At 39.4% G+C, this 72,089-nt stretch overlaps 2 non-coding genes across 2 annotated transcripts; both read right to left on the bottom strand.

Moving 5' to 3' along the window:
• Positions 1-31,228: 31,228 nt before the first annotated feature.
• On the bottom strand, positions 31,229-31,336 carry LOC112731013 (small nucleolar RNA R71). Its single transcript, XR_003166809.1, has one exon. It is a non-coding gene; the product is annotated as a small nucleolar RNA R71 (small nucleolar RNA).
• A 3,327-nt stretch (positions 31,337-34,663) lies between these two features.
• LOC112732003 (small nucleolar RNA R71) lies at positions 34,664-34,767 on the bottom strand. The gene has a single exon (XR_003167746.1). It is a non-coding gene; the product is annotated as a small nucleolar RNA R71 (small nucleolar RNA).
• Positions 34,768-72,089: the final 37,322 nt, after the last annotated feature.

The raw sequence follows: 72,089 nt of genomic DNA, 5'->3' as shown, positions 1-72,089 counted from the left end.
AGTCGGCCCAAAAATAAAAAGTTATAAAAGTAATCCCTGAAAGAGACCTGAACAAGGTCCAAAAAAGAAGGATTACTAAAATAACTTAGAAGGGCCCAACATGATGAAGTCGGCACAGAACAAAAGCTATAAAAGTAATACATACAAGAGATCTGACAAAAGATCCAAAAATAGATTACTAGAGATAACTCAGAGGAGGTCGACACAACCAAATCGACTCGACAAAGCTACCAAAAACTATAATCTATAAGAAGAGATCACCCAAGATTCAATCAGGAGGGATTACTAGAAATAGCCGCAAAACACGACCAAGTTGAAGAAATCGACCAACACAAGACACACAAGTTGGATCCAGAAATCCGTAACCTCAAAAGAATCAAGCTACAACTATGAAAATACGAAGACATCTAAAAGAGGTCGGACAACAAGGTTCCAACACTCCCAAAAAACCTAGAACATGTCAGATAAGCACGGATAAGCATATTACGAAAGAAACAAGTTATAATAATAACAAAGACTCAAGAGGCCACCTAAAGTCGACCCCAAGAATCTGAAGAGATACTTTGTTTTTCCAAAAAACAAAGTTGCTAACAGAAAAGCAACTAAAAAGTATCCACAGTCAGAATTACAAAACTTAAAGTTCAAAGCCCACAAGCCGGGCTGTATAAAAAAATCCAGAATAAGTCAGAAGGGATCCAAAGAGTTCCCAGTTGCAGCATCCCGGGGTGAAGGAGGACGAGTCTGAAGGGGCACCGCATCCACCGTCCCATCATCTCGGTTCAGGACCTGACAATTAGGATCCGACTCGGGATGACCACCTGCATGAGTTGTAGAAGTCGGCGCAACGGAGACTTTGGCAGAAAGCACAGGAGGAGGGTCGACATCATCGTCATCATCCGGGTCATCAGGAACGATCTTACCATATCTTACGATGTTGTCCAAGCTAAAAAGGGTAAGATCAAGCTCGGGTGCAAGAACTCGAACTTGATCCTTCAAATTCTCATAAGTAGCATTCACACTGCCTACAAGATGACCCTGGAGCTCGGCATAATTAGCTCGGGCAGACTCCAAATCCTCCCTAAGACCCATCATCTCCCAGTAGGTCGTGACATAACTCTCCTTGTGCTTCAAAGCCATATCTTCAGACAACTTGGCAGAAGCCGCCCAAGCAATAGCCCGAGTCTTCTCCCCTTCCAACTCTTTTTCCAACTTGGCCACCTTCACCTCAAGCTCTTCCTTCAAACCTTTCATCCGGTCGAACTCCAACTTAGCCTCCTCCATAAAAGCCTTTGTAGCGTGAATGGGAAGATCCTGGGCAGTCCGATATAAAGCCGCCCCCATGTGTGCCATCTTGATGTTGCTCCGAGTAATAAAATCCAGATGATGAAGAAGAGAAACATCGTCAGTAGGGATGGTACCATAAGGACCATTTTGCTGATCCACAAACTCGGCAGCATCAAATTTAGGGGCATCAAGGTTAAAAGGCTCAGTTGTTTTCTGTTTTTTCGGAGGAGGAGCGCCGGTAAGAGAAGAGGTAGCAGCAGAAGTCTGTGGAGGATTGACCAAATGAACCCGAGGGGTAGGAATCGTCTTCCTCAGTCCCAGAGAGCTCGATACAGAGGGCTTTGGTAAAACATGAGAGGATCCTTCCCTAGCCACCTTGGCCGAGATGTTTAGAGCCGCAGTCGCCTTCCTCGCCTTTTTGAAGGCCTTCATGGAATCATTGTTTTTAACCATCTCTGGAAAAAACACAGCAAAAACCCAATTACAAAGTGAGAGAAAAAAGACAAACTCGACAAAATGAAATAAAACGAAAACAAAATAAGTCAACCACTACCCAGCTCAGCTCGGAGAAGCGAGGGATCCCCTAAAAACTTTTTGGTGTCCAGATAAGGAGGTTGTACCCAGTTCTCCTCCAACACGTTAACAAAGGCCTGCTCGACCTCGTCCAACATCTCCCACGTATACCTCGACACCACAACATTCCTTTGCCACTTTAAGGGAAAGGCGGGCTCCTTATTCTCATCCAGAAAAAAGGGGTGAGCTCCTTCAACAGCTCAAACCTTGAAGAAATAATTCTCGAAGTCTCTAAAAGACTCATCATACATCAAAAATACTTTCTTTCCTTGGGCAGACCGAAAAGAAACCCAGGAAGCTTTCTTTTTGGCAGAAATCCCAGGCTTGGTCAAAACGAAAAGGTAAAGAAAGATAGTTTGGAAAGGCTTAACATCCAGTTTTTGACACAACAACTGGAAAATCTTAACAAAACCCCATGAATTCGGATGGAGTTGGGATGGAGACACATTGCACGACCACAACAAATTGGTCTCAAAAGGAGTAAAGGGAAAGGTAATGTTCATTTGGCTGAAGAAATAGTCATAGGCATAAAAGAAGGGGCGTTCCCCCTGGACTGAAGTAGGGAAACAGACCCTCTCATCAGAATCAGGTGGTGCCAGCTCATAATTTTTCTTCTGCTCCCGATTACTATAAATCCTATGATGCTTTCTTAGCTCCACACAGAATTCAGAATTTACCACAGAAACACACATCAACACGAGGGAGTCCAGCCAGTCTGACATGCCCTCGGGGACTCTGGAGGAGGTCTCGACAATATTTTTGCGAGACGACATGGGTCAACTAAAATCCTACAGTAAGAAAAAAGAAAAAGGGGGTTACTAATCAAACAGCTCGGGCAAGTTAAAGAGAGCAACTCAGGCATAAATGGATACAACTCAAACTAAAGCACGTAAGTGTCAAGAAGTCAGACAAAGCAACAAAAGGAAACCCCAGGACCCCCACCAAAAATCCAGGGGCATCCTTTGGAGGCAATAACAGAACAAGGACTCAAGGAAAATCTACAAGCTTACATCTCTACCCTTCCTAACAAGAAAATAATAACCCTATTTTCAACGAAAGCGACACTTCAAGAAGAAAGCCACAAGCCACAAATCAAATAAAGTCATCAAAATCGCCACCTTCCAACTACAGTTTCAGTCTATTAGCAAACGGAACTACTAAGCAACAAAACGTGCCAAACAGAAATCATCAAAGACACAATCTTCCTCCAGAATCAAACAAGCCATTATCCCAGAAGCTTTAGATATACAGAAGTAGGCAACAAACATGCAAAGCCCTAAAAAGCTTCAACCATCGGGGGAAATCCCAAGAATATACAGAAGGTCGAAAAGGAAGCCAGGAAAAACACATCACAGAGACAAACAAGCACAAAGAATATGAAAAGGTTCAAGCTTTCCAACATACATTCAAGAAAAATCAAAGCTTCACCAAGAAATAAAAGGAACGACGAAAGAAGTAAAAGAAACGAGAGCCAACCTGAAGAGAAAGGAGAAAACTCTGAAGAAGTTAAAAGACGGAGCAACGAAATCCGGAATCGCCCTTCACCAACAATCGCCAAAAAGCGTCGCAGAGAAAAACGCGAATATGCAAGTCTCAGGCAAAGAGAAAAGGGAGGAAGTTACAGAGAAGAGAAAACAGTTTTTTGGTAAAAAGTACAAAATGAACGTGGGAGGTAAAGAAATGGCCCATTAAAAGAATTAATGAGGTTATTAAACCCTCGCTCATTCCCAAAGTAAGGAGACGCGCGTTTTTCAAAAGAATGAAAAATTCAAAAACGTTCCGCATTCAAAGGAGAACTCTACAAAGAAGAAGTCGACAAAATGCTCGAATTCGGCTTCACCATAAAAAGATCGAAGTCCTAAAACTAAAGATTCGACCTCAAAAGAAAGACTGAGCTCGAGCAGGGGCACTGTTCATACCCTGGGTCAAGCTGTCCGACCCGGGATGTTTTAACGACGAGTCGACCGACCTCTTCAGGTCAGACCATCTGACCTCTTCAAGAGCTCGGCCAAATCACTACAGAGGCCCAAGAAGGCCCAAACGAAGGAACACAGCCCAAGTCTAAAGGCAGCCAAAGCCTAGAAAGATAAAGGCAGTTCCCTTGAAGATGAGATGACCTCACCCAAAGATAAGATAGGATAAGATAACTATCTTATCCCCAGAAGGGTCACTCCTCACCATTATAAATACACTGGAGCACCCAGGTATAACTCATACTCTAATTCTACTAAAAACCTGCTTAATACCCTTACTAACTTAAGCATCAGAGTCCCTTGCAGGTACCACCACCCTCCAGTGACGAAGGATCAGCAGTATTGTCAGTCCAACAAGTCGGGCGCGACAGCTCCGACCACCATCCACCAACCGGATACGTCATCTCCGACCAGCACAGAGGATCTCGTCCGAGATCGACCTACAGTTTTAGGTAACCCTCGGAACACTGGGCCTTAACAGAGATTTCACATCGAACCAATGAGAGGATTGGGATCGTCGCCAGGAGAAGGGGTCAGGTTAACAATAGGAGTCGGAGGGATCAGAGGAACCTCTTCGGCACCTGAAGTCGGAGCAGCCTTGGGCGGAACAGAAGAGCTCGGTAGTGACCCCTCGGCTGATCTAATCTCACGAGGAGGAGATTCAGCCAGGCGCTGTCCCACCATCTTTAGCTCGGAGTTGGTAGGAGGGCGAGGAGGAAATACAATTTCACCCTTAATGACAACTTTGTCAGGGTGAAGAGGTGACAGGTCCAAGTCGGGAGCCAAAAGTTGGACTTGTTCCTTCAACACCTTGAACCCTGTTTTGGTGCCTTTAGCCACGGACTCCTCCAAGTCCTGGTATCCTTCCCTAAGCTGCTCCAATTTCTCCTTCAGTTCTATTTTATCTGAAAATAAGCGCACATAATTCTGCTCGCCTTCTCCTTTAAACCTTCAGCCATAGCCAAAGAGCCCATCAACTGCTTCTCCCTCTCCCGAGATTCGGAGAGCTCCTCTTCTAGCCGGACCTTCTCCTCCTTCAACCTCCTCTCATCCTTCTGAAACATGGCTGGTGAGCGGATAATTTATACGCTTTTTGGCATTATTTTTAGTATATTTTTAGTATATTTTAGTTAGTTTTTATTATGTTTTTATTAGTTTTTAAATAAAAATCACATTTCTGGACTTTACTATGAGTTTGTGTGTTTTTTTGTGATTTCAGGTATTTTCTGGCTGAAATTGAGGGACCTGAGCGAAGATCTGATTCAGAGGATGAAAAAGGACTGCAGATGCTGTTGGATTCTGACCTCCCTGCACTCGAAGTATATTTTCTCGAGCTACAGAAGCCCAATTGGAGCGCTCTAAATTGCGTTGGAAAGTAGACATCCTGGGCTTTCCAGCAATATATAATAGTTTATACTTTGTACGAGATTTGATGGCCCAAATTGGCGTTCTAAGTCAGCACAGAAATTTTGGCGTCAAAACGCTAGAACTGGCATAAAAGCTGGAGTTAAACACCCAAACTGGCACAAAAGCTGGCGTTTAACTCCAAGAAAAGTCTCTATACGTGAAAGCTTCAATACTCAGCCTAAGCACACACCAAGTGGGCTCGGAAGTGGATTCTGCATCATTTACTCATTTCTGTAAACCCTAGGTTACTAGTTTTCTACAAATAAGACTTTTTACTATTGTATTAGAAGACGATCTTTGGACGTTTAGTCCTTAGACCTTTGAGGCTGGCCATTCGGCCATGCTTAGACTATTTTCACTTATGTATTTTCAACGGTGGAGTTTCTACACACCATAGATTAAGGTGTGGAGCTCTGCTGTTCTTCATGAATTAATGCAAAGTACTATTGTTTTTCTATTCAATTCACGCCTACTTCTTCTCTAAGATGTTCATTCGCACATAAGAACATGATGAATGTGATGATTATGTGACGCTCATCACCATTCTCACTTATGAACGTGTGCCTGACAAACACTTCCGTTCTACATGAAAGCAAGCTTGAATGCATATCTCTTAGCCTCCTGATTTACAATCAGAGTCTTCGTGGTATAGGCTGGAATTATTGGCGGCCATTCCTGAGATCTGGAAAGTCTAAACCTTGTCTGTGGTATTCCGAGTAGGATCTGGAAAGGGATGACTGTGATGAGCTTCAAACTCGCGAGTGTTGGGCGTAGTGACAGACGCAAAAGGATCAATGGATCCTATTCCAACATCATCGAGAACCGACAGATGATTAGCTGTGCGGTGACAGCGCATTTGGAACATTTTCACCGAGAGGACGGGAAGTAGCCATTGACAACGGTGATACCCAACATAAAGCTTGCCATGGAAAGGAGTATGAATGATTGAAAGAAGGCAATAGGAAAGCAGAGGTTCAGAAGGAACAAAGCATCTTCATACGCTTATCTGAAATTCCTACCAATGAATTACATAAGTATCTCTATCTTTATTTTGTGTTTTATTCATATTTTAATTATCAATTCTCCATAACCATTTGAATCCGCCTGACTGAGATTTACAAGGTGACCATAGCTTGCTTCAAGCCGACAATCTCCGTGGGATCGACCCTTACTCACGTAAGGTTTATTACTTGGACGACCTAGTGCACTTGCTGGTTAGTTGTGCGAGATTGTGAAGAAGAACTAAGATTAAGAACGTGCGTATTAAGTTTTTAGCGCCGTTACCAAGGAATGAACGATCACGATTTCGTGCACCAAGTTTTTGGCGCCGTTGCCGGGGATTGTTCGAGTTTGGACAACTGACGGTTCATCTTGTTGCTTAGATTAGGTAATTTTATTTTATGTTTAAGCTTTTTGCTTTTTATTTTCGAAAATTTTTTTTTCAGAAATACAAAAATATTTTTACTCTGTTCTTCAGAGTTTTAAGAATGAATTCTAGAGTTTCATGATGATTTGTTGAAGTCTGGCTGGCTGTAAAGCCATGTCTAATCTTTTGGATCGAGGTTTCAACTTATCATCACAAGTGCTTGATGATTTCTATCAATCTTGCTGTTGAAAGTAAGGATTTGCTAAAGCTTGGTTGGCCATTGGCCATGTCTAGTGTTTTGGACCGAAGCTTTCACTGAAAGCTTGGCTGGCTAGTAAGCCATGTCTAATTCCTGGACTGGAGTTTTAGACTAACATTGCATGATTCCTGGAATTCTCATTAAGAATTTTGAAGCCCTTATTTTCTTTTTCCACCTAATTTTCAAAAAAAATCACAAAAAAAAAAATTATAAAGTCATGAAACCAAAAATATTTTATGTTTATTGTTTGAGTCTAGTGTCTAATTTTAAGTTTGGTGTCTTGCATGCATTGTTTATTTGATCTTATTTGCATTTTTTTATTGTTTCTCATCATTAAAAATTCAAAAAAAATTTTAAAATTGTGTCTTTTCAAGTCAATAACACAGAGAATTGAAGATTCAGAACATTCAGCAGAGGAATTACACAGAAAAAGCTGGGCGTTCAAAACGCCCAATGAAGAAGGAAAACTGGCATTTAAACGCCAGCCAGGGTGCCTGGCTGGGAGTTAAACGCCCAAAAAGGTAACATTTCGGGCGTTAAACATCAGAATGGATGCCATTCTGGGCGTTTAACGCCAGGAGGACACTAGAGGGAAGATTTTGTTTTTAATTCAAATCTTTTTCAAATTTTCATAATTTTTCAAAATCAAATTTTTTTCAAATCATATCCTTTCAATCATATCTTTTCAAAATCAATTTCTTTTCAATTTTTTTTATTTATTACTATTTTCAAAAATCCTTGCTACAATTAGTGATTTAATTCAAAATTTTCAAGTTATTACTTGCCTATTAAGAAAGGATAAAAAATTTTAATTTTAGAATCATATCTTTTAATTTCTTATTGGTCAAGTAATCAACTTTAATTTTAAAAACTTTCTTCTTTTAAATTTGATTCTCAATCATATCTTCTCAATCATATCTTTTCAATCACATCTTTTTCAAAATTAAGTTTCAATCATATCTTTGTGATTTCTAATCTCAAAATCTTTTTCAAAAATCACTTAATTTCTTTCCCAATCTTAGTTTTCGAAAATCATTTACCAAATTTTCAAAATTACTCTTAATTATTTCAAAATCTTTTTACTTTATTTTCGAAAATTCTTCCCCTCTTCCCACATCCTTCTATTTATGGACTAACACTCCTCCTCAATGTACAATTCGAACTCTATCCCTCTTGATAAGTTCAAATTCTTTCTTCTCTACCTTCTCTTTCTATTCTTCTTTACCTCTGACACCTCAAGGAATCTCTATACTGTGACATAGAGGATTCCATATTTTCTTCTCCTCTCTTTTCATATGAGCAGGAGCAAGGACAAAGGCATTCTTGTTGAAGCTGATCCTGAACCTGAAAGGACCTTAAAGAGAAATCTAAGAGAAGCTAAAGTACAACTCTCTGTAGAGGACCTAATAGAAGTTTTCAAACAAGAAGAAGCCATGGCAGCCGAAAACAACAACAATGCCAACAATGCAAGGAAGGTGCTTGGTGACTTTACTGCACATACTCCTGACTTCTATGGGAGAAGCATCTCAATCCCTGTCATTGGAGCAAACAACTTTGAGCTTAAGCCTTAATTAGTTTCTCTGATGCAACAGAATTGCAAGTTTCATGGACTTCCATTGGAAGATCCTCATCAGTTCTTAGCTGAATTCTTGCAAATCTGTGACACTGTCAAGACCAATGGGGTTCATCCGGAGGTCTACAAGCTTATGCTCTTTCCCTTTGCTGTAAGAGACAAAGCTAGAACATGGTTGGATTCACAACCTAAAAAAAGCCTGAACTCTTGGGAAAAGCTAGTCAATGCCTTCTTAGCAAAGTTCTTTCCACCTCAAAAATTGAGCAAGCTTAGAGTGGAAGTCCAAACCTTTAGAAAGAAGGAAGGTGATTTCCTCTATGAATCTTGGAAAAGATACAAGCAATTGATCAGAAGGTGTCCTTCTGATATGCTTTCAGAATGGAGCATCATAGGTATCTTCTATGATGGTCTGTCTGAACTGTCCAAGATGTCATTGGACAGCTCTGCTGGAGGATCTCTTCATCTGAAGAAGACACCTACAGAAGCTCAGAAACTCATTGAAATAGTTGCAAATAACCAATTCATGTACACCTCTGAAAGGAATCCTGTGAATAATGGGACAAGTCAGAAGAAAGGAGTTCTTGAGATTGATACTCTGAATGCCATATTGGCTCAGAACAAAATATTGACTCAGCAAGTCAATATAATTTCTCAGAGTCTGTCTGGAATGCAAGCAGCAACAGTCAGTACCAAAGAAGCTTTATCTGAAGAAGAAGCTTATGATCCTGAGAACCCAGCAATGGAAGAGGTGAATTACATGGGAGAATCCTATGGAAACACCTATAATCCTTCAGGGAGAAATCATCCAAACCTCTCATGGAAGGATCAACAAAGGCCTCAACAAGGCTTCAACAACAATAATGGTGGAAGAAATAGGTTTAGCAATGGCAAACCTTTTCCATCATCTTCTCAGCAACAAACAGAGAATTCCAAGCAGAACCAGTCTGAATTAGCAACTGTAGTCTCTGATTTAATTAAAACCACTCAAAGTTTCATGACTGAAACAAGGTCCTCCATTAGAATTTTGGAGGCAGAAGTGTGTCAGTTGAGTAAGAAAGTTACTGAACTCCCTCCTAGCACTCTTCCAAGCAATACAGAAGAGAATCCAAAAGGAGAGTGCAAGGCCATCAACATAACCCACACGGCCGAACCTGGAGAGGAGGAAGAGGCAGTGATCTCCACTGAGGAAGACCTCAATGGACGTCCACTGGCCTCCAAGGAGTTCCCTAATGAGGAACCATGAGAATCTGAGGCTCACACTGAGACCATAGAGATTCCATTGAATTTACTTTTGCCATTCATGAGCTCTAATGAGTATTCTTCCTCTGAAGAGGATGAAGATGTTACTGAAAAACAAGTTGCTAAGTACCTTGGAGCAATCATGAAGCTAAATGCCAAGCTATTTGGTAATGAGACTTGGGAGGATGAACCCCCCTTGCTCCCCAAAGAACTGGATGACCTGACTAGGTAGAAATTACCTCTGAAGAGACAGGATCCTGGAAAGTTCTCAATACCTTGTACCATAGGCACCATGACCCTTGAGAAGGCTCTATGTGACCTAGGGTCAAGCATAAACCTCATGCCTCTCTCTGTAATGGAGAAGATAGGAATCATTGAGGTACAAGCTGCAAGAATCTCACTAGAGATGGCAAACAATTCAAGAAAACAGGCTTATGGACTTGTAGAGGATGTCTTGGTAAAGGTTGAAGACCACTACATCCCTGCTGATTTCATAATCCTAGATACTGGAAAGTGTATGGATGAATCCATCATCCTTGGTAGAACCTTCCTAGCCACAGCAAGAGCTGTGATTGATGTTGACAGAGGAGAATTGGTCCTTCAAGTGAATGAGGACTCCCTTGTGTTTACAGCTCAAGGATCTCCGTCTGTAACCATGGAGAGGAAGCATGAAAAGCTTCTCTCAATGCAAAGTCAAACAAAATCCCCACATTCAAACTCTAAGTTTGGTATTGGGAGGCCACAACCAAACTCTAAGTTTGGTGTTGAGAGGCCATTACCATGCTCTGAGTATCTGTGAGGCTCCAAGAGAGCCCACTGTCAAGCTACTGACATTAAAGAAGCGCTTGTTGAGAGGCAACCCAATTTTACTTATCTATGTTAAATTTCTATTTTTCATTGTTATTTTATGTTTTCTATAGGTTGATGATCATGTGAAGTCACAAAAACAATTGAAAAAGTAAGAACAAACTGAAAAACAGAATGAAAAATAGCACACCCTAGAGGAGAAGCCTGCTGGCGTTTAAATGCCAGTAAGGGGAGCAGAATGGGCGTTAAACGCCCAGTCTGGCACCATTCTGGGCGTCTAACACCAGAAATGGGCACCAGATTGGCGTTTAACACCAGAAAAGGGCAAGAAGCTGGCGTTAAATGCCAGAAATGGGCAGCAACCTGGCGTTTAACGCCAGGATTGACAGCAAAGGGCGTTTTGCAAGCCTAATTGGTACAGGGATGAGAAATCCTTGACACCTTAGGATCTGTGGATCCCACAGGATCCCCACCAACCTCAATTCACTCTCTCTCTTCTTCACACCTTTTCATAATACTCTTCCCCAAATACCCTTCATCAATCACCTCAATACCTCTTCCCCAAAAACCCCTCACCTATCAAATCCTACCCTCTTCTCCATAAACCCTTCACCAATCCACATCCATCCATCATAAACTCCACCTACCTCACCATTCAAATTCAAATCACTTTCCCTCCCAAAACCCACCCATACATAGCCAAACCTTACCCTCTCCCCACTCCTATATAAACCCATCTTCATCCCTTCATTTTCACATATCTTTCACACTACTTCTCCCCCTTGGCCGAAATAATAACCCCCCTCCATCTCCTCTATTTCTTCTTCCTCTACTCTCTTCTTTCTTCTTTTGCTCGAGGACGAGCAAACCTTCTAAGTTTAGTATGGTAAAAGCGTTGCTTTTTGTTTTTCCATAACCATTTATGGCACCTAAGGTCGGAGAAACCTCTAGAAAGAGGAAAGGGAAGGCAAAAGCTTCCACCTTCGAGTCATGGGAGATGGAGAGATTAATCTCAAGGGTGCATCAAGACCACTTCTATGAAGTTGTGGCCAAGAAGAAAGTGATTCCCGAGGTCCCTTTAAAGCTCAAAAAGGGTGAATATCCGGAGATCTGACCTGAGATTCGAAGAAGAGGTTGGAAAGTTCTCACCAACCCCATTCAACAAGTCGGAATCTTAATGGTTCAAGAGTTCTATGCCAATGCATGGATCACCAAGAACAATAATCAAAGTGTGAACCCGGACCTAAAGAATTGGCTTACAATGGTTCGGGAGAAATACTTAGATTTCAGTCCGAAAAATATAAGGTTGGCATTCAACTTGCCAATGATGCAAGGAGATGCACGCCCCTACACTAGAAGGTCAACTTTGATTAAAGGTTGGACCAAGTCCTCATAGACATTTGTGAAGAGAGCGCTCAATGGAAGAAAGATTCAAGAGGGAAGCCGGTTCAACTAAGAAGGCATGACCTCAAGCCCGTGGCTAGGGGATGGTTGGAGTTTATCCAATGCTCAATCATTCCCACTAGCAACCGGTCTGAAGTTACTATAGACCGGGCTATCATGATCCATAGCATCATGATTGGAGAGGAAGTAGAAGTTCATGAGGTTATATCCCTAGAACTCTACAAGGTGGCGGATAAGTCTTCTACTTTGGCAAGGTTAGCCTTCCCTCATCTCATTTGTCATCTCTGCAATTCAGCTGGAATTGACATAGAGGAAGACATCCTCATTGATGAGGACAAGCCCATTACTAAGAAAAAGATGGAGCAAACAAGAGATCCCACTCATGGACAAGAGCATGAGGAAATTCCTCATCATGAAATCCCTGAGATACCTCAAGGGATGCATTTTCCTCCACAAAATTATTGGGAGCAAATTTACACCTCCCTAGGAGAATTAAGTTCCAATATGGGACAACTAAGGGTGAAACACCAAGAGCATTCTATCCTCCTTCATGAAATTAGAGAAGATCAAAGAATCATGAGAGAGGAGCAAAAAAGGCAAGGAAGAGACATTGAGGAGCTCAAGCACTCCATAAGATCTTCAAGAGAAAGAACTAGTCGCCATCACTAAGGTGGACCCGTTCTTTAATTTTCTTGTTCCTTATTTTTCTGTTTTTTGAATTTTTATGCTTTATGTTTATCTATGTTTGTGTCTTTATTACATGATCATTAGTGTCTTAGTGTCTATGCCTTAAAGCTATGAATATGAATCCATCACTTTTCTTAAATGAAAAATATTTTTGATTGCAAAAGAAAAAGAAGTACATGAATTTCGAATTTTTAAAACAGATTAATTATTTTGATGTGGTGGCAATACTTTTTATTTTTCTGAATGAATGCTTGAACAATGCATATTTTTGAATTTGATTGTTTATGAATGTTAAAACTGTTGGCTCTTGAAAGATGGTGGAAAAGGAGAAATGTTATTTGATAATCTGAAAAATCATAAAATTGATTCTTGAAGCAAGAAAAAGCAGTGAAAAGCTTGCGAAAAAAAAGAAAAAGAAAAAAAAAGAAAAAGAAAAAGCAAGCAGAAAAAGCCAATAACCCTTAAAACCAAAAGGCAAGGGTAAAATAAAAAGGATCCAAGGCTTTGAGCATCAGTGGATAGGAGGGCCCACAGGAATAAAATCCTGGCCTAAGTGGCTGAACCAAGCTGTCCCTAACCATGTGCTTGTGGCGTGAAGGTGTCAAGTGAAAGCTTGAGATAGAGCGGTTAAAGTCATAGTCCAAAGCAAAAAGAGTGTGCTTAAGAGCTCTAGACACCTCTAATTGGGGACTCTAGCAAAGCTGAGTCACAATCTGAAAAGGTTCACCCAGTTATGTGTCTGTGGCATTTATGTATTCGATGGTAATACTGGAAAACAAAATGCTTAGGGTCACGGCCAAGACTCATAAAGTAGCTGTGTTCAAGAATCAACATACTGAACTAGGAGAATCAATAACACTATCTGAATTCTGAGTTCCCATAGATGCCAATCATTCTGAACTTCAAAGGATAAAGTGAGATGCCAAAACTGTTCGGAAGCAAAAAGCTAATAGCCCCGCTCATCTAATTAAGACTGATCTTCATAGATGTTTTTGGAATTCATTATATATTCTCTTTTTTTTATGCTACTTTGTTTTTGGTTGCTTAGGGACAAGCAACAATTTAAGTTTGGTGTTGTGATGAGCGGATAATTTATATGCTTTTTGGCATTGTTTTTAGTATGTTTTTAGTATATTTTAGTTAGTTTTTATTATGTTTTTATTAGTTTTTAAATAAAAATTACATTTCTAGACTTTACTATGAGTTTGTGTGTTTTTCTGTGATTTCAGGTATTTTCTGGCTGAAATTGAGGGACCTGAGCAAAGATCTGATTCAGAGGCTGAAAAAGGATTGCAGATGCTATTGGGTTCTGACCTCCCTACACTCGAAGTGGATTTTCTGGAGCTACAGAAGCCCAATTGGTGCGCTCTTAATTGTGTTGGAAATTAGATATCCTGGGCTTTCCAGCAATATATAATAGTCAATACTTTACCCGAGATTTGATGGCCCAAACCGGCGTTCTAACTCAGCATAGAAATTCTGGCGTCAAAATGCCAGAACTGGCATAAAAGCTAGAGTTAAACGCCCAAACTGGCACAAAAGCTGGCGTTTAACTCCAAGAAAAGTCTCTACACATGAAAGCTTCAATACTCAGCCCAAGCACACACCAAGTGGGCCCGGAAGTGTATTCTGCATCATTTACTCATTTCTGTAAACCCTAGGTTACTAGTTTTCTACAAATAGGACCTTTTACTATTGTATTAGAAGACGATCTTTGGACGTTTAGTCCTTAGACCTTTGAGGCTGTGCATTCGGCCATGCTTCGACTATTTTCACTTATGTATTTTCAACGGTGGAGTTTCTACACACCATAGATTAAGGTGTGGAGCTCTGCTGTTCTTCATGAATTAATGCAAAGTACTATTGTTTTTCTATTCAATTCACACCTACTTCTTCTCTAAGATATTCATTCGCACACAAGAACATGATAAATGTGATGATTATGTGATGCTCATCACCATTCTCACTTATGAACGCGTGCCTGACAAACACTTCCGTTCTACATGAAAGCAAGCTTGAATGCATATCTCTTAGCTTCCTGATTTACAATCAGAGTCTTCGTGGTATAGGTTGGAATTATTGATGGCCATTCCTGAGATTCGGAAAGTCTAAACATTGTCTGTGGTATTCCGAGTAGGATCTGGAAAGGGATGACTGTGACGAGCTTCAAACTCGCGAGTGTTTGGCGTAGTGACAGACGCAAAAGGATCAATGCATCCTATTCCAACATGATCGAGAACCGACAGATGATTAGCCGTGCGGTGACAGCGCATTTGGAACATTTTCACTGAGAGGACGGGAAGTAGCCATTGACAACGGTGATGCCCAACATAAAGCTTGCCATGGAAATGAGTATAAATGATTGGAAGAAGGCAATAGGAAAGCAGAGGTTCAGAAGGAACAAAGCATCTCACACGCTTATCTGAAATTCCTACCAATGAATTACATAAGTATCTCTATCATTATTTTGTGTTTTATTTATATTTTAATTATCAATTCTCCATAACCATTTGAATCCGTCTGACTAAGATTTACAAGGTGACCATAGCTTGCTTCAAGCCGACAATCTCCGTGGAATCGACCTTTACTCACGTAAGGTTTATTACTTGGACGACCCAGTGCACTTGCTGGTTAGTTGTGCGAGATTGTGAAGAAGAACTAAGTTTAAGAACGTGCGTATTAAGTTTTTAGCGCCGTTACCAAAGAATGAACGATCACAATTTCGTGCACCAATGGCCAACTGGCCCTGAAGAGACTCCAAAGAATGCTGAGTAGCATTTAAAGGAACCTTCGCCAGCTCTTTCAGGAGAGAAGCGCAAACCCCTGCAATACGTATCCCTCCTCGGACCGAGATTTGAAGATGGTTTCTGATGGAGGCATCATCCATAGCAATAGAGCAATGAGAAAGGATGTGTTTCTCACAGAACTTCACCCCATCAAAAAGTGACTCACCAATGTTGGAAACACCAGAGTCCGAAGTCTTTCTTTTTTCTTTGAAATAGGTTCAGAGGAGGGAAGGACTGGAGGAGTAGGGACAGAGGGAGGAGGAGAAGAAGGGAGAGGAGTTGACGACCTGGTCAAGGCAGAAGAGGAGGTCCCCAGATTAGACTTTTGGGGAGAAAGAGTAGCCAACGTCCCGCCCTCTTGCAGTTGGGCAGCACGGGAGTGTGCGTTCCTCTTCGCCTCTTGGATTCTCTGGTATTCCTTAGATCCACTTTTCATTTTTCTATAAAAAAGAAATGTAGGAACATCAACAAACAAGTCGGAGAAGCAAATAATCATCTACAAAACTAAAAATAAACAGTTACCTAATTCGGTACGGACGTAACTCGGAGTTCCGAAAAGGAACTTTTTTGTGTCGAGACTTAGAGCCCGCCCCCAAGCTTCTCAGAAGAAATCAATTACAGCCTCTTCGACTTCATCCAAATCTACTAAATGGTATTTTTCGACAGAGGCTGCCTCTATCCAGTATAGGGGAAAACGAGGAAGGATTCATCAAAAATCAAAAACACTTTCCGACCTTGAATGGTTTAGAAAGAAACCCATTGTTGCTTGTTTTTTGAAGAAGCACTGAAAGACTTGGTAAGATGGAAAAGAAAGAAGAATATCTTCAAAGAAATCGAAAAATCTAGCTTGTGACTAACGAGCTGGTAGATCTTCATGAAACCCCAGGAATTAGGGTGTAATTAAGAAGGGGCAACTTGACAGTATGAGAGCACTTCAATTTCAAAATCGGAGAAAGGAAAAGTCACCCCAAGTCGGGTGAAGAGGCGGTCATACATAAAAAAGAAAGGGGGGTTCGAATCTACAGTTTTGCCAAAACACACCCGGTCCTCAGGGTCAGGGGCAACCAATTCATAGTTCACTTCATCTCCCCCAAAGCTACAAAACCTATGGTGTTTTCGAAACTCATCAAAAACATTATCTACCAAGGGAATTTTACAAAGAACAAAGGTGTCTACCTATTTTAACAGATCCTCAGGAACCCTCGAAGACATTTTTGAAACAGAGGAGTGAGGCATAAAGAATAATATACCTACATTATTCAGAGAAAAAGAAAAATTATCAAAAACAGAGTTGAACAGAAAAATTTTCTTCAGCAAAACAGGAATTATCAACAGTTGTAAAAGAAATAATCTTTTAGACAAAAATGAAACGCAAAGCCTCAAAATTTTCCTACTACAATGCGGCAACAAAAACTACAATGAAGGTATATAAAGCCTACTAAAAAAATCTCTCTCTCTCCCAAACATCCAATCTGCTTAACGGAAATTACGAAAATACCATGAAATCAAGAAAGAGTGTTGGCTGTCAAAAACTAACCTTTTTTCTAGAAGAAGAAGCTGTCAAGCAAGTGTCAAAGTGTTGAGAAACTAAGGGTGTGGAGATCAAACACCAAAGTACTAGAATATGTAGATGAAGTGGGAAGAAGAAAAAGAAAAAAGAGGAAGAGGGAGAAAGTATTTATAAGACCCTAGGAGAACAATCGTCAAATAATTCACTCATTAAAAGAGTGTGCCATTACCAATGTAACCGTCCTCCACGTGTTAATGTAAAAAACCAACGGACGCGACAGTGATAGCCTGAAATCATATCGGTTCTCAATTCAAACCACGTCGGTTTTTCGACTTGAAAAGGATCTGCTGATTTACGCATCTCTGACCTTATCTAATACTCGAATCTGACTCAAATAAAGAGATCAAACTCGAGTAGGGACACTGTTCATACCATGGCCCAAAATATAAGCCAGGCCCAATACATTTCAAAGGCCTCATCCACATATCCGACCTCTTCTAAGAGGTCGGAACAGATTGAAACAGGCAGCTCACACATATCCAAGTGAGTAACTGCCTCCCCAAATCTCTCATCCACTTCTAGAAGGGAGATCTCAACAACCCTAAGATAAAGGGACGGTTATCCACCATCAGAAGTGAAACTACTTCAACAGTGGTTATTGGCTCGTATCCTATAAATATCCTGACACACTCAGGTACAACTAAATTCCAATACACTTAAAGCTGCTAAGACCCTTGCTGACTTAAGCATTGGAATATTTTGCAGGTACCACCCCCACCTTCCCACATACAAGTCGGACGACGGTCACAGAATGTGAGCTAAGTCGTAATATGCTCTATTGAGGATTTATGCCATACATACAAGCCCAAAAGTAATCCAATTTCAGATAACCCTCGGAACAAATACAAAATTTCAATCCTCTTAATTAATTAAATTTAATATCTGTCATTACTAAATTTAATTAAAAAATAACGATTACATGCGCTTAACATCTACACTAAAACTACAATAATAATTTTCAATTACAAATATATATAATATTTAAACATCTTTAATAATTTTCACTTGATACTATTATTCAATTTCATAATCTCTCAAATGAATGGTATAAAATATCTCTAAATACATTTAGTTTTGGCACAACATCATCTCTTCCTAAATATACGTTCAAATATATTATGCTTAATAAAATATATTTATAATGTTATACTATATTTTTTTAATTTTTATTTTCAATTATTTTTTAACTCTTTTTCTTAATTATCTCCAAATCATTAAACATTTTTAATAACTCTCTCTTTTTCTTGTTATTATTACTCTATTTTATAATCTCTCAAATAAATTGTTCACAACATCTGCAGTCACATTTAGCTTTGATGCAACAATATCTGCTTACTAGAAATTATTCCAATATTCATGATTAATAAATTTTATTTATAATTTTAGACAAGATTTTTTATATTTTCACTCTCAATTTTTTTAAATTTTTTAATTATCTCCAAATTTACTAAAAAAACCCTCAAAATTATATTATAAAACACCATCCACTGAAAGATATCAGCAAATAAATATAGTTTATTTCTTAAAGTCTGTATAATTTTATTATGGAAAACTATCACACCAATAAATGAAGAGAAATTTATCTTCTTAGAATTGATTATAATATATGATAAGATATATAAGAGAATTGTCTATTATATAAAGATATTAGAAAACACACAAAAATTAATATTTAAGAAAGAGGCCAACTTCACAAGGCTTGTTGTTGTATATATATTTTTTAAATAATTATGTTAAAATATATAAAATTAAAATATTTTTTAAAAATGACTCTTCATGTTTAATATTAATTTATATATTATTTAGCTCTTCACGCATAGTGCGCGTTTTAGTCTAGTTGAAGTTCAAAGGGTTTACACAAAAGTTTGTTGGTATAGCAATATTTGTTTAAATGAATATGTTCTTGTGAGGTTTGACTATGGTATAGCTTGTTTTTCGGTAATTATCTTCAAATTTTTTGTCGGAATGAGTCATATCTCGGCACCAAGAGAATAAGAGGGTGGACACCTGCAAAAGGTATTTCGACATTCAAATTAGTAAGTGAATAATAAGCTCTGTCTCCAAGTGAGTCTTAAATCAATCTCTTACCTCCTTTTTATATTTGAAGTGGGTGTCAAAGTCATTTGTGTGTTTGATTTACATTGATGAGAAATGAAAGCATTTTAGAGAGTTCTGATATAGTCTTGACATTGTCATTTATGACTGATCCATAACGTTAGGAGCCTAGTTATAACGTGTAGTCGAGTTATAACGGGTATATCATAGCCGCCAAGCTTAACTTGGTGATATTTTGATAAAACAGGTTAAGTTTTAAATGATGATTTATAACTTGACATTTGTAGTTATAGATATAGAGCTCCCAATTCAATGTACTTTGTTAAAATAAACTGAAATAAATAAATAAAACTTTGAAAAAGATCAGAAAATACTTTTCAATTAATATAAAAATAGTCACCGTTTCATTTTCCAATGCAATTCGTGCCGTTGGTTAAAAAAAGCGATGGTTATAATCTCAAAATGGAACTGAATAGGTTCCATTAATTTTGATATGATATTTATTTGGAATCCTAAAGGGTGATATCATAAAGGCAACTTCTCTATTGAAACGCTTTGGAAAAAGAGAAATAAAAATACGAGTAAAAGAGGTGAGTTTCTTTATCTATCACTGCGATTACTATACTTTCTTCTTCTTCTTCTTTGCCTTTTGAAAATGATGATTATGAAAAAAGGAAAAAAAGTACAAAAATATGATGATGATGGTTCATATAAATTGGTTAGTGAAGATGTGAAGATATGTGGGTCGTTGTTCGTAGATAAGGAAAGTGTAGACGAAATAGATTCATCAAAAGTAATGAGGGGGGAGTCTAGTGTTCGGATTGAACTGTTACCACATGCAGTAGGGCTAAGCGAGTTTTTCATAGAAGAAATGATTTTGAATTTTTCTACATGCATAGTTGTGTATTGAAAGAACTTCGAGTAAAATTACCTTTGACTGATTTTGAATGTTGTGTGCTAAAACAATTAAACTGTGCTCCTTCTCAATTCCACCCAAACGGTTGGGTTTTCTTGAGATGTTTCGAGATTTTAATGGAGTTTTTGGAAATGAAACGCTCTTTAGAACTGTTCATTTCTTTGTCCCAGGCTAAAGGAGTATGAAAAGGGGTATGAGTTAACTTGAATAGTTTCCCTAGTTTTGGAATTTTCAAGCTTTATAAGTCTTCTTTTAAGGATTTTAAAAAAATATTTATGAAAGTAAAATCAGCAGATGAAAATTTTTCCTTTTATTTGGATGAACACCTTAGTGAGAAGTTTTCTCTCTTTTGGTGTTCACAACTACAACATATTTTGGGTTCAGAAAAAATAGATGCTAAAAGTGAATGTATAATAGATTATTTGGTGGAGGTAGTTGATAGAGAAAATTTAATTTCTATTTTAGAATTGCTCGCATGGGAAGAGAACAAAATTTTGGTGGTGAACTATATTGGTAAGATCTTATAAAGATGGTTTGTAAGTTGTTAAAATTTAGGTATATGAGCAATTTAAACTTTTTTGTTTGTTTTTGTAGGTGAAAAATATCCAGGGATTTCTGTCGCGAGCTTAAGAGCTCGTTCAAAAAAGAAAAAATGTGGAAAGGTAGTGTTCATATCCTGGGTCGAGCTAGGTGACCCGGGCAGACTAAAGACACAAGTGACCGACCTCTTCAGGTTGGGTCGCCACCGACCTCTTCTCATAGAGTTCGGCCAAATCACCATAGGAGCCCAAAGCAGGCCTAAACGAAGGAGCACAGTCCAATCTAAAGGCAGTCAAAGCCTAGAAAGATAAAGTTGGTTCCCCTTAAAGATAAGATGATTTCACTTAAAGATAAGATAAGATAACTAACTTATCTCAAAGAAAGGTCACACCCTGCTACTATAAATACACTGGAGCACCCAGGTATAACTCATACTCTGATTCTACACAAAAACCTGCCTAAAGCCCATGCTAACTTAAACATCGGAGTCTCTTGCAGGTACCACCACCCTCCGGTGACCAAGGATCAGCAGTACTACCAGATCCAACAAGTTGGACACGACAGCTCCGACCACCATAGCAAATCTCATCTGAGATTGACCTTCAGTTTCATGTAACCCTCGGAACATTGGCGCCGTTGCCAGGGAACCTGGAAGTCATCCCATCATCATGGAAGATAACCTTGACAACGATCATAACTCTGGCTTGGAGGACAGAACGCCGCATAAGAACACATAAGCCACGCCAAAAGATACACCTCAAAACAAGGGTGCTAAAAAAAACCCAAACACAGAAATCTTGGAAGCTATCCGAGAACAATAGCATTGCCTTAGATAGCTGGAGCAAGAAGCCGACCGGCAGCAGGAGGCCGAGCGAGACCTTTGTAGAGAAACAAGACGACGCCGAGAGCTGGAGGACAAGCTCCTAAAGCTCGAAGTTGATCTCAAAACTAAGACCACCCAATCCAGCCACGAGGAAAGTTCCTACAAGGACCAAGACCCGTTCACAAAGGAGATCATGAAAGCTAAAGTCCCGAAGGATTTCAAAGCCCCTGACATGACTCTGTACGACGGTACGTCTGATCCAAGCCATCATCTCAGCAATTTCAGAAGTCAGATGTATCTTACGGATGCCTCAGATGCAATCCGATGTAAAGCTTTCCCGACCACTTTGACCAAGACGGCAATAAAGTGGTTCGACAGCTTGCCGCCAAGATCAATAGCAAGTTTCGATGACCTCGCCAAGAAGTTCCTAGCTAGATTCTCCATCCAGAAAGACAAAGCCAAACATGCCCCGAGCCTATTAGAAATCAAGCAAGGAGATCGGGAAAGTCTTCGCAACTACATGGAAAGATTCAACAAAGCGTGTCTGGACATACAAAGTCTGCCAACAGAAGCAGCCATCATGGGTCTCATCAATGGCTTGAGAGAAGGACCTTTTAGTCACTCCATCTCAAAAAAGCATCCAACATCTCTGAACGAGGTACAAGAATGGGCAGAGAAGTATATTAACATGGAGGAGAATTCTCTATTAGGAGAAACCTCAAAACCTGAATTCTCCTACCCTTCTCGGGACAAGGATAAAGTGTCCAAGAAAAAAGAAGATCAACCCAGTGAGAAGCCCAAAAAATACCACAATTACACCCCTATTCGGGTGTCTTTTGTGGATGTTTACCGAGAAATATGAAACACAGAAAAGATCCCACCGCCCCGCCCAATCAAAAACAAAAGAGGAGGGGGAAGTCGGACAGAGTACTGCGAATACCACCGAATTTACGGACATCCTACAGAAGCAGCAATTATGGGACTTATCAATGGTCTGCTAGAAGGACCCTTTAGTCACTCCATATCCAAAAAACACCTAACATCTCTGAACGAGGTATAAGAACGGGCGGAAAAGTACATCAATATGGAGGAGAACTCTCGATTAGGAGAAACTTCAAAGTCCAGAATCTCCTACCCACCTCGGGATAAGGATAAAGAGTCTAGGAAAAAAGAAGACCAACCTACTGACCTAGAAAGTACCACAACTACACCCCTCCTCGGGTGTCCCTTGTAGACGTTTACCGAGAGATATGCAACACTAAGAAGATCCCACCCCTCGCCCGATTAAAAACAAAAGAGGAGGAAGTCAGACAGAGTATTGCGAATACCACCGAATCTACGGGCATCCTACCAACGCGTGCTTAGACCTAAAAAATGTTATAGAAAAATTGGCACGAGAAGGGCGACTAGATCGGTTCTTAGCCAATAAAGCGGACGAACTGAGAAAGAGAAGAAGGGATGAAGAGGTTGGACGAGTTGAACGTCCACCTCACACCCTGAGAGACATATCCATATGATAAATGGAGGATTCGCAGGAGAGGAATTGAAGCTAACCCAGATAAGTGTCAGGCCATACTCAACATGAAAAGCCTAACCTGCGTCAGAGAGGTACAACAGCTTAACGGAAGACTAGCAGCCCTATCCAGATTTCTAGCTGGATTAGCCTTAAGATCTCTCCCCTTCTATGCAACATTAAGGAAGGGAAAGAGGTTTGAGTGGACCCCAGAATGCGAACAAGCCTTCCAAGATTTCAAGAAATTTTTGGGGCAACCACCCATCCTTACTCGACCTCGGAAAGGCGAAGAACTCATACCATACCTCGCCGTTGGAAGTTGGGCAATAGCTTCAGCACTAGTCAGAGAAGACGAAGGTGGGTAACAACCGATCTACTTCATCAGTAAGGCTCTACAAGGGGCTGAACTAAACTATCGAAAGATAGAAAAGTTCGCCTACGCCCTTATATTCACTTCTCGACGACTCCGCCCATACTTCTAAGCTCACACCATCAGAGTACGGACTAACCAGCCCATAAAAGGTATTTACCGAAAACAGTTTTAGTTGGGAGAATCTTACAATGGGCAGTCGAGTTATTAGAATTCAGCCTCAAATATGAAGCTCAGATAGCTATTAAGTCACAGTATCTGGCCGACTTCATTGCAGAATACACTGACACCCCGGGTATCCCCATAAAATGGAATCTCTACGCGGACGGCTCATCGAACAAAACCGAGAGTGGTGCAAGCGTAATTATATAGAGTGATCAGGGAACCCAAATCGAGCTTTCATTAAAGTTCAAGTTTCCTGCCTCAAATAACCAAGCTGAATACGAGGCACTACTGGTTGGTCTGAGGCTGGCTAAAGAGGTGGGAGTTCAAAAACTTACCGTCTTCAGTGACTCACAGGTAATCACCTCGCAAATAGAAGGGAGCTATCATGCTAAGGATCCCACCATAAAAAAATAACTGGACAAAACCAGAGAATAGCTCAGACAATTTAAGGAATATGAGGTCCGACATATACCCCGGGATCAAAATGCCCGAGTTGGTGCACTTTTAAAACTAGCCAGTACCAAACCAGAGGGTAATAATAGAAGTCTCATTCAAGAAACACTACAAAGTCCATCGATCTTGGAGGAAGAGAAGATCCTAGCCATATCAGGACGGGATTAAGGATGGATGACTCCCATAATCAACTACCTCAAGTCTAAAACTCTCCCCACAGACAAAAAAGAGGCGAAAAAGCTAGTACAAGAAGCGCAATACTACACCATAGTGGACGACCTCCTATATAGGAGAGGGATCTCAACACCCCTCCTTAAATGTGTCCCGACCTCCGCTACAAGGGACGTCCTGGAGGAAGTCCACGGAGGCATGTGTGGCAACCACCTTGGGGCAAGAGCTCTTGCCAAAAAGGTACTCCGAGCTAGTTTTTACTGGCCGGCCTTGCAAAAGGAAGCAACATAGTTTGTCAAGATATGCCCACCATGCCAGAAGCATGCCAACTTCGACATAGCTCCACCCGAAGAGCTCATCTGTGTTACTTCACCTTGGCCATTTGCAAAATGGGGGCTCGACCTCTTCGGACCCTTCCCCCAGGGATCAGGGCAAGTTAAGTTCCTCATTGTAGGCATAGACTACTTCACGAAATAGATTGAAGCAGATCCATTGGCCACTGTCACCGCACAAAGAAGTTGGAAATTTCTATATAGAAATATTATTGCAAGGTTTGGGGTTCCTCACTCCATCACCACAGATAATGGCACCCAGCTTACCAACACTGGTTTCATGAACTTGGTAGCTGACCTAAAAATAAAGCACCAATTCACCTCTATAGAACACCCACAGGCCAACGGACAGGCAGAAGCCGCTAATAAAGTCATATTGGCCGGGTTAAAGCGAAGGTTATAGGACGCAAAGGGAGCTTGGGCTGAAGAGCTCCCACAAGTCCTATGGGCATATCGGACAACACCACATTCCACCACTAGAGAATCACCCTTTCGACTTGTTTATGGAATAGAGGCAATGATTCCTGGGGAAATAGAAGAAGGATTGACAAAGAGAATTTGTCGTCGATCTAGATTTTCGCAAAATAAAATTCCATCGTTGAAAGTATAGTCTAGACCAACAATAAATTCTCTCGACCAAATAATAAATTCAAATAAAAAAAAAATATAACCGAGAGTAATAAAACCTCAGGTCGTTCTCCCTAAGAATGAAAATGAAATGTTACGCTTCCGGTTGTTAAGGGTGGCAAAAAAGGGGGGGTTTGCAATCAAAGAACAAAATATTGAAAGAACTAAGCAATAAAAGAACTAAGTAATGATCAAAATTAATGCAAGCAAGGGTAAATAGGATCAAAACTAGAGAAAATGCTATAAATGCAATAAGGATCCTTGACTTGGGAATGAGTATCTAAGGAATCCTATCATTGCCATAACCACAACTATGGTAACTATGATGAGTCAATCTCACCTAGTCAACCCCAACCATCGAGGAGTAAGTCAAGCAAGCATAATTGACCTTAATCCATAAGTCCTAGCTAACTTACCAAACTAGTTGATAAAAAGCTAGCGTCAATGGAAACAAGAATCAACTAACTACCCAAGAATTACCACTAAATGTCGGATATTATGACTCTAGTATCCTAGAAACTCAAACCACAAGCCAAGGTGGGAATCAAAATCAAGAGTTGGCATTTTCACAAACACCTTGTGTGCATAAAAGTAAAACATGGAAAATTGCAAAGTAAATTGGAAAGCTATAACTAACTATTAAAAAAATCAAACATAAACAAGCAATCAAACATAAAGGAAGCATGAAACATAAAATTCATTGATCAAAACTTCAAGAAACACAAAATTACAAATATAAACAAAGTAACTTGAACCAAGAGAAATTGATAGTAAAAGTGCTTTAATTAAATAGGAAATTGAGAGTACTTACAATTGAAGAAGTAAATTCAAAATCAAAGCTTGCTATAAAATGCTACAATGGAAATGTTAAATGAAACCCTAAGAGAGCAATGCTATACTACTCCTACTCCTACTCCTAATTACTCCCTAAAACTATCTAAGTGAGCCCCCCCATAAGTGATGAATTATCCTTCATATAGCACTCCAAAATAGCATTCAAGCCTTCCAAAATGGGCCAAGAGGCCTCCAAATTCGCGCAGCACATGTCTCATTAATGAAATCACGTGCAGGGACCTGTGCAGACGCACAGACGTGTGCGTCCGCACACGTGGCTGAAAATTGACTGTGCGTACGCACACATGGAAATTCTTGCTTATGCGCGCACACACAGGGCTGTGCGCTTGCACACTTCGCTGTGTGTGCTTTTCCTTGTTTTCTTCATGTGTTCTCCCTTGTACATGCCTTCTTCCACTTTTGCCTAGCCAACCTTGCTTAAATGACCTGAAATCACTCATGAAATAGATCACGGCATCGAATGGCACAAAGGTGGGATTAAATTGCTCTATTAAAGCACAAAATTGCATGTTTTCACAATTAGAATCAAATTAGGGACAAAACACAAGAGTATGCTATTTTGGTGCTTAAGTGTGAGTTCATGTGCTAGAATCCATCCAAATTGAGTCAAAATATACCATCAATTGTGGACTCATCAATTTTCCCACACTTAAACAATAGCATGTCCTCATGCTAAACTAACAAGGAGAATGATCAACGGGGGTAATCAACTTGTTAAATGCAACTATCTATATACATGCAAGTATGTCAATACTATCTATACTTGTGTATCTATCTATAGTATCTATATGAAGTTGGTAAAAACAAACAATCAAATTCCCAAGCAAGTATAGACAATTAAGGCAAAGCAAGGAAATAATCCATTGCATCCAAAATCTAAAGAATTGATTCAAATTATCAAAGTGAAGCATCTTGCAAGAATACATGATAAGAAGTATGGAAACATAGAGTTGAGTAATTGAACCCTCACTAGGTGTGTATACACTCTAATCACTCGGTGTCTAAGGTTCAATTCACTCAAGTCTCTTCTAATCATGCTTTCAAAGAGTTGCTCTTCATCTAACAATCAACAACAAGTGATGCATGAATGCAATTATCATGAGGACTTCATATGGTTGTAATGGGGTTAGGGTAAAGGTGGGATAGATATGGCTAAGTGGACTAAAATGGTTGAATCCTTGATTAGTTTAAGTCATCCATATCAACCTATATTAACCAAATCAAAACAAAATGCAATCCTAACCTTCCATCAATTCTTTCTTACACTCATGTATGGCTTATCATTCACAACACATATGCATTTCTTATTCATTTTTCTTTTCTTTGGGATAACTTTCATCCTCTTTTTATGATTTTTTTTCATGTGTGTGTGGTCGCACGCATGGTTGTGTGATGAGCGGATAATTTATACCCTTTTTGGCATTATTTTTACATTGTTTTTAGTTAGTTTTAGTTACTTTTTATTATATTTTTATTAGTTTTTATGCAAAAATCATATTTCTGGACTTTACTATGAGTTTGTGTATTTTTCTGTGATTTCAGGTATTTTCTGGCTGAAATTGAGGGACCTGAGCAAAAATCTGATTTAGAGGCTGAGAAAGGACTGCAGATGCTGTTGGGTTCTGACCATCCTGCACTCGAAGTAGATTTTCAGGAGCTAAAAAGCCCAATTAGGGCACTCTCAATTGCGTTGGAAAGTAGACATCTTGTGCTTTCCAGCAATATATAATAGTCCATACTTTTCCCGAGATTTGATGGCCTAAACTGGTGTCTAAACGCCGGCCAAAGACCATTTTCTGGCGTAAAACGCCAGAACTGGCACCAGAACTGGAGTTAAACGCCCAAACTGGCATCCAAGCTGGCATTTAACTCAAGAGAAGGCCTATGCACGTGTAAATCGCAATGCTCAGCCCAAGCACACACCAAATGGGCCCCAGAAGTAGATTTCTGCACTATCTGCACCTAGTTACTTATTTTCTATAATCCTTAGTAACTAGTTTAGTATAAATAGCACTTTTTACTATTGTATTCGTATCAGTTTTGCATCTAGCTTATGCCATATGTTACATTTGGGAGGCTGGCCATTCGGCCATGCCAAGACCTTTTTCTCTTATGTATTTTCTACGGTGGAGTTTCTACACCTCATAGATTAAGGTGCGGAGCTCTGCTGTTCTTCATGAATTAATACAAGTACTATTGTTTCTCTTTCAATTCACTTTTACTTCTTCTCAAAGATATACTCTCATACTTAATTCAGTTAAGTCAGAATGAAGGGGTGACCCGTGACAATCACCCACTATCTTCGTTACTTGTTTAGCCAAGATCCGCGTGCCTGACAACCACAAGCGGTCTACATGATGTTCAACGTAGTCATTGGAAGACAGCCAGAGTATATTCTCTTGGGTTTCTAATCCACGGACCGAGTCCGTGAGGTTAGAACCTTCGTGATATAGGCTAGAACCAATTGGCAGCATTCTTGAGATCCGGAAAGTCTAAACCTTGTCTGTGGTATTCCGAGTAGGATCTGGGAAGGGATGACTGTGATGAGCTTCAAACTCGCAAATGTTGGGTGCAGTGACAGTGTACAAAAGGATAGAGAGATCCTATTCCGATGCTAGTGAGAACCGACAGATGATTAGCCGTGCGGTAGCTGTACCTGGTATTTTTCATCCGAGACGAGAAATCCGATAGTTGATTAGCCGTGCAGAAACCGTACCTGGTATTTTTCATCCGAGAGGATCATACAGCTTGCCATGGAAGGAAGCACGCATGATTGGAAGAAGACAATAGAAAAGCAGAGGTTCAGAAGCAACAAAGCATCTCCAAATGCTTATCTGAAATTCCCACCAATGAATTACATAAGTATCTTTATTTTATGTTATGCTTTATTTATCTTTTAATTATCAAAACCTCATAACCAACTAAATTCGCCTGACTAAGATTTACAGGATGACCATAGCTTGCTTCAAGCCGACAATCTCCGTGGGATCGACCCTTACTCACGTAAGGTATTACTTGGACGACCTAGTGCACTTGCTGGTTATTTGTACCGGAGTTGTGAAAAGTGTGATCACAATTCTGTGCACCAAGTTTTTGGCGCTGTTGCCGGGGATTGTTCGATTTTGGACAATTGATGGTTCATCTTGTTGCTTAGATTGGTTAATTTTATTTTATGTTTAAACTTTTTATTTTTATTTTCGAAAAAAAAATTTAGTTTTCGAAAAATTCATAAAAATTTTTAAGAATGAATTCTAGAGCTTCATGAGATATGTTGAAGCCTGGCTGGTTGTTAAGCCATGTCTAATCTTTTGGACCGAGGTTTCCACTTTCCATTGTAGAAAGGACATGTCTGTAATTGTTATGCTAAAGCATGGCTGGCCATGTGGCCATGTCTAATTCTTTTGGACCGAAGCTTTAGACTAACATTGCATGAATCCTGGAATTCTTATTAAAAATTGTGAATTTCTTTATTTCTCTTTTTCCAAAATAATTTCGAAAAATATACAAAAAATTAATAAAATCATAAAACCAAAAAAAAATTTTTGTGTTTCTTGTTTGAGTCTAGTGTCAAATTTTAAGTTTGGTGTCAATTGCATTTTTTTTAATTTTCTTAAAATTTTTGAAACTTTATCATGTGTTCTTTCTTGATCTTCAAGTTGTTCTTGATGATTTTCTTTGTTTAATCTTGTGATTTAATTGTTTGGTGTTTTTTGTTGTTTTTCATATGCATTTTCGAATTCATAGTGTCTAAACATTAAAAATTTCTAAGTTTGGTGTCTTGCATGTGTTTATTTTCTTAAAAATTTTCAAAAATATGTTCTTGGTTTTCATCATGATCTTCAAAGTGTTCTTGGTGTTCATCTTGACATTCAAAATGTTCTTGCATGCATTATTTGTTTTGATCCTAAATTCTTATATCTTGTGTCATTTTGTTGTTTTTCTATTTCTTCATTAATTCAAAAATAAAAAAATAATATCTCTCCATTATTTTACTCATAAATTTAGAAATTTTGGGTTGATTTAGTAAAAAAATTTTAAAATTTAGTTGTTTCTTGTTAGTCAAGTCAAAATTTCAATTTAAAAATTTTATCTTTTCAAATATTTTTCAAAAATCAAATCTTTTTCATTTTTCTTCTTAATATTTTTGAATTTCTTAAATAAATTTTCAAAATCTTTTTTCTTATTTTTATTTCACATTTTGGAAAACTTTACTAACAATTAATGTTTTGATTCAAAAATTTCAAGTTTGTTACTTTCCTGTTAAGAAAGGTTCAATCTTTAAATTCTAGAATCATATCTTTTAGTTTCTTGTTAGTCAAGTCATCAACTTTAATTTTCAAAATCAAATCTTTTTAATTTCTTTTTCAAATCTTTTTCAAAATAAATTTCAATCATATCTTTTTCAAAACTTAATTTCAAAATCTTTTTTCTAAGTTCTCATCTTTTCAAAAATTATTTTCAAATCATTTTCCATTAACCACTTGAATTGTTTGTTTTAATTTTAAAAAGTTTACTATTTCTTATCTTTTTCAAAATCACCTAACTACTTTTCCACTTCTAATTTTCGAAAATCACTAACCACTTTTTCAAAATTCTATTAATTAACTAATTGTTTTAAATTCTAATTTTATTTTATTTTCTTTCTTAAATTTCGAATTCTAACTTATAATTAAAATAAAAACAAAAATATTTTTCTTTTCTTTTAATTAATATTCGAATAATTTCTCTCTCATCTCTTTCTATTTATTTTATTTATTTACTAACACTTCTCTTCTACTCATCTCATAATTCGAACCCCCTCCCTCTCTCTGTGTTCGAATTCTTCTTATTCTTTCTCTACCTCATCCTTCTATTCTACTATTCTTATACTCACATAAAGGAATCTCTATACTGTGACATAGAGGATTCCTCTTCTTTTCTGTTCTCTTCTTTTTTATATGAGCAGGAACAAGGATAAGAACATTCTTGTTGAAGCTGATCCTGAACCTGAAAGGACTCTGAAGAGGAAGCTAAGAGAAGCTAAAGCACAACACTCTGGAGAGGACCTTACAGAAATTTTTGAAAAAGAAGTAGACATGGCAGCCGAACCCAACAACAATGGTGGAGATGCAAGGAAGGTGCTTGGTGACTTTACTGCACCAACTTCCAACTTCTATGGAAGAAGCATCTCAATTCCTGCAATTGGAGCAAACAACTTTGAGCTTAAGCCTCAATTAGTTTCTCTAATGCAGCAGAAATGCAAGTTTCATGAACTTCCATTGGAAGATCCTCATCAGTTCTTAGCTAAATTCTTGCAAATATGTGACACTGTTAAGACCAATGGGGTTAATCCCGAGGTCTACAGACTTCTGCTTTTCCCTTTTGCTGTAAGAGACAGAGCTAGGATATGGTTAGACTCACAATCTAAAGAAAGCCTGAACTCTTAGGAAAAGTTGGTCAATGCTTTCTTGGCCAAATTCTTTCCACCTCAAAAGATGAGCAAGCTTAGAGTGGAAGTCCAAACCTTTAGACAGAAGGAAGGTGAATCCCTCTATGAAGCTTGGGAAAGATACAAGCAATTAATCAGAAGGTGTCCTTCTGACATGCTTTCAGAATGGAGCATCTTATGTATATTCTATGATGGTCTGTCTGAATTATCCAAGATGTCATTGGACCACTTTGCTGGTGGATCTCTTCATCTGAAGAAAACCCCTGTAGAAGCCTGGGAACTCATTGAGATGGTGATGCCAGGGCATCTTGGCCAGTTTCACTGACCTTTTCTTTACTGTTTTTAGGTTAGTTTCATGCATTTCTTTAGGAAATAAGCTAGTTTTGGGTAGATATTCACTTATGCCTTGATTCAAGCATACATTGTGCATTTTACATAATTTCATGAGGATTTTGCATAAGTTTAGTGACAAATATTATGTTGCATTACTCATGACTTGGACTAGAGCTTTGATGCACTTTATTGCTTGATTTCAGGACCAAAAGGAAGCAAGAAAAGGGGAGGTAACTTGCAAGATTAATGAGAAAAGTGATTGCCAATAACACTCTCAAAAAGCCATCAATGCCCACGTTAGAGAGTCACGTTAACTAAGTTAACGTGAACTCTAACGTGGAGAAGAGAAGTTGAGCCAACGTTAGTGACACTTAACATTGTCACTAACGTTGGCAATTACTCATAAGTGGCCACGTTAGAAGCCACGTTAACCTAGTTAACGTGGCCTCTAACGTTAAGGGGGGAAGAGAAGCCAACGTTAGTGACACTCAACATTGTCACTAACGTTGGCCTATGGTGCAAAGTACCACGTTAACTCCCACGTTAACTTGGTTAACGTGGGAACTAACGTAAGGGATGAAGAGTTGTTGACAACGTTAGTGACACTCAACATTGTCACTAACGTTGAAGCAACCACACAACCCCCAAGAGTCACGTTAACTTCCACGTTAACTTGGTTAACGTGGAAGCTAACGATGAGGAATGAAGGATGAGCCAACGTTAGTGACACTCAATATTGTCACTAACGTTGGGATGGCTAAAGATGGCCACGTTAGAAGCCACGTTAACCTAGTTAACGTGGACTCTAACGTGAGACCTAGGGGCACATTGGAACGTTAGTGACAATGTTGAATGTCACTAACGTTCTCGAAGGATGGCAAGGGCCACGTTAGAAGCCACGTTAACCTAGTTAACGTGGGCTTTAACGTGAAGCAAGAAGGGGCACACTGGAACGTTAGTGACAATGTTGAGTGTCACTAACGTTCTCGAAGGTTAACAGGGCAACATTAAAAGCCACATTAACCTAGTTAACGTGGGTTTTAACGTGAGGCAAAGGGGTGCATTGGAACGTTAGTGACAATGTTAAGTGTCACTAACGTTCTCGAACTTATATTCTCACTAAATATTAACACCCCTGACGTCCTGAACTAAAGTCTCCGCCCACTTCGCACTTTCTCTCTGCAAGTAAAGCCAAGCCCAAATAAAGAAAGGAACTGCTTCAAACTCAAGATCCAAAGGCCCAAGACTTGAAGAATCACACTAGAAGCTGAGAAGAGTAGTATATATAGGAGTAGCTTTGAATTGAGAAAGAGTTCTGGAGGCTGGGAAAAAGAGAACTACTCTCTGTATTTTACTTTCTTGCAATTTCTAGTTTTAGGATGTATTCTCCATCTTTGTTTTCATTTTCAAGAGCTATGAACAACTAAACCCCTTTCATTGGGTTAGGGAGCTCTGTTGTAATTTGATGGATCAATACTAATTTTCATTATTCTTCTTCTATCTTTCCTCTTGATTTTACTTGAAAGCTTTCGATCTTCATCCAATTGAGTAGTTATCTTGGAAGAGAAGCTACTCAAACTTGGATCTCTTTTGAACCTTGAAAGAGGAATAAAGAGATCAAGCTAGAAATGCTTTCTCATGCTAGACCAAATTAGGTTTGGATGGGTATGTGACTATAACCCTCTCAATACTTGATTTGGGAAATGCATGTGGTATAATCAGTGATCATACTTCATCTCTTCTCATGAGCAATTGACCAAGGAATTGGCTATTGATCAAGATTTGAGAGATTGAATTGCAAGAAATTGTAATTCAATCACTTAAGATTGCCAAGGAGATCAATGAGTGCATTGATTGAGGAAGAGATGAAAATGAACTTGATCCGGAGAATTGCAACATCTCCTAAGCCCAATGAACTCCCCATCTCTAATCTTACCCATTCTCTTTAATTTCTATCATTTACTTTTATGAGCAAATCTCCTATTCCCATTTACAATTCTGCAATTTATTTTCAGTCATTTACTTCCAGTCCTTTAATTCTAGCATTTACTTTTCTGTTATTTACATTCCCGCCATTTTATTTTCTGCAATTCTCAACCAAAATTCTGGATTCGCTCAACTAGAACATTCTTCTAATTAAAGTTGCTTGATCAATCAATCCCTGTGGGATTTGACCTCACTCTATTGTGAGTTTTTACTTGACGACAAATTCGGTACACTTGCCGAAGGGAGATTTGTTGATAGACAAGTTTTCCGTGCATCAAGTTTATGGCGCCGTTGTCGTGGATTGATTGTGTATCAACAATGATTAAATTGGAAGATCACTAGATTGAGCATTTTTATTTTGTGAATTTCATTTTCTGTTTGAGTGATTTACTTTTTGTTTTAGTTAAACTTCTTCCCTTCCCCCTCTACTCTTTTGTTTTTCTTTGTTATTTTCAATTCTGTTTGCTAACCCACTAACTGTTTGATATATTGCATCACCCACAACTAACAGTAATTCTGACACAAATACTGTCTGCACTTATTTTCTTTGCTTGTACTTGTTGGTTGTATGACAGGGAGAAGAAGCGGGGCTTCAACTTCCTTTGATTCTGAACCTGAGAGAACCTTCCTTAGACTAAGGAGGGAGGCAAAAGAAAAACCTGTAGTTGGTGCTGAAGAAGAGGAGGAACACTTTGAGGAATACTTTGAACCAAACATGGAAGAAAACATGGAAAATCATCATGAAGAAGAGACTCACAACCATGGCAGAAGAGGTGGAGTAAATCATGCTGGGGAGGATAGAAGAGTTTTGGGCTCTTACATCAATCCAAACCCAGGCAATTGTGGAAGTAGCATCCAAAAGCCAACAATCCATGCCAACAACTTTGAACTTAAACCACAGCTCATCACCCTTGTTCAGAACAACTGTTCGTTTGGAGGAGGTGTTCAAGAAGACCCCAATCAACATTTGACCACCTTCCTGAGAATATGTGACACAGTGAAATCTAATGGTGTTCATCCTGACGCCTATAGACTGCTCTTATTTCCTTTCTTACTCAGGGACAAGGCAGCCAAGTGGCTGGAATCCTTCCCAAGGGAGAGCTTGACAACTTGGGAGGATATGGTGAACAAGTTCTTAGCAAGATTCTACCCTCCTCAACGAATTAATAGGCTGAGAGCTGAGGTTTAAACTTTCAGGCAACAAGATGGTGAGACTCTGTATGAAGCATGGGAGAGGTTCAAGGACTTAACAAGGAGGTGTCCACCTGACATGTTCAACGAATGGGTGCAGCTGCACATTTTCTATGAAGGGCTCTCTTATGAGTCAAAGAAGGTCGTAGACCATTCATCTGGAGGATCTTTGAACAAGAAAAAGACCATTGAGGAAGCCATAGATGTTATTGAAACAGTAGCAGAAAATGACTACTTCTATGCTTCTGAAAGAGGGAACACAAGAGGAGTGATGGAGCTAAACAATGTAGATGCTCTGTTGGCCCAAAACAAGCTCATTACCCAGCAGCTAGCTGACCTCACCAAGAAGATGGAGAGGAACCAAGTAGCAGCAATCTCATCTTCATCAACAATCCAAGAAGGAGTGAATAAAGAAGCAGAGGGGAGTCAGGAGCAAGCCAACTACATTGGGAATTCACCAAGGAAAAACTATGATCCATACTCCAAGACTTACAACCCTGGATGGAGAAACCACCCAAACTTTGGGTGGGGAAGTAAGCAAGATCAAAACCAAGACCAGAGGACATCTCAACACCCCCACAACAACACTTCTCCACACACTTATCAAAACCAAAATAGCACATTTGCTCCGAACCACTCATCAATTGATGACAAGCTCTCTAAGATCGAAACCTTCATTGAAGGAATATGTAGAGACATTCAAGACAGTAAAGCATTCAGAGAGGAAGTGCAGTCAAACATGCAGAATCAAAATGCTGCCATCACAAAACTGGAAACACAAATCAGCTATATGTTTAAGCAGCTTCCTAACCACAATTTTTGCTATGATGCCCATTCAAGCAAAAGGGAGGAGTGTCAAGCTATCACACTTAGGAGTGGGAAGGAACTGAAGGAACATCCCCAAAAACCACAAGAAGAAGGCTCAAATAAAAAGGGAGAAGAGCAAGATGGAATGCAACCCCCCACGCCAAGTCTGCAGAAAGAAAAAAAGATACCCCAACTGAACATCTCAAGAGCTCCATACCCCCAGCTATTGAAGAAAAAGGAAGATGACAACCAGTTCTTGAGATTTTTGGAAATCTTCAAGAAGCTACAAATCAACATACCATTTGCTGAAGCCATAGAACAAATGCCACTTTATGCCAAGTTTTTGAAGGAGCTAATGACTAAGAAGAGAAGCTGGAAGAACAATGAGACTGTGATACTAACTGAAGAGTGCAGTGCTATCATTCAGCATAAACTACCTCAGAAACTGAAGGATCCTGGGAGCTTTCAAATCCCTTGTATTATAGGAGAAATCACAGTAGAAAAAGCTCTTTGTGACTTAGGGGCCAGCATCAATTTGATGTCAGTAGCTATGATGAGAAAGATGAAAATTGAGGAGGCTAAACCAACAAAAATGGCTCTACAACTGGCAGACCGGTCGTTCAAATTCCCTCACAGGATAGTAGAGGATTTGCTAGTAAAAGTAGGAGATTTCATATTCCCAGCAGATTTTGTGGTGCTGGACATGCAGGAAGACGCCAAGACCTCCATCATCTTGGGAAGGCCATTCTTGGCCACTGCTGGAGCTGTCATTGATGTTCAGAAGGGTGACCTCACCCTGAGATTACACAATGAAAAGATGACATTCAATGTGTTCAAGGCCATGAGTTATCCACCGAAACAATTGGGGGAATGCATGAGGTTAGATGCACTTGAGGATGAAGTGGAGGAGAATTTTGAAGAAGATGAACCTGAAGAGAACGAGAGATTGGTGGAGGAAGAATCTGAATCAAGTGAAGAGGTAGCTACAGCAGAAATACATATACCAGATGCACCAAAGGAAGGGAACGAAAAATCAGAAGCACCCAAACCTGAACTCAAAGCATTGCCACCCACTCTCAAATATGCATATCTAGGAGAAAATGAAAACTACCCAGTGATCATAAATTCATCCTTCAGTCAAAATCAAGAGGACGAACTACTCAAGGTGCTGCGGGAGCATAAGGATGCCATTGGATGGACCCTTGCTGACTTGAAGGGAATCAGTTCAGCCATATGCATGCATAAAATACTGTTGGAAGATGATGCCAAGCCATCAATTCAATCCCAAAGAAGGCTGAACCCAATCATGAAGGAAGTGGTACAGAAAGAGATTATGAAGCTTTGGCAAGGAGGGGTCATATACCCAATTTCGGATAGCCCTTGGGTTAGCCCCATACATGTTGTGCCAAAGAAGGGAGGGATCACTGTGGTTACCAATGAGAAGAACGAGCTCATACCTACAAGGACCGTCACAGGATGGCGGATGTGCATAGACTACAGGAAACTCAATGAGGCTACACGAAAGGACCATTTTCCCTTCCATTCATGGATCAGATGTTGGAAAGACTTGCAGGGCACGCATATTATTGTTTTCTTGACGGTTATTCAGGATATAACCAAATAGTGGTTGATCCAAGAGACCAAGAGAAAACCTCATTTACCTGTCCGTATGGAGTGTTTGCCTATAGGCGCATGCCATTTGGATTATGTAATGCCCCTGCAACTTTCCAACGCTGCATGCTTTCTATCTTTTCAAATATGATAGAAAAATTCATTGAAGTTTTTATGGATGATTTCTCGGTATTCGGAGATTCTTTTCCTAGTTGCCTACATCACCTCGCCTTGGTATTGAAAAGATGCCAAGAGACCAATTTGGTCTTGAACTGGGAAAAATGCCACTTCATGGTGACAGGAGGAATATTCCTTGGTCACAAGGTCTCTCACCAAGGCATTGAGGTTGATAGAGCTAAAGTAGAACTTATTGAAAAACTACCCCCACCCAGTGATGTCAAGGCAATTAGAAGTTTTTTAGGGCATGCTGGTTTTTACAGAAGGTTCATTAAAGATTTTTCAAAGATAGCCAAGCCCTTAAGCAATCTCCTAGTATCTGATACACCATTCATCTTTGATGAAACATGCATGCTAGCATTTGCACATTTGAAAATGAGGTTATCCTCTGCTCCTATCATTTCCCCACCTGATTGGAACCTACCATTTGAATTGATGTGCGATGCATCTGATTTTGCAGTTGGGGCAGTGTTAGGACAAAGGAAAGATAACATAGTTCGTGTGATATACTATGCTAGCAAAGTCCTTAATGAAACTCAAAGAAATTATACCACTACTGAAAAGGAGTTGCTAGCAATAGTTTTTGCATTTGACAAATTTAGATCATACCTCATTGGTGCTAAAGTGATTGTTTTTACAGATCACACAGCACTTAAATATTTGTTTGCCAAGCAAGAATCAAAGCCAAGACTAATAAGGTGGATCTTACTGTTGTAGGAATTCGATATTGAAATCAGAGACAAGAAAGCAGTGGAGAACAAGGTGGCAGATCACCTATCCAGAATCCCTCATGATCAAGGTGGAGAGAATGATACAAATGTGAACGAGCTCTTCCCTGATGAGCAATTGATGACAGTTCACAAAGCACCATGGTTCGCAGATATTGCAAATTTCAAGGCAACTGGGGCATTACCCCCAGGGATCAATAAACATCAAAAGAGGAAGCTCATGAATGATGCAAAATACTTTGTCTGGGACGAGCCATATCTCTTCAAGAAATATTCAAATGGAATTCTTAGAAGATGTATTTCGGAAGAGGAAGGGAGAGAAGTCCTGTGGAACTGCCACGGTTCATGCTATGGCGGGCACTTTGGAGGGGACAGAACTGCAGCAAAGGTGTTACAAAGCGGATTCTTTTGGCCCACCCTTTTCAAGGATGCCAAGGAACTAGTAAAAAGCTGTAATGAATGCCAAAGATCTGGAAACCTGCCCAAAAGAAACGCCATGCCACAAAATTTCATCTTGGAACTGGAACTGTTTGATGTGTGGGGAATTGATTTCATGGGACCATTCCCAACCTCATATGCAAACAAGTACATCCTGGTAGCAGTGGATTATGTTTCCAAATGGGTAGAGGCTATTGCAACCCCAACTAATGATAACAAGGTAGTCATGAACTTCCTCAGGAAGAATATCTTTAGCCGGTTTGGAGTCCCAAGAGCTCTCATCAGTGATGGAGGGAGCCACTTTTGTAACAAACCACTAGAAGCTCTCCTCTTACGATATGAGGTAAAACACAAAGTAGCCACACCTTACCATCCTCAAACAAGTGGGCAAACTGAGATATCCAACAGAGAGCTGAAGAGGATCCTGGAAAAGACTGTGGGCGCATCTAGAAAGGATTGGTCGAAGAAGTTGGATGATGCTCTTTGGGCATACAGAACAGCATTCAAAACTCCACTTGGAATGTCTCCATATCAACTAGTCTATGAGAAGGCTTGTCACTTACCACTGGAGCTGGAACACAAAGCTCTTTGGGCTATCAAGATACTAAATTTTGACAGCATTGCTGCTGGTGCAAAAAGGATCTTGCAGCTGCAAGAGATGGAGGAATTCAGGTCACAAGCCTATGAAAACACTAAGATGTATAAAGAAAAGGCAAAGAGAAAACATGACATGCATCTGGCACCCAGGAGTTTCGAAAAAGGGCAGCAAGTACTCCTTTACAATTCTAAATTAAGGCTGTTCCCAGAAAAACTCAAGTCAAGGTGGTCCGGACCTTTCATGGTTACAAAAGTATCACCATATGGCCACATCGAAATCACGGATGAAGGTTCAGAGAGGACTTTTACAGTGAATGGACAAAGACTCAAGCATTACCTGGGCAACATGGGGGAAAACCCCAGAGTAAAGTACCATCTCAAGTAATTAAGGACTCGTCGAGCTAGCGACGGTAAAAGAGCGCTCTGTTGGGAGGCAACCCAACCTCAGGTAGTTTCACTTTCATCTTTATTTCAATAAAAATTACAAGTTGTTTCCCCTGTATTGTAAGGAGCTAAGTTTGGTGTTCCACACCAGAACAATCCAAGAGTGATAGTGTAGTTCTAAGTTTGGTGTTCCACTAAAGGACATTGGTTAGAATTACACTCCACTCCAAAAGAACATTGCTAGCTCCATCCAATCAAGAGAAACCACTTAGATGTAGTTAGACTATAGGTGATCATTGCTTTGTTGATAACAAGATATGAGGGTCTCTGCATATATGCAATGTTTTGTACTGGGCAAAGAACTAAGTTTGGTGTTCACACACCAAATTGATTTCAAGAGGCACAAGCATACATGTAAGCTAACTATGTCTCAAGTGCTTTGGGAACAAGCAACTTCCAGTAACCTTGCAGGAATCTTATAAGGAAATGGTGCACCTTCACCCAAAGAAGCGAGGCAGCAAAAACTAGGATGATGACAAAGAGAGAGGGGGACCAGAGATCATCACCCGAAGGTTGTATTGTTACCTAATTCCATTGTACTCAGAATTGTTGAAAGTTGGAAGTTCGAATGCACTTTTGATTTGTAGTTACTCGTAGTTGAACCCTTTTTAAATTCTGTCTTTTAAGTTCTGAATAGGTCTATGTGCACTAGTCTTTATGTTACTGTACCATCACTTAACTTACTTGTATGCTTGTCCCTTTAAATCAAATAAAAAGAGAATGATTGTTTTCAAAAGACCAGAGTAGAGTTCATATTGTGGAAGTGCATTCATGAATCTTTGGGGTAGTCATAAGCTAGCTAAGTTGGTTCAACCACAAGGCTGGGATGACAATTATCTGGCCTGAATACTTTGCTTTGGATACACTCATGAGACTAAGTTAATGACAAGATCCTAATAAGAGAAAAGGGAAAGAACAATGGAAGTGAAAAATAAAAGAAAAAGAGTAAGCAATAAGGCTAGGCATCAATGGTTTTAATCTTGAGGCAAGTGTCTATGGTGCTCCTGTGTGAGGAATCTACTTGGATGAATAAGCTCTTAGGGGTGCCTTATCACTTGGTAACTTGGGTTAACTAACTCAGGATTATCAGTTGAAAGTCCACTATCAAGAGTAACCTTCACTACAGAACATTTAGTAACCCAAAGAGGTGCTGGACACCAAGGTCTCAAGAAGAGAAAATAAATAAACTAAATGCCTGTAGTGTGTATGTATGGGGGATAGACTTGAGGGAGTAAGTCCTTAGGGGTGTCTCAACACCTAGCACCTTGAACCAACTGGTTCGGGAGTGTTGGCTGAAAGCTTATCTTAAAGAGTTGCCCCCTTACAGAGCACTTAGCCTAAATAACACAAACAACCCTTGAAATAACAATAAAAGGATCAATGAATAAAGGTCTCATGGGATATAAACAAAGTGGGTGTTTTAGGACATGATAAAGGTCTGAAAGCCAGTAATGGAATGAACCTAAGTTGCTATGCATGAAACCACCATAAAATCAGTAACATAACTTCCACAAGAATGACTCATTCCTCTGGATATTCCATTCATCATTCTCTTGTTCCAGTACTTACTTAGGGACAAGCAAGCTTTAAGTTTGGTGTTGTGATGCCAGGGCATCTTGGCCAGTTTCACTGACCTTTTCTTTACTGTTTTTAGGTTAGTTTCATGCATTTCTTTAGGAAATAAGCTAGTTTTGGGTAGATATTCACTTATGCCTTGATTCAAGCATACATTATGCATTTTACATAATTTCATGAGGATTTTGCATAAGTTTAGTGACAAATATTATGTTGCAATACTCATGACTTGGACTAGAGCTTTGATGCACTTTATTGCTTGATTTCAGGACCAAAAGGAAGCAAGAAAAGGGGAGGTAACTTGCAAGATTAATGAGAAAAGTGATTGCCAATAACACTCTCAAAAAGCCATCAATGCCCACATTAGAGAGTCACGTTAACTAAGTTAACGTGAACTCTAACGTGGAGAAGAGAAGTTGAGCCAACGTTAGTGACACTTAACATTGTCACTAACGTTGGCAATTACTCATAAGTGGCCACGTTAGAAGCCACGTTAACCTAGTTAACATGGCCTCTAACGTTAAGGGGGGGAAGAGGAGCCAACGTTAGTGACACTCAACATTGTCACTAACGTTGGCCTATGGTGCAAAGTACCACGTTAACTCCCACGTTAACTTGGTTAACGTGGGAACTAACGTAAGGGATGAAGAGTTGTCGACAACGTTAGTGACACTCAACATTGTCACTAACGTTGAAGCAACCACACAACCCCCAAGAGTCACGTTAACTTCCACGTTAACTTGGTTAACGTGGAAGCTAACGATGAGGAATGAAGGATGAGCCAACGTTAGTAACACTCAATATTGTCACTAACGTTGGGATGGCTAAAGATGGCCACGTTAGAAGCCACGTTAACCTAGTTAACGTGGACTCTAACGTGAGACCTAGGGGCACATTGGAACGTTAGTGACAATGTTGAATGTCACTAACGTTCTCGAAGGATGGCAAGGGCCATGTTAGAAGCCACGTTAACCTAGTTAACGTGGACTCTAACGTGAGACCTAGGGGCACATTGGAACGTTAGTGACAATGTTGAATGTCACTAACGTTCTCGAAGGATGGCAAGGGCCATGTTAGAAGCCACGTTAACCTAGTTAACGTGGGCTTTAACGTGAAGCAAGAAGGGGCACACTGGAACGTTAGTGACAATGTTGAGTGTCACTAACGTTCTCGAAGGTTAACAAGGCAACGTTAAAAGCCACGTTAACCTAGTTAACGTGGGTTTTAACGTGAGGCAGAGGGGTGCATTGAAACGTTAGTGACAATGTTAAGTGTCACTAACGTTCTCGAACTTATATTCTCACTAAATATTAACACCCCTGACGTCCTGAACTAAAGTCTCCGCCCACTTCGCACTTTCTCTCTGCAAGTAAAGCCAAGCCCAAATAAAGAAAGGAACTGCTTCAAACTCAAGATCCAAAGGCCCAAGACTTGAAGAATCACACTAGAAGCTGAGAAGAGTAGTATATATAGGAGTAGCTTTGAATTGAGAAAGAGTTCTGGAGGCTGGAAAAAAGAGAACTACTCTCTGTATTTTACTTTCTTGCAATTTCTAGTTTTAGGATGTATTCTCCATCTTTGTTTTCATTTTCAAGAGCTATAAACAACTAATCCCCTTTCATTGGGTTAGGGAGCTCTGTTGTAATTTGATGGATCAATACTAATTTTCATTATTCATCTTCTATCTTTCCTCTTGATTTTACTTGAAAGCTTTCGATCTTCATCCAATTGAGTAGTTATCTTGGAAGAGAAGCTATTCAAATTTGGATCTCTTTTGAACCTTGAAAGAGGAATAAAGAGATCAAGCTAGAAATGCTTTCTCATACTGGACCAAATTGGGTTTGGATGGGTATGTGACTATAACCCTCTCAATACTTGATTTGGGAAATGCATGTGGTATAATCAATGACCATACTTCATCTCTTCTCATGAGCAATTGACCAAGGAATTGGCTATTGATCAAGATTTGAGAGATTGAATTGCAAGAAATTGTAATTCAATCACTTAAGATTGCCAAGGAGATCAATGAGTGCATTAATTGAGGAAGAGATGAAAATGAACTTGATCCGGAGAATTGCAACATCTCCTAAGCCCAATGAACTCCCCATCTCTGATCTTACCCATTCTCTTTAATTTCTGCCATTTACTTTTATGAGCAAATCTTCCATTCCCATTTACAATTCTGCAATTTATTTTCAGTCATTTACTTCCAGTCCTTTAATTCTAGCATTTACTTTTCTGTTACTTATATTCCCGCCATTTTATTTTCTACAACTCTCAACCCAAATTCTGGATTCGCTCAACTAGAACATTCTTCTAATTAAAGTTGCTTGATCAATCAATCCCTGTGGGATTCGACCTCACTCTATTGTGAGTTTTTACTTGACGACAAATTCGGTACACTTGCCGAAGGGAGATTTGTTGATAGACAAGTTTTCCGTGCATCAGATGGTTGCAAATAACCAGTTCATGTATACTTCTGAAATAAATCTTGTGAATAATGGGATGACTCAGAAGAAAGGAGTTCTTGAGATTGATACTCTGAATGTCATATTGGCTCAGAATAAAATATTGACTCAGCAAGTCAATATGATTTCTCATAATCTGACTGGAATGCAAGCTGCATCCAGCAGTGCTAAAGAAGCCTCCTCTGAAGGAGAAGCTTATTACCCTGAGAATCCTGCAATGGAAGAGGTGAATTACATGGGAGAATCCTATGGAAACACCTATAAAACTTCTTGGAGGAATCATCCTAATTTCTCATGCAAGGATTAATAGAAGCCTCAACAAGGCTTCAATAATAATAATGATGGGAGAAATAGGTTTGGCAATAGCAAGCCTTTTCCATTATCTTCTGAGCAACAGACAGAGAATTCTAAGCAGAGCCTCTCTGACTTAGCAACCATAATCTCTGATCTATCTAAGACCACTCTCAGTTTCATGACTGAAACAAGGTCCTCCATCAGAAATTTGGAGGCACAAGTGGGTTAGCTGAGTAAAAAAGTTACTGAAACTCCTCCTAGTACTCTCCCAAGCAATACAGAAGAGAATCCAAAGAGAGAGTGCAAGGCCATCAATATAACTAAAGTGGCCGAACCTATAGAGGAGGAAGAGGCAGTGATTTCCAGTGAGGAAGACCTCAATGGACGTCCACTAACCAATAAGGAGTTTTCTATTGAGGAACCAAAGGAATCTGAGGCTCATACAGAGACCATAGAGATTCCACTGAACTTACTGTTACCATTCATGAGCTCTGATGAGTATTCTTCCTCTAAAGAGGATGAAGATATTGTTGAAGAGCAAGTTGCTCGGTATCTAGGAGTAATCATGAAGCTGAATGCCAAGTTATTTGGTAATGAGACTTGGGAGGATGAACCTCCATTGCTCATCAATGAACTGAATGCCTTGGTTCAACAGAAGTTACCTCAGAAGAAATCGGAACCCGAAAAGTTCTTAATCCCTTGTACCATAGGCACCATAACCTTTGAGAAGGCTCTGTGTGACCTGGGGTCAGGAATAAACCTCATGCCACTCTCTGTAATGGAGAAACTGGGAATCTTTGAGGTACAAGCTGCCAGAATCTCACTAGAGATGGCAGACAAATCAATGAAATAGGCTTATGGTCTTGTAGAGGATGTCTTAGTAAAGGTTGAAGGCTTTTACATCCCTGCTAACTTCATAATCCTAGACACTGGAAAGGACAAGGATGAATCCATCATCCTTGGAAGACCCTTCCTAGCCATAGCAAGGGCTGTGATTGATGTGGACAGAGGAGAGTTAGTCCTTCAATTGAATGAGGACTACCTTGTGTTTAAGGCTTAAGGATCTTCTTCTGTAACCATGGAGAGAAATCATGAAAAGCTTCTCTCAATACAGAGTCAAACAAAGCCCCCACACTCAACTTCTAAGTTTGGAGTTGGGAGGGCACCATTAAGCTCTGAGTCTCTGTGAAGCTCTTTAAGAGCTCACTGTCAAGCTATTGACATTAAAGAAGCGCTTATTGGGAGGCAACCCAATGTTATTTAATTATATTTATTTATAGACATTTGTTTTCCATTGTCATGTTACGTTTTCTTTAGGTTGATGATCATGTGGAGTTACAAAAATAGCTGCAGAATTAAAATAGAATAAAAAACAGCATCAAAAATAGCACACCCTGGAGGACAGGCTTACTGGCATTTAAACGCCAGTAAGGATAGCAGAATGGGCGTTTAACGCCCAGTCTGGCAGCATTCTGGGCGTTAAACGCCAGAAATGGCAGCCAGACTGGCGTTAAACGACAGAAAGGGGCATTAGCCTGGCATTTAACGCCAGAAAAGGTAGCAGAGTTGGCGTTAAATGCCAGAAATGGCACACAGAGGGCGTTTAAACGCCAGGAAAGTGCAGGGAGAAGAATTCCTTGACACCTCAGGATCTGTGGACCCCACAGGATCCCCACCTACCCCAACTCACTCTCTCTCCTCTTCACACCTCTCCATAACACTCTTTCCCAAATACCATTCACCTATCAAGTCCTACCCTCTTCCCCATAATCTCTTCACCACTCACATCCATCCATCATAAAACCCCACCTACCTCACCATTCAAATTCAAAACATTTTCCTCCCAAACCCAACCCTTTCATACACGACTTCCCTCTCTCTCTCTTACCCTATAAATACCCCTCCTTACCACCTTCAATTTCACACATCATACACACTTAAAACCCCACCTTGGCCGAAACCAACACACCCCTCTATCTCCTCCATTTCTTCTTCTTCTACTCCTTTCTTTCTTCTTTTGCTCGAGGACGAGCAAACCTTTTAAGTTTGGTGTGGGAAAAAGCTCTGCTTTTTGTTTTTCCATAACCATTAATGGCACCTAAGGCTGGAGAAACCTCTAGAAAGAGGAAAGGGAAGGCAATTGCTTCCACCTCTGAGTCATGGGAGATGGAGAGATTCATCTCAAAGGTCCATCAAGACCACTTCTATGAATTTGTGGCCAAGAAAAGGGTGAACCCCGAAGTCCCCTTCATGCTCAAAAAGAGTGAATATCCGGAAATCCGACGTGAGATTCGGAGAAGAGGTTGGGAAGCTCTCACCAACCCCATCCAACAAGTTGGAATCTTAATGGTTCAAGAGTTCTATGCTAATGCATGGATCACTAAGAACCATGATCAAAGTATGAACCCGAACCCAAAGAATTGGCTCACAATGGTTCGGGGGAAATACTTGGATTTTAGTCCGGAAACTGTGAGATTGGCATTCAACTTGCCAATGATGCAAGGAGATCCTCATCCTTTCACTAGAAGGGTCAACTTTGATCAAAGGTTGGACCAAGTCCTCATGGACATCTGTGTGGAAGGAGCTCAATGTAAGAGAGACTCCAAAGGCAAGCCGGTTCAACTGAGAAGGCTTGACCTCAAGCCTGTGGCTAGGGGATGGTTGGAGTTCATCTAACGCTCTATCATTCCTACTAGCAACTGGTTTGAAGTTACAGTAGAACGGGCTATCATGATCCATAGTATTATGAATGGAGAGGAAGTAGAAGTTCATGAGATCATACCTCTAGAACTATATAAGGTGGCGGACAAACCCTCTACTTTGGCAAGGTTAGCCTTTCCTCATCTCATATGTAACCTATGCAATTCAGCTGGAATTGTCATAGAGGAAGACATCCTCATTGAAGAGGACAAACCCATCACTAAAAAGAGGATGGAGCAAATAAGAGAGCCCACTCATGGACCTCAACAAGAGCATGAGGAAGTCCCTCATCTAGAAATCCCTGAGATACCTCAAGGGATGCATTTTCCTCCACACAACTATTGGGAGCAACTCAACACTTCTTTAGGAGAATTGAGTTCAAACATGGGGTAACTAAGGATGGAGCACCAAGAGCACTCCATTATCCTCCATGAAATCAGAGAGGACCAAAAGGCCATGAGAGAAGAGCAACAAAGGCAAGGAAGAGATATTGAGGAGCTAAAGCACTCCATAAGGTGGACCCGTTCTTTAATTTTCTTGTTCTTATTTTTCTGTTTTTGGTTTCTATGCTTTATGTTTTGTCTATGTTTGTGTATTTATTACATGATCATTAGTATCTAGTGTCTATGTCTTAAAGCTATAAATGCTCCATGAATCCTTCACCTTTCTTAAATGAAAAATGTTTTCTGAAAAAGAAAAAGAAGTACATGAATTTCGAATTCTATCTTGAAAATAGTTTAATTATTTTGATGTGGTGGCAATACTTTTTGTTTTCTGAATGAATGCTTGAACAATGCATATTTTTTATAGTGAAGTTTATGAATGTTAAAATTGTTGGCTCTTGAAAGAATAATGAAAAAAGAGAAATGTTATTGATAATCTGAAAAATAATAAAATTAATTCTTGAAGCAAGAAAAAGCAGTGAAAAACACAAAGCTTGCGAAAAAAAATATGGCGAAAAATAAAGAAAAAAAGAGAAAAAGAAAAAGCAGGAAGAAAAAGCCAATAACCCTTTAAACCAAAAGGCAAGGGTAAAAAGGATCCAAGGCTTTGAGCATTAATGGATAGGAGGGCCCTAAGGAATAAAATCCTGGCCTAAGTGGCTAAATCAAGCTGTCCCTAACCATGTGCTTGTGGCATGAAGGTGTCAAGTGAAAAGCTTGAGACTGAGCGGTTAAAGTCATGGTCCAAAGCAAAAAGAGTGTGCTAAAGAACCCTGGGCACCTCTAATTGGGGACTCTAGCAAAGATGAGTCACAATCTAAAAAGTTTTACCCAGTTATGTGTCTGTGGCATTTATGTATCCGGTGGTAATACTGGAAAACAAAGTGCTTAAGGTCACGGCCAAGACTCATAAAGTAGCTGTGTTCAAGAATCAACATACTGAACTAGGAGAATCAATAACACTATCTGAATTCTGAGTTCCTATGGATGCCAATCATTCTGAATTTCAAAGGATAAAGTGAGATGGTAAAACTGTTCAGAAGCAAAAAACTACTAGTCCCGCTCATCTAATTGAAACTAATCTTTATTGATATTTTTGAAATTTATTGTATATTCTCTTCTTTTTATCCTATTTTATTTTTAGTTGCTTGGGGACAAGCAACAATTTAAGTTTGGTGTTGTGATGAGCGGATAATTTATACCCTTTTTGGCATTGATTTTACATAGTTTTTAGTATGTTTTAGTCACTTTTTATTATATTTTTATTCGTTTTTATGAAAAAATCACATTTCTGGACTTTACTATGAGTTTGTATATTTTTCTGTGATTTCAGGTATTTTCTGGTTGAAATTGAGGAACCTGAGCAAAAATCTGATTCAGAGGCTAAGAAAGGACTGCAGATGTTGTTGGATTCTGACCCTCCTGCACTCGAAGTGAATTTTCTAGAGCTACATAAGCCCAATTGGCACGCTCTCAATTGTGTTGGAAAGTAGACATCTTGGGCTTTCAAGAAATATATAATAGTCCATACTTTGCTCGAGATTTGATGGCCCAAACTGGCGTCTAAACGCCGAATTATGGAAGTACTGGGGAAAGGTTACTATAAGGTGTCCGACCTCGAAGGGCATGAGCTACCAAGGTCATGGCATGCCTATAACCTAAGAAGGTACTATAGCTAGAAAATAGTAAAGATCTTAGGTCAAGGTGCACTCTTTTTCCTAAAAAGGTTTTTTAATGAGGCGCCAGGCCGAGATCTAAGAAGCTGTCCGACCTAGAAGGGTAAGCACTCTCATGTACATTCTTATTTATGTTTTTATCTCATTATTATTTGAATGAAAGTCATCAATTCCCTAAAAAGTTTCCTACCAAGACGCATTACTCTAAGCTCATAAAACGCAAAATTCATCGCCCGATTAAAAGAGGTCGGCAATGTGAAGCGATAGAAGCAAGATAATGCAAGAAGTTATAAAAAGTAACCCAGAAAAAGTGGCCTAACTAGGTCTAACTAAAATAGGATTACTAAAAATAACTTGAGAAGGCCCGACAGAGAAGTCAGACCAGTGAAAGGATCACTAAAAAGGGACAAAAAACATCTCGCAAAGGCCAAAGAAAGGTTAATAAACCAAGGACCGAAATGCTCAGCTATAAAGGTACAAGTCTTGCAAAAAAGACACTACTTAGAAAGCAAAAGCACAATCTCAAAACAGGGCTACAAAAGTCATCCGAGACTAAAAAGGTTCTATATATAGAACACTAAAAAGTTATCGGACAAGTCACTAAAAGCCCAGACACCAAGCCGCAAGGATAATTTTGCCAAAAGCAAAGGGTTGACAAGTACCAACTCAAAGCAAGGCGTGATCCAAAGGGCAAGGGTAGAAAACCCACTCAAAGGAGGTCGGACTGGGAAGTACATAATCTCTATAAAATTCACAAAGGGTTGCAAAAAGTAAACCTCCAAACGTTTAGCAAAATGCATTCTTCAAGTTAAAGCATTAAAGACTCAAAGGCTGCCTAAAGGGTAGCCCAAGAGTTTAAAGTGTTTGTTTTTTAAGAAAATAAAAGTTGCTAGGAAGCAACCAAGTGTCAAAGTCAGCTACAAAGACTTACAAAAAACAAGTTCAAAGCCCACAAGTCGGACTATAACAGTACACAAGCATAAAAAGTTATAGGGGATCCAAATTTGCCCCAGTGGCAACATCCTTGAGAGGAGGAGGAAGAGGCATGGTCGAGATAGGGGTAGCATTGACAACTCCATCCGGCCCGTTTAGAATCTCCACATCAGGCTCAGGCTCTAGAGGGACCACCTCGGCGGAAGGAGTCGGAGAAGCTGAAGCCGCAACAGCCTTAGCCGGTGGCACAGAAGGAGGACCCTCATCATCATCATCATCTGGAGCAGGCACAATCTTGCCATCTTTCACCACATTTTCCATGCTAAAAAGGGAGAGATCGGCCTCGGGAGCAAGAACTCAGACCTGAGCCTTCAGGATCTCATACATGTCGGTCATACCATTTACCATATGTCCCTGAAGCTCGGCATAGTCGTCTTGGGTAGATTGAAGCCTCTCTTTAGTCTCCAAGAGTTCGCCATAGGTGCGGGTATAGCTCTCTTTGTATTTTTTAGCCGCCTCCTCAACCAGATGTGCAGTCGCCTCTACAGCAGTAGCCCGGGTCTTCTCCTTTTCTACATCAATCTCCAATTTGGCCACCCAAGTGTCGAGCTTGTCCTTTAGACCTTTAATTCTCTCATACTCAGATTTGGCATCCTCCATAAAGGCCTTGGTTGCATGAACCGGGGAGTCCCGAACAACTTGAGATAAGGCCATACCAAGGTTGACCATCCGAATACTATTACTTGCAATAAAGTCGAGGTGATGAAGGATTGAAACATCATCCAACGGAACCTTACCATAAGGAGCTATCAACTTTGTAGCAAAACCAACGCCATCAAACTCTTTATCATTCAAGTCATAAGTCCCAACAGTCTTTTGCTTCTTGGGAAGGGGACCAGTAGGAGGAGGAGAGGAAGCAAGACCAGAGGTCGCCTGAGACGGGTCAGAGGGAACTATTCGAACTCATGGGGTCGGGATAATCTTCCTCGGCCCCTGGGACTCAGCCACCGGATTTTTCGGAGGCACTTGTGCCAAAGACCCCTCCCCCAAAGTTTTACTTGGTAGATTTTGGGCGGCCATCGCTTTCTTGGCCTTCCGAAAAGACTTCATAGAATCTGAAGATTTCACCATCTCTGAAAAGAAGCCAGAAAAATAATTACACAGTAGAAAAAAGGACAAATACCATGAATAGCAAGAGAAAATCACTTCTGCAAAGAAAGAAGTCGGACACTACCTAGCTCGGCACGGAGGAGAGAAGGATCTCCTAGAAATCTCTTTGTGTCCAGATGAGGAGGTTCCCCCCAGTGCTCCTCTAGAACACCCACAAAGGCTTGTTCTACTTCATCTAAAATCTCCCAAGAATACTTAGGAGCTACTATATCTTCTTGCCACCATAAAAAAGAAAGGTTGGCTTGTCATTCTCATCTAAAAAGAAAGGGCAAACATCCTCGACAGCTCAGACCTTAAAGTAATAGTTCTTAAAATCCTTAAAGGGCTCATCAAACATAGAAAACACCTTTTTCCCCTGGGTAGCTGACGAAGCCCAAATGCACGGGTTTGGATTTTCACACTAAAAGTAGAATTTGTCCGTTGCAAGTATAGTCCAAACCTAACAATTGAACATCAATCAAATAATAAATTCAATACAAAATAACCGAGAGTAATTCAACCTCGGGTCGTCTTTCCTAGGAGTTGCAATGAAATGTATAATTATTGGTTATGAGAGAGAGCATGGGAAATTGGAAAAGCAAGAGAGTAAGAAATGTAAATGGCAAGAAAGTAAATGATTATGCAAGGAATGTAAATGGCAACTCTTGGCAAGGATTGGGAAATTTAGGTTTCCTATCCTAGTTATAGACCACAAACATGGCAATTGTGTGGAATCAATCCAAATTAGTCAATCCTCCTTGAGAATTAGTCAAAAGGGCATAATTGATCTCAATCCATAAGTCCTAGTCAACTCACTAATTACGTAGTGAAAGACTAGTGTCAATGGAAACCAAACCAATTAGCCATTTTCACACTATGCGGAATGGACATCCACAACTCAATTCCACACAAACACCCAATTTCTCAACTAAGAGTGTGAAAATTAAACATGCAAGAAATTAAACATCAAAGCAATAATAGTCAAAAGCAATTAAATGCAAGAAAAAGAAATTTCAAATGCAAGGAATCTCTTGGCATGTAATTGAGAGCTAAGGCTACCTATCCTAGCCATTGACCACAAACACATGATGATTATGAAGAGTTAATCCTATTTAGTTAACCCTACATCGAGGATAAGTCAAATAGGCATAGTTAATCTCAATCCATAAGTCCTATGTCAACACTAAGGGTCATATAGAGTCAATGGAGATCAAATCAACTAACTACTCTAATGTATCAAACAAGAATGGACATCAATGACTCAAGGATCACCAAAGTCATCAATTCCAAGCCAAGAGTGTAGAAAAACTAAGTGAAAACTAAGCCAAGCATTTTATCAAATACTTGGTGTGCATGAGAATAAAATAACATTAAATTGCAATAAAATAAATTCTAAGGCTACCAAAGTAAGGAAATCATAACAACAACTAAAGGAAGCCATAAAGGAATATAAAACATAAATTGCATTAATTGAAATTAAAATTAACAAAGAGTGTTCATAACATAAAAATGACAAGATAAAGGAAATAACAAAGGAAATGAAGAAGAACAAAGATGCAATAACAATAAATGACAAGGAAAGGTAAATGAAACAAGAATTAAAAGTAGGAATTACAAGAAATTAAACTAAAGAAACCCTAGTTCTAGAGAGAAGAGGGAGCTTCTCTCTCTAGAAAACTAACAAAAACATGTAAAAACCTAAACCTAAGTGCTCCCCCTTCATCCTTATTCAATTTGGCTTGAAATAGCTTCAGAAATGAGTTGGATTGGGCTTTAGAGGCCCAAAAATCGCCCCCAAAGATTTACAATTAATGACCTCACGTGCATGCACGCGTCCGTATGCACGACCTACGGTGCGTATGCACAGTTGCGCAAAATTCCCATCGTGCGTACGCACGACATTTGGTGCATACGCATCCTTGCACGAAGTCACCATTTTGCGTACGCACGCATCACTGTGCGTACGCATCTTTGCAGCAGCTTCGAAACTCCATTTTCTTCATGATTTCTCCCCTTTTGGATGCTCTTTCTTCACTTCTTCAACCTAAACTTGCCTTGAAAACCTGAAATCACTTGACAAATACATCAAAGAACCAAATGGGATCAAAGTGAATAAAATTTAGCAATAAAAAGACCTAAAGAGCATTTTTCACTTCTAAGCACAAATTAGGAAGACATCATGAAACTATGCTATTTCAATGGATAAATGCAAGAAAAATCAATGAAATCCACCTAATTAAAACAAATAAATACCATGAAATGTGAATTCATCAGTAGCTTGGAATGAGATCCAAGAAGCCTTTTTCTTGGCTACTCCAGGCTTGGTCAACACAAACAGGTAAAGGAAGAGAGATATGGTAGGTCGAATACCCAGCTCCTGGCACAACAGCTGATAAATCTTAATGAAGGCCCAAGAGTCCGGATGAAGCTGGGAAGGGGCCACATTACAAGTCCACAAGAGGTCGGTCTCAAAAGCAGTAAAAGGGATGGTGATATTCAACTGACTAAAGAAATAGTCATAAGCATAGAAGAAGGGGCATTCTCCCTGAGTTAAGGGAGGGAAACTAACCCTCTCCTCAGGGTCGGGTGACAACAGTTCGTAATTCTTTTCATCATCCCTATTGCTACAGATCCTATGGAACCTCCTAAGCCTCTCACAGTACTCCGGATTGAACACAGTAACACACATCAGGACTATAGAGTCTAGCCAGTCGGCCATGCCAGCAGGGATTTTGGTGGACTGATGACATGTCATCATGTCATGTTTTTCTATGCTTTTTCATACAAGAAATTAATGATTAATGCTTAAATGTTGAATGTTTTTGTGCTTAAATAGTATATTTCCTTGATCTTTTGATTTTATAAATTTTGTAGGAAATAAGTGGAAAAAGAAGCAAAATAACACAAAATCAGCTCAAAAGAAGAAAAGAAGAATTTTGGGGCACGCTTTGAAGATTGAGCACGCTTTGGAGTCCTAGGCCACGCTTTTAAAAGCGTGGCCCATGACCATGAAGCCTTGGCATTAGTAATGATGCATATGCATTTTTATGCATGAATGAACTAATAACTAAAGCATGCATGCATTCAATTATTAATGCCAAGGCCAAGTGAGAATGAATGCTACGGCATTACTAATAAAACCAAGAATGCATTATTAAATCAATTCTTTGCATTAATGAATGCATGCATGAAATCTTCATTAGTAATGCCCAATTGGCACTAACGGATCAATTTATGTTAATTGGCATTTATAATTAATTAAACAAATGAATGCATGCATGAATCACTTGATTATTAAAGCGTTGAAAGGAATGAACACTAGCGTTCATTAAAGAGAATGCTACGTGAATAAAAAGGAAGCAAGCGTTCATTAAAGTGAACGCTACGCTCAATTAATTGAGCATTTTCGGGACACTTTGGCCCAGGGAAACAATTGGTGCAACACAAGCGCAGCAAGGAAACAAAGAAGTAGCGTTCAAACAAGGCAACACAGTGCTCAAATTGAGAGCCCCCATGAAGCCAAGGAGCACCAAATTAGCACGCCACAAAAAGTGAACGCCAAGTTCACTTACCCAACGAAGCGCTCCACTGGAAGGAGACCCAAGCCACCAATTGCATCCTAATCCACTTGAACCAAGGCCAAATCCAAATCAACCCATTTCATTGAAGCCCCAAAGCAAGCAAAGCCTATTGACATGACTCAGACACAGAGAAGCTAGATTAGAAATTTTATTTTAATTGTAATTTGATTTCAATTTCAATTTTATTTTTTATTTTTGTAAAAGCCTATAAAAAGGCATCTGTTCCATTTTAGAAGGGAGGCTGGCTCTACTAGAGAGCAATAGGAGTAGGATAGAATAGAAAGTCCTCTTTGAAATACTTTTAATTTTTCTGCACTTTCTATTTTTCAATCTTGAATTCAGTTTATGCAAAATTCAATTTCTACAATCCTCAGCTCCAATTTCCTTCTCTGAAATTTTACCTCTCTGTTTACATTGCTCCCAATTTAGTTTATGCAATTTACACCTTCCTGTAAATTCTATTCTTCTGCACTTTGCAATTTACACCTTCTTGCAAATTCTATTCTTCTGCACTTTCACATTTTCGTTTCCATTGAAGCTTGATTTACTTTTTTGCACATTTACATTCTGCAACTTTACCTTTGAGCTTGCTGCAATCTGAATTTACTTTTCATGCCTCGGATCTATTACTTTCTTTAAATTTCCAGCACCTAGCCTCCCTTTACATTTGATGCAATTTACATTTCTTGTCATTTAAGATTTTGTCAATTTACATTTCTTGCTCTTTAAGATTCAATCACTTTACTTTCTGCACTTATAATTCCTGAAATTTACTTTCTGTTGGTCACTTTTCATTCAATTCACCAATATTAGCTTGACTAGACTAATCACCTCACTAAAGTTGCTTGATCCATCAATCCCTGTGGGATCGACCTCACTCTAGTGAGTTTTACTACTTGATGCGACCCGGTACACTTGTCGGTGAGTTTTGTGTGGGAATCTAATTTCCACCCATCAAGTTTTTGGCGCCGTTGCCGGGGATTGATATAGATCAACAATGATTAAGTGGGTGAGAAGTCTAGGTTAAGCATTTTCTTTGTTTTTGTTCTCTGTTTTAAATTGATACCAAGGTGTTTGAGTTATTGCCTCACTAAGAAATTCTTCTCTGTAACATGAATTTCAATTTTCATTGGTGTTGTGTTTTACAAAATTCAAATGGAGTTCAACTCATCTTATGATCAAACACATTTTATGGGATATTACCCACCATCACCAATTTCTAATGATGGATGGGAATATCACCAACAAATTATAGATCCTGAGCACTCCAATCCATGGAGATATGTCTCAGAACCACAAGATGAACAAGAGAATCATATGGAATATTTCTCACCACCACAAAATGATTCAAGTCATTATGATGGCTGAGAATATCACCAAGAAATGATAGATGATGAAGCAATTCACATGAGATATGATCCAGAACCACAAAATAATTTATGTCATTATTCTATAGTATCTGTGCATATCAACAAGGGTGTGAACAATCAAGTGAAAAGAATTTCCTCCCAGAGCCACAAAGTGAATCATACTGTTATGATACGAACACTAACTATGACTGGGAAGGGAATTCTAGTGCTCCATATGATACTCGGCAAGAGACATCATCTCTTGATTATGCTTTCAATAAATTCATATAAAATTGTCCACCAATGCCACAAAATAATCCATACTGTGATGAATTCTACAATGATTCACATTGTGGATGGGAGAATCAAAACTAGAAAGCATTTGATAGTTCATACTCCACTTATCAAGAGCCATCATCACTTGAGCAAGCCTTCAATTCATTTATGCAAACTTGTCCAACCTCACCTCCCAGTTCCTCATTTGAAAATTTTCCATCACTTGATTTTGCCTCAACACAAAGTTTCCTCCAAGATCCATACAACTCAGCCCACCAACCACAAAATTCATTCCACACCCCTCAAAATAACCTCACCATAATACATCCATATCCACAAAATTTCTCTCAACCTTCATCTTTTGAGCTAGTATCTGAGGATCCCCTTCAAAAGTCCAGGGAATTATTGGAAAGGCAAGAACTCATGGAAGAACAAAAATAATTCCGGACAGAGCAAGAGATCCTCTTCAAGAAGATGGATGAGCACTTGGAGAAAATAAGGAAACACTCAGAACTGTTAAGCAAGGAAGATGAAGAACAATTGGTGGATGTGAAAGAGGAAGTAGAAGAGCAAGATGAAGAGGCCTCTGTGACAAGTGAATTTTCAGTGAAGAAGGAAGAGGTGGTGGAAATATTTGAACCTGAACTTGCATATCCACAGAAGCCACTTGAGATGACAAGGGAACATGAAAACTCACAACTCTCACAAACTTTCCTGGACCAAAACGTCTCAACACTTGAATCCATAATTGAAAGATATGAAGAGGAGATAAAGAAATCTTGGGAAGATCAACAAACCTCCTCTATGAAAGTGCTATTAAGTCAAATGTTGAGTGCAAAGGAGGAAGTGAAGGAACAAGAAAGTGAGGAAGTCAATCAAGAGAGTCCATACTCAAGTGAGGCAGAAAGTTGCATCGAGGAAAAGCTCATGGAACCACCAATTCAAAAGGCTTTTGATGAAGAAAAAGCTCCAACAATCACACAGCAACCATGTCTTGATATCCAAGGAGTGAAGGCAACTAACAAGAGCACCAATCCTACCCCTGATCTAGCAAGCAAGCTCAATCAAGCTATTAACAAAAGGAAGCTTGCTGAGGAGAGACCAAGACAGGAGACAACAGCTGAATCTTCCCCCCCTTGAGGTCATTCCTCTTAACAAAGTAGAAGAAGAGGAAGAAAGTGAAGAACAACATGTCAAGCTAATGACACTAAAAGAGCGCTTGTTGGGAGGCAACCCAACCTTAGGTAACATTTCATTTCTCTGCTTGGTTTATTTTCTTTCTTTGCTTTGTTTAAATTTCAATAAATTGGCATATGATTACATCCTAAGTTTGGTGTTGCCCTACAACAATTTGTTTTCAAATCTTTCTGGATGATTGCATCAAAAATGAAAGTGTCACACTAAGATTCTAAGTTTGGTGTGCCACTTAATTCTCTATGCAATTCATTAAGCAACACCAATTGTCTGCGTAATCATGATGCCATTTGTAGTGTTATTTTTCTTTTAGTTAGACAATTTTAGTTTTCTCTTTGTTTTAGTTATTTCCTTGTTTTTAATGCTTTCTTCTATTAACTATTTTTGTTAATACATCACCAAGAGATCCTTATTCATGACAGATTTTTGGCTTGGTAATTGTACTTAACATATAATAGTTTCATTTGCTTAGTTTTAATTCAAATAAATTGACATATGATTGCATTCTATGTTTGGTGTTGCTATGCAACAAAATTTGGTTCCAATCCTTACTAGATACTTGCATCAATTCCAATTGAAAGTGTCACACTAAGTTTGGTGTGCCACTTATCTTTTATGCCATGTATCATGCACACCCTCTTATGTTTGCAATCACAATGTCTCTGTTTCCTGTGCCTTGATTGTTATCTTTAATTTTTCTTGCTTAAAAAACATGTACTGCTAACATTCCATTGTGTAAGACATTCATGATCCATCTTAGCCCCATAGCCATTGTTCTAATTGTTGCTTAAGGATGAGCAAGCATTCTGAGTTTGGCAAGGGAAAGGGAAGAATAAGAGGAAAATGACAACAATAGAGAAGATGAATTACAAGGTTGTAAAGTTCCTTTTCCTCTCATTTGTTTCCAGCACTTTAAAATTACATGATTGTCTTTATCTTCTCTGTTTACATGTGTGTATGAATGAGCATAGCCTGAATTTTGGTCTGTAACATGTTGCTATGCCACTATGACTACCAACTTGATTTTTGTAAAGTTCAAAGCAATAAAGTATCATGATCATAAACAAACAAGGCATTAAAGAAGAACTTAGCATGTGCATACAAGTATTGGAAGGCTAGTATGATTAATTGTTGCTCAATTGCATTAGATTTTATTTAATTGAAGTTTTCATCTAGGACATTTTGCAAAATCTTTGGAAATCATGAAAACCTTGAAGGAAGCAAATACAATTAAGGCAAGAAAAGAAAAAGGGAAAGAATGAGAAAGTTGAAGGCTCTGAGTACCAATGACAATTCAATTGTTAAGTACTTGTGGTGTTTATGTATCAAGCAAAAAGCTTGAAAACAAAACACTTAGAAGTCAAGGCTAGGGATCAAGTGCAAAAGGCACTCCCTCAAAGCTCAAGGTTCTGAGCATCAATGATTAGAGAGTCAAGAAAAGAAACAAATAAGCTTAATGAAATCCTCTAATTCAATGCTTGTGGTGCTTATGTATCAAGTGGTAATACTTGAAAACAAAGTATTTAGAATCGTAGCTTTGTTATCAACTCATGGGGTAAAACACCCAAAAGCAGAAGCTAATAAGAAAATCAAAAGCTTGTTTCAAGGAAGAAATATAAGGAAAAGATTTCATAAAATGAGCTAGATAGAAGCATCAATCATTTACATTTCTTTTGTGATTGTAGCATGCATAGAAAACTAGCCAACCATGAACATTGAGTTGCTATTCTTCTTACCTTGGATTGCCAATCTTTATTGCATGATTCTTTTCTTGCTTGGGGACAAGCAAAGTTTAAGTTTGGTGTTGGGATGACATGTCATCATGTCATGTTTTTCTATGCTTTTTCATAAAAGAAATTAATGATTAATGATTAAATGTTGAGTATTTTTGTGCTTAAATAGTATATTTCCTTGATCTTTTAATTTTATAAATTTTGTAGGAAATAAGTGGAAAAAGAAGCAAAATAGCACAAAATCAGCTCAAAAGAAGAAAAGAAGAATTTTGGGGCACGCTTTGAAGATTGAGCACGCTTTGGAGTCCTAGGCTACGCTTTTAAAAGTGTGGCCCATGACCATGAGGCCTTGGCATTAGTAATGATGCATATGCATTTTTATGCATGCATGAACTAATAACTAAAGCATGCATGTATTCAATTATTAATGCCAAGGCCAAGTGAGAATGAATGCTACGGCATTACTGATAAAACCAAGAATGCATTATTAAATCAATTCTTTGCGTTAATGAATGCATGCATGAAATCTTCATTAGTAATGCCCAATTGGCACTAACGGATCAAGTTATGTTAATTGGCATTTCTAATTAATTAAACAAATGAATGCATGCATGAATCATTTGATTATTAAAGTGTTGAAAAGAATGAACACTAGCGTTCATTAAAGAGAATGCTACATGAATAAAAAGGAAGCAAGCATTCATTAAAGTGAACGCTACGCTCAATCAATTGAGCGTTTTCGGGACACTTTGGCCCAGGGAAACAATTGGCACAACACAAGTGCAGCAAGGAAACAAAGAAGTAGCATTCAAACAAGGCAACGCAGCGCTCAAATTGAGAGCCCCCATGAAGCCAAGGAGCACCAAATTGGCACGCCACAAAAAGTGAATGCCAAGTTCACTTACCCAACGGAGCGCTCCACTGGAAGGAGACCCAAGCCACCAATTGCATCCTAATCCACTTGAACCAAGGCCAAATCCAAATCAACCCATTTTATTGAAGCCTCAAAGCAAGCAAAGCCCATTGACATGAATCAAAGACACAGAGAAGCTAGATTAGAAATTTCATTTTAATTGTAATTTGATTTCAATTTTAATTTTATTTTTCATTTTTGTAAAAGCCTATAAAAGGCATCTGTTCCATTTTAGAAGGGAGGCTGGCTCTGCTAGAGAGCAATCGGAGTAGGATAGAATAGAAAGTCCTCTTTGAAACACTTTTAATTTTTCTGTACTTTCTATTTTTCAATCTTGAATTCAGTTTATGCAAAATTTCAATTTCTACAATCCTCAACTCCAATATCCTTCTCTAAAATTTTACCTCTCTGTTTACATTGCTCCCAATTTAGTTTATGCAATTTACACCTTCCTACAAATTCTGTTCTTCTGCACTTTCACATTTTCGTTTCCCTTGAAGCTTGATTTACTTTTCTGCACATTTACATTCTGCAACTTTATCTTTGAGCTTGCTGCAATCTGAATTTACTTTTCATGCCTCGGATCTATTGCTTTCTTTAAATTTATAGCACCCAGCCCCCCTTTACATTTGATGTAATTTACATTTCTTGTCATTTAAGATTCTGTCAATTTACATTTCTTGCTCTTTAAGATTTAGTTACTTTACTTTCTGCACTTATAATTCCTGCAATTTACTTTCTATTGGTCACTTTTCATTCAATTCACCAATGTTAGCTTGACTAGACTAATCACCTCATTAAAGTTGCTTGATCCATCAATCCCTGTGGGATCGACCTCACTCTAGTGAGTTTTACTACTTGATGTGACCCGGTACACTTGCCAGTGAGTTTTGTGTGGGAATCTAATTTCCACCCATCATGGACATATCGATAATATTCTTACGGGAAGACATATAGCAACTACACCAACAGTAAGAAGAAAGAAAGAAAAAGGGTCACTACCGAACAACTCGGACAGAATCGGAAAGAGAAAAAACAACCAACAAACAAGAGGTGTGGCAAAAAAAGGGTACCCCAAGATCTACGAAAACAAGAGATTATCAACAAAAACCCAGGGACACCCTTTGGAGGCAACAGCAGAGCAGAACGCAGAAAAAAAGAAATGACGCAAAAGTCAGAGCCCTAACCCTCTCAAACAAAAGAAAATACAAGGAGGCAAACAAAAACGTAGATACCAACATTTTTCACATAGACAGCAAGGTAAAAAAAGATCGCAACTTTGAGGAAAAATAATGACATACAGAAAGCTTCAATCTTTTCAAAAGGAAGTCGAGCAAAGATAAAAGCCTTTTCCAAAAAGATAGCATGCATCAGTTATTGAAAAGCACAAAAAAAAAGACCGAGGGCACCATAGTGCACGCCCCACCCAAGGCACCTGAGCATAAGCCGAATATGTCATATCCACCAAGGATGAGCAATTCTCACAATTCCTAAAAGTTTTTAGAAAGTTGTAAATTAATATTCCTTTTGCTGAGATCCTGGAGCAAATGCCTCACTATGTTAAGTTCATCAAAAGCTTACTTTCTAAGAAGAAGACATTAAAGGGAGATGAAATAGTGGTCCTGACCAAAGAATTTAGTGTAATAATTCAGAGCAAGTTGCCAAGGAAGATGCCAGATCCAAGGAGCTTTCAGATTCCATACACTATTGGGAACATAACCTTTGACAAAGCCCTATGTGACCTTGGTGTAAGTATCAATCTAATGCCCTTATTTGTTATGAAGAAGCTACAAATTTAAGAGGCGCAACCAACAAGGATAACACTACAAATGACAGACAAATCTCTGAAATACGCACATGGAATAGTGGAGAACGTCTTGGTCAAGATTAGAGAATTCTTCCTCCCTGCAGATTTTGTGATTCTTGACATGGAGGAGGATGAAAATGACTCTATAATCCTGGAAAGACCATTCATAGCCACTGAGAGAGCACTGATTGATGTGGAGAAAGGGGAATTAGTTCTGAGGATGCATGAGGATTACTTGGTATTCAAGGTTCTTCGACCCTTACATCACTCTGATGAGGGAGGCACTTGCATGAAGAGTGAGCTCACTAACCTAAGTCTCCAAAGATCCCTAACTGGAGTAAAGCAGAGTTCACAGTTCAAACCTCCTTTGATGAAAACCAATACAATTCTTCCCAATATCAAACCTAAGTTTGGTGTTGGATGTGCATCACCCACCAAGGAGGAAGGTCCCAAGAAGAAGGTATCCAAGGGATGGAAGAACAAGAAGATCCCTACCGAAGATTTCTCACCAGGAATGAAAGTGGTATTCACTAAAAGCCCAATCCTGCCTCATATAGTAAATAGGATCCTATCTCTGGAGCATATTGAGTTAATCCATGAGAGCACGGAAAAAAGATTCCCAGTAAGAGGTGAGGAACTAAAGCACTATGACCACCCTTCTCTTTAGCAGAGTTGACCATCAACCTAGTGACGGTAAAGAAGCACTTGTTGGGAGGCAACCTAACCCTGAGTATCTTTTGGTTTTTCTTTCAGATTAATTTTCATTTAGTTATGACTTTTATTAATAGTTTTCCATGGTTTACTTATGTTTGTGGTCATGTAAAGTGTGTAGAAAAGGTACAGGAGGAATCTGGAAGAGAAACAGAACACCCTGCGGAGCATTTTATTCGAGTGCCTTGGTGCTAAATGCCAGAATGGGCGTTCAGTGCCAAAAATGGCACAATTCTCAAGGAGCTCGCTGAAGGGTGCTGCTAAATGCCAGGCTGGGCATTTAACGCTAGGATTGGCAACTAAGGTGCTGGAGTTAAACACCAGGGAGGGCATTTAATGCCTTGGATGACACCAATTTCAAGACAACCCATGTCTCATGGGGCGTTGAATGCCATCCCAGGAATTTAGCGCCAGTGGCCTCGTCCCAAATAAAAAAAATTAGTACTATCATTAAACACCAGGGAGGGCGTTTAACGTCCTAAATGGCACAAGTTACGTAGCGTTGTGGTGCTGAACGCCGAGACTGGCGTTTAGCTCCAGCAACGCAAATTTCAAATTTGAAGAAGGGATTTAACCGTTACCAATGGTTAATTCCCCATCCCCTCCCTTTTGACCTTTAAACCTAATACTCCTTACACCCTCTCTCCCTCTACCCACTTTTTTATCCCCATTCATCCCCCTATATACTCACCACCCTTCACATCACCCAATCACCTCCCATCAATCCCACCAAATCACTCTTCCCTATTTACCCCATTTAATTTCATTTCACCAACCTTTCCTCACCATAACCGTGCCAACCCCCTCTCACTATATATATATATATATATATATATATATCCCACTTTTCCATTCTTTTTACCACACTACAATTCACCCAACTTACTTGTCACTGATAAACCCCGGTTTATCTTGTATGGATTTTGAGGGTTTTATCAATATTCTGTCACACTTATTCATAAAAAACGCATGATTTTGTGTTTCCTTCCCGATTTTGCTTCATGGATAAAACATGCCTCTTTTACACTAAATGTGTTGTATTTGAATCCTCTTCTATTATCATTCGATGCTGTGATCTGTTTGCTAAGTAATTTCAGAGTTTATAGGGCAAGGATGGCCTAGAAGAGAGGAAGGAAGCATGCATAAATGGAAGGAGCATGGAAATTGGAGCTTTGGAGCTTAAGCAGCGACGCGTACGCGTGCCTTGCGCGTACACGTGGATGTGCGCTACTGGGATCGGTGATAAACCCCAATTTTCTGGTTTATTTTGTGCTTATTTTAGGGGATTTTATCACCTTTTCCCACATTTATTCAATGAAATAGCATGGTTTTGTAATTCTCCCTTGAATTGTGCTTAAGTGTAAAAACATGCTTTTTAGGCCCTTAAATTGGTGATTTTAATCCACTTTAATTCCATTTGATGCCTTGATGTGTTTGTTGAGTGATTTCAGGTTCATAAGGCAAGTATTGGATGGAAGAAGTGAGGAGAAAAGCATGCAAAGTGGGAGAACTCATGAAGAAATGAAGGAACCGTAAAGCTGTCAAGCCTGACCTCTTCGCACTCAATCGACCATAACTTGAGCTACAGAGGTCCAAATGAGGCGGTTCTAGTTGCGTCGAAAAGCTAACATCTGGGGCTTCGAAATGATATAAATTTTGCTATATTTTTCTTCACGCTCAGGGGCGCGCACGTGCCATGTACGCGTGCGTGCCGATTCTGCCCGTGGGTCCACTTTAATGAAATCGCCCCCAGCGATTTTGCAGCTCATTTTGGGCCCAATCCAACCCATTTCTGATGCTATTGAATCCAAGGATTGAAGGGGGAATGAACAAAGTAGTCATAGTTTAGTTTTCATCATGTTTTAGGCTAGAATTCTAGAGAGAGAGAGAGAGGCTCTCCCTTCTCTCTAGAATTTAGGGTAGTTTAGGTTTAATTTTCTTAAATCCAACTTTTAATTCTTGTTTTAATTTAGTCTTTCCTTTTAATTTCTTATATTACATCTTTGCTCTTTTAGTTTGACTTGTTCATTTCCTTTATTTTGTTACTTTTATGCTTATGAACCCTTGTTGGATCTTAATTTTTTTTTAATACAATTTTATGTTTCCATGCTCTTCTATGTTGATCTTGATTGTTATTATTGATTTCTTGTTTATGATAGTTATGGGTTTTACTAATTCTTGCATTTGATGATTACTTTTCTTGCACTCTAGGTGTTTGTTAAAATGCTTTCACTAGTTTTTGAGTAGTTTTCTTTACTCTTGGCCTAGGCTAAGGGAATTGAGTGACCTTGAGTCATTGGGTCTCAATGATTTGGTGATTTGAGAACCATTGGTGATCAATTTGATACTCATTGACGCCAACCCACTACTAATCTAATTAGTAGGTAGGTTGGGACTTATGGGTTGATGTGATCAAAGCCATTTGACGTACTTCAAGTCTAGGAGTAGATATTACGTACTTAAGACTTTTGGAAGTAGACTTAATGAGCTTGGTTCCTCATAATTGTCAATATATGGTTTGTAGACAAGGATGGTGATCTCAATTACTTTCTTATCATTTATTTTATTAAGTTCTTATCATTTACTTTCTTGTCATTTATTTTCTTGCCAATTATAAAATCAAACCCCCCCACATCTTCATAGCCAATAATTAAACACTTCATTGCAATTCCTTGTGAGACGACCCGGAGTTTAAATACTTCGGTTAATTTTTATTTGGGGTTTGTACTTGTGACAACTCAAATTTTTTATTGAGAGGATTGTTTGTTGGTGTAGAACTATACTTTACAACGAGAATTCATTCAATTGAGGAAATTCTATATCAACAAAAGTTAGCTCATCAATCGGCGCGAAGAAGCCAAAGCTAGAAGCCGGCGCATTCGCATGGCTGAGCCAGAACCTCATGGACGCGAACGAGTGCTTTATGCATGCGCGTGGATTGTAAAATCCCAGGGACGTGCACGCGTATTGTACGCGTACGCGTCGGTGCTGGCACGTGATTTTTAAGTGAAATCGTGCTGGGCGAATTCACAGAGGCTGTGGGGCCAAATCTGAACTAACTCTGGCATAAAACACTTAAGAGGACCAAGGGATGAAGGGATTCTAATTATTCATTCACACATTTAGATATTTTTAGTTAGTTTTGGAAGTTACATTTTCTAGAGAGAGAAACTCTAGCTTCTCTCTAGGGTTTTGCTTCTCAATTTGTAACACTCTTGGATCCATTGGTAAGATCTTTTGTCAATTCAATTCTACATTGTTTCAAGTTGTAGATCTAATTCTCCTACTCTCAATCTAGTTCTTGTTACTCAAGTTACTTGTGGATCATAGATTTGGAATTTTGTTACTTTGATTTTCATTAATGCTTGAGGAATTTTATGTTTATTATTGCCAATTATTTGATTGTTGTTAATCTCTTGTAGTGGATTGACGTTAGGATTTTTGCCAGTAAAGAATGTCATAAAAACAGTCGCGTTGTAGATATAGTCTCTAAACCGACAGAAATCCCTTCGTACAAACGTTTTGGTTGTCACAAGTAACAAACCCCTTTTAAAATTGATAACCGAGTATTTAAATCTCGGGTCGTCTTCTCAAGGAACTGCGAGGAAGTGTGTTCTTATTATTGGCTATAAAGGTTGTAATCAGGGTTTAAAAGGTGAGAAGCAAGTAATTTAAATGACGAGTGAATTAAATGGCAAGTAAAAATAAATAATAACTGTAAAACAACTTTTGGCAAGATAAGGGAAATTAGAAGTCCAACTTAGTTACCCTTCTCAACAATAATGAAAGTTGTATCTTAATTCCACTTGGTCAACCTTTACCGGAGCAAAGGAAAGTCAAGGGACTAATTAAATTGACCTTTGAATCCTAATTATTTCCTAAGAAAAGGTTGGGATTATTTAAGTTCAACTTAATTAGCAAGATAACGATTATCAATTATGTTGAGTTTAATAACTGTTGAGTTACTGAATTCTAAACCAAAACCAAAAGTGGAAAAAGTAAATTGCTGAAATAATAAAAGTGTCCTTAGATGGGAAGTAATGGCAACTTAAATCAAGAAAACAATCATAAACTGAAAATACCTCAAATTATCATTAATTCAATTAGAAATCTGTAACATGGAGTAATTCGTAAATTATAATAATAATCAATTCAAATGTTGGAATAAATAGAAGTAATACTAAAAGAACATGAAACCTAGATCCAGAGTTACTCTTAAAACAAGAAGAAATCCTAAATCCAAAAAGAGAGAGAGAGAAGATCTCCCTCTCAACTAAATCTAAATCATTGAAAGGTGAAAAATATGCGAGCTCTTCTTTGAATGGAAGCATTCCCACACTTTATAACCTCTGGTCTATGCTGTCTGTACTTGGATCTGGGCCAAAAAGGGCTTCAGAATTTGCTGGGGGTGTATTCTGTAATTTCTGGTGCGTGGCCTCTGTCACGCGTCCGCGTGGGTCACGCGGTCGCGTCATTCGGAGCTTTTCCTTGCCACGCGGTCGCGTCAGTCATGTGACCGCGTCATGTGTATTCTGCTTAAGGCGCGCGGTCGTGTCAGTCATGCGGCCGCGTCGCTGCTGATTCGTGCTTGGCACGCGATCGCGTCATCCATGCGATCGCGTGGACACCAGTTTCTTTAAGACTCTGTTTTGCTTTCTCCCTCCATTTTAGTATGTTTCCTTTTTCCTCCTTTAAGTCATTCTGCCTTTAGAGAATCTGAAACTACTCAACACACTAATCACGGCATCGAATGGAAATAAAGGTAATTAAAATAATTAATTTTTAAAGCTTAGAAAACATGTTTTTCATTACATGACATAATAAGGAAGGGAAAGTAAAACTATGCAATTAATGTGAATAAGTAGGTGAAGAGTTGAATAAATCACTCTAATTAAGCACAAAAGAACTCATGAAATATGGGTTTATCAACTTCCCCACACTTAAACACTAGCATGTCCTCATGCTAAATCCAAGGTAAATAATTAAGGTTAAAGTGATGGAATGTTATGAAATGCAACCTATGCTAAATGCATCTACCTAATGAGTCATGCAATTTCTAATTCATCCACTCATATATAAAGCTTACATGTAGCTAAGTTAATTCACATTCTCAAGGAGTTATGTATATATATATATATAGCCAACCCTTAAATAATAAAGCACTTTAGCAAATGAGATGGGAAAGAAAATATTGTACAAACTTTCAAAACAATTAGTAAATTTTAAGCACAGATATATGTTGATGAGTTATTGAACCCTCACTAGATTTTGTGTTTACTCTCTAGTCACTCAGTGTTTATTGGGTTTATTCACTCAATTTTTCTTTTTATTCTTAATTTCTACAGCTTTGTTTTTCATCTAAACAATCAACAATTATAGAATATAGTCATACCAAAAAGTCCTGAGGTCTTAATTAAGGTTGTAATGTGGTCAAGGTAAAGGTAAGGATTTATGTATAGGGTCAAGTGAGCTAATAAGTGAATCCTTAATTAGACTAAGATCTCACCTAACATACATATTCAGCAAGATAAAACTTCTTTACCTATTTTCCCATAATTTCCCACTTATTGTTACATGCTCATGTTTCACTTTTTATTATTTTTTTAATCCCATGTGCATTGTTTTTATTTTTCATTGGGGAATTTCTTTTGTATCCCCTTTTATTTAAATGCTGAAAAAAAATTAACTTTTTTTTAATGCACATGATAATTGAATCATTTAGATTTTCTCATGAGCATGCTTCCTAAATTTTATTTTATTCCTTTTAACTTCTCTACCTTTTGTTTCTATCATCCATGTTCCCAAAAGGTTTCCCACATTTAACTCTATTTATAATTTTCTATCTTAAGCTAACCAAGGATTCACTTGGGATTTTCTTTTGTTTTTCTGCTTAAGGCTAGTAATTTGGCTAAATAGAAAAAAAGGGATTTTAAAAGGCTCAAGGGGGCTAACAAGGGTAATGTAAAAGGTAGCTAATTTGGGGTGAGTGAGCTAAAATCAAATGATGGCCTCAATCATTCTCTTGGTATGTATCTATTCTATATTCTATAATTGGACATATAGATTAAAGCAAAGTAAAGAACATCAGAATAAAAAGAAATGTGACACACAGAAATGAAATTAAGGTTTAAATGCAACCATACAATTTAAGCTCAAGACTCACAGGCTGTGTGTTCTCTAACTCAAGCATCATATATCATTCATATATTGTATGCAGGTTTAGTTAAAAATTCCCATTATTCTCTTGAAAAAAATTATTTAGGGTAGCTTTTAAAGTTCTAATGTTCCTCCTTGATAAAATATTGTCAACTAACATGTAATGCTATATATACAAGGTGTGGGTTGTTTTGATTCTGTTAAAGTTTCTAGTTTACTTCCTTTTTATATTTTTCTATTTAAACTATACTATCTTATGCTAAAAAGGGTAAACTATACTAATTAATCCACTAATAAATCAGAATTGCAAACTAAACTAAATAACTAAAATAAACTAAATGGCTAAAGTATGAACTAAAGATGCAAAATGCAGCACATAGAGTAAAATACACAAGTAGCAATGTATAAGTACTCAGAAAATAACAATAAAAGAAAAAGAGAAAAAATACAGAAAAATATCCAAAATAAAAGAAAAAGTATGTAGTGGTTCACCAAAATAAACGCCAGAGATGGCGACCTCCCCACACTTAAAATGAAGCATCGTCCTCGATGCTCAATCAAGCCTGGTATGAAGGAGTGTCATCAATGGTAGGGATGGTAGCTGGGGTCTCCGTGGTGGTGGTGGCCTGAGGGTCTGGCTGCTGTGGAGGTGGGACGGATTGGAGTGGGATCTCCAGATCTGCAGCCTCTATCTGGGGCATAACCTCCTGATGCGGGACAGCCTGCTCTGTGGCTGCCTGCTGATGAGTCTCCGCCTGGGGATGAGGCTCCTCCTCGTGCTCATCCTCCTCCTTGTGTTCATCCTCTGATGGCTCGGAAGGGGTGTCGGGCTCGGAGGGGATGTCGGTGCCCTGTCTGATCATCAGCTTCAGATGGGAATAGCGTCACCTGCTGCGGCGCTCTAATCTCTCATACCGGCGCCTGTTACGGCGCTCCATCTGATCAAGCTGGCGGAATAGATGGTGCACGAGGCGATAGACCGGCTCAGAGGCGGGTGGAGGTGCAGTGGTGGCAGCAAGAGCAGCTGAGGCAGCTGTGGATGAAGAGGGTCCAGCAGACGGAGGGACTGTCTCATCAGTAGCAGTGACAGGTGGTGGTCTGTAGCCCAAAGCAAGGAAGTTCCTGCTGTGCGGGATGATCTTCCTGCACTCCGCTGCTGGTGGTCTCTCATCGGCATCCTCCCAAGGCACATCAGCCTGACGGCCTAGCCGTGTAACCAGGTAAGGAAAGGGGAGGGTGCCTCGTACGTGGGCCCTGGCCATATAATGCGGGATAAAACGAGGTAAGTATATGTCCTTACCCTCCAGCACACACCAAAGGAGGGTGATCATGGTAGCCGGGATCTCCGTCTCGTGAGTACTCGGCATCACAAAATTACTCAAGATCTGATGCCATAGCTGAGCCTCATCATTTAAGTACACTCTCTTGATCCCTCTAGGCCTAGTGGTGTTCTGACCCATCTCCCAAGGAACAGCAGGGTCGAGAGCTATCCGTGCCTTTACGGCATCCCAGTCAAACTGCATCTGGCCCATGTCCTCCTCAGCCTGTGCAAAACCATCTGGCTGATCGGACTTGGCTAGGAGCTGTAGAATGGTCTCTATGGCTTCCTCTGTGACCAGAATTTGCTTTCCCCTCAGGTTCACTGCATCTAGGGTAGTAAGGTAGTAGTTGCAATAGAATTCCCGAACCCAAGATGCATTGACCTCTGTCAGTGGTCTCTCCAAAAGAACCAGCCCCTTTGCTTGATTTGCTCAGTAGTGTATTGCTAGAGGGCTTCTAGAATCTTCAAGGTACATTCCAGGTATAGGTTTCTAGATTTTGCAAAAGCCGGGTACTTCAGTTCACAGTACCGGTTTGCAAATTTTATAGGATCCTCTGCAGGAAGCAGCTGGTTAGCTTTCTCATGCGGTGTGAAGTTCTTCTCCCGCCATGAGGTATCGTGCATTAGAGCAATGATGGACTGGGAGGAATCTCCTCTCTTGCGCTTGCCAGTAGCCTTGCCTTTGCCTTTCCTTTGTGAGGCAGACATCCTGAAAAACAGAAAATCAGGAGTGGATAAAAAAATAGGAAAGCAAATAGGCAATTAAACAAAGGAAACTCAAAGCGGTAGGGGAGAAATAGAATAAGAAAAATGAGTACTTGAAATTTGATTGAATGAATGTTAAATGGAAAAAAATAATAAGCAATATGCCATGGTTAGAAAGTTAGAGGAAAGTGAAAATAATCAGAAAAGAGACCAAAAGGGTTAGTATGGTTAGGATTTGAAAAAGAAATTAGTAAATTAAAAACAGTGAGTTAGTAAAGTGCGGGTTAAAGTAAGTGGCATAGAGAAAAAACCATATAACAAGGATTCATAGGTAAGAATAGAAGTACTCATAATTGAACAAGCAGTTTATGAACCAGGAAATCAAAAAGGATGAGAAGGTCTGCCATAGCATTCATGTAGTGGTTTGGGTAAAGCAGAGTAAAACAGATTTCAGAAATGCCAAACCAAAACATGAATGAAAACAAATTTTAAAAAAATTGGGCAGCATTTCGGCTAAAATTGGATTATCCCGGAAAATAAACAGCAATTTAATCAATTCATATGAATTAAAAAAATCAAGCTGCATGTACATAAAAATAAAATAAACATAAAAACTCAATGTAAACAGCAGCAACATACAAGAAAGCAGCATATGAATCATAATTATAGCAGCAACAGATTTGCACATAGGATAACACAGAAGTAAGAACAGTGCAAGTAAACAGACCTAGATCCACTAACCACAGCCTAAGCTACCTAACAATCTAAAAATCCACTACAACATGCAAGTCTAACTATCCTAATTATGGAATAAAAAATACAGAAAAGTGACGAACAGATAAAAAAAATGGTTGCGTGTTGCGGAACCTGGCAAACGGAAGGGGTGGAACAGGGAAGAAGGTGGCTGCGGCGGTGTCCGGCGCGGTGGTGGTGCACGGCGACGCGGTGGAGGCGGCGGAGGGGGTTGGTGTCGGAGAAAGGGTTTAGGTGGTGGGTGGTGGTTGGAGGGAGAGGATAGGGGTGGGAGGTTGTGGTTGGGGTTGCTGGCTGAAGGGGTGGGGTGCGGTGGATGGCCGACGGTGGTGGGCGGTGGTGGCAGCGAGCAGCGGTGGAAAGGGAAGGAGAGAGGAAGAAGGAAGGAGAGAGAAGGGAGGGGGTGGTACGGCGGCGGTGGTGGGTCGGCGGCGGCGTCTGGGTGATAGTGTGGTGGCGGCTGGAAGGTGGTGGGTGGTGTTTGGAGGGAGAGGAGGCAGAGAAGGGGAAGAGGGTTGGGGGTGAGGCTGCGCGACTGATAGGGTTTGCGGGCTGGGGGGTTATATTTTCGAATCCACGCGACCGCGTGGGGCACGCGGTCGCGTGGTTGGGACGAGAATGGGAGTGACGCGATCGCGTGGGTGCGCGATCGCATGCGAGGGGGAAAGAAGGGTGACGCGATCGCATGGGTCGCGCGATCGCTTCGCTGGAAGTCGTGCTAAACGCACGACTCCAGTGCCGTTTTAGCGCAACTCTCTGTCTCCTTTTGGGGCGATGTGCAATCCATGCGACGCAATCGCGTCGCTCACGCGGTCGCGTGGGATTGGTATTGGGTAAGTGACGCGATCGCATGGGGCATGCGAT

This window comes from Arachis hypogaea, chromosome 12, assembly GCF_003086295.3.
Source record: "Arachis hypogaea cultivar Tifrunner chromosome 12, arahy.Tifrunner.gnm2.J5K5, whole genome shotgun sequence".
Classification (NCBI taxonomy): Eukaryota; Viridiplantae; Streptophyta; class Magnoliopsida; order Fabales; family Fabaceae; genus Arachis; species Arachis hypogaea.
This window is presented reverse-complemented; position numbering and strand designations above follow the sequence as displayed.